Below are 72,089 nucleotides of genomic sequence, written 5' to 3'. Positions count from 1 at the left end.
AGAGCCAGGACAGCTTCTGAGACCTCAACCCCATCTTGTAAGCAAACAGTGCATATGGAAAGAAAGAAGTCACTAGTATAACTTTACTTGTTATTGCCTGTCATTTGCCTTCATGTTGACATGGTGTGACAAGGAGATTGCTTTATCTCCTGTGATTGGCTCGTAGGCACCTGCTGTGACTGCCGGCTCCCTGTGTTAAGAGTGTGCACCACGTCTGAGCTGCAGAGATTTTGATGTATGAAATTATGTCCAGTTAGTCAAGCAGAAATGAAAACTAGGGGGGAATCCACTATTATATTTGAAGGTATTCTTACCCATTTATCAGAAATGGACATATCTAGTTGTCAGAATGTCAGTGAAGACAGGGAAAATTGTCCAGCCTACCAATCAACTTATTATAAAAATATCTATAAAATAGATAAAAGAATATATCATTTTCTCATGATAGCATGGAACAGTTACCAAGATAGTTCTTACTGGGGCCATTGAATACATCATAACAAACTTAGAATAGGAATTAATATCTACCCTCAGACAACAATGGAATTACTTAGAAAGTAGAAAAAATTCTAGAGAAATCCTTAAAAATTTAAAAGTTAGACAACAAACTTAAAGGACATATGTGACAAGGAAGACATCTCAAAAATTAAAATGTATTTGAATTAAATAAAAATGAACATATGATGCCTCAAAATTTGTGGTGCAGTGAAAGCAATGTTCAAAGAAATATCTATAGTGTTGAGTGCAGAAGTCAGGATAGGGCACATTCCTAAAATCCATCATGTGAGCTTCCACTTAGCAATCTAGGAGAAGAAGACAATTTGAAATCCGAAGAGAATGCCAAAATAAATAATGACAATTATAACAGAATAAATTAAACTGAGAAAGGTAAAATCAATGAAAACAAATACTGGTTGCTTGAAATAAAACCAATAAAACTGACACAGCTTTAGTCTGGCTAGCCAACCACACAAATGTGAGGACACAAAGAATTAATATCAGATGAAAGCAGAATGCCACAAGAGATGCTATGGATATTAAGTGGTTAAAAATGAACACTATGCAAAACCCTGAGCCCACAGATTTGCTAATACATATGAGATGGGATAATTGTTTCTGTATAAATGCATGTATGTGTATGTGTGTGTGTGTTCATGCGAGAGGGTTGCAATGAATGTGTACAGGTTTTTGTTCATGCATGTGAAGAACAGAGGACAACATTGGATTCTGTTACTTCAGAAGCTGGTCACCATTTTGGGGACAGGGTGTCTCACTGGCCTCTGACCCGCCAAGTAGGCTAGTCTGTCAGGCCAGCAATTACCAGGAACCCTACTGTCTCTGTTTCCCCAACGCTGGGGTTACAAGTAGGCTGCACCACACCTATTTTTTTTTTATTTTTAAATTCTATTTATGTAATTATTGTGCATATGTTTGGTGTGCATTCATGTTAAGTGTGTGTGTGTGTGTGTGTGTTTATACTTGTGTAAAGGCCAGATGAGACACGGTCTTTCATTGGTCTGGAGCTCACTGATTTGATTAGTTGGTCTGCTGGCTGCAAAGATCTTCCTTTCCCCACCTCCTCAGTACTGGATTACAGAATGTGTTACCATACCAGATGTTCATATGGATACTGAGGACTGAATTCAAGTCCTTGTGCCAGTGAGTCAAGTGCCTTAACGTCTGTGCCATCTCCCCAGCTGAGCCATTTCTCCAGGTCTGGAAAAACTCTCTGAATGATATAACCTATAAAAACTAATGTAGGGCTAAGGAGCTGTTTCAGTTGATAAAGTGCTTGCTATACAAGCAAGAACCTGGTTTTGGATCCCCAGATCCAACATGTTGAGTGGACATGGTATCCAGTCAATAATCCTGACACTCAGGAAGCAGAGGCAGGGGTTCCTTAGAGCAAGCCGCCTAGCTATACTTGCCAAATTGGTAGTTTCAAGCGAGAGACCCTGCATGAAAAGTAAGGTGGAGAGCGACTGAGGAAGACACCCAGTAACAACCTCTGACTTCCACATTCTCATGCACACATGCATGAATGCACATACATACACATGACCCAAAAGAGAAAAATAAAGCCTCATGTGAGAATGTAAACAGACAATCAAATAGGCCTTAACTGTCGAGCAAATTTCCTCAATAATTAAGAACTTCCCAAACAGAAAACACTAGACTCAAATAGGTATCCTTGTGAACTCTACCAAAGATGTAAGGAAGGAATTATCATTATTCTCTACAATCTGTTTGATGAAATAGCAATGCAAATAGTCTCTCTTTAGATGAGGCCATAATTACCCTATCCCAATATCAAAATCAAAGGTATTTCAAGAAAAAGAAGCCAGTTTCTTTCTTGATATAGGCGCAAAAATTTGCAAGAAAATATCATCAATATCATCAAATTCATTCTAAGCATGTATGAAAAGAATTATAAATCAAAACCAAGTACAATTGTTCCAGGTACGCAAGTCTGATTTGACACTGAAAAATGAGCTAATATAATTCATGTGAACATGCTAAAGGGTAATAATGTGAGCATTTAAAAAATATTTTTAGAATTCAGAGGCAGAGGTAGAAGGATCCCTGGGAGTTTGGGGGCAGCTTGGAAATATAGACTGAGTTCTAGGCCAGCCTGAGCTAGTGAGAACCTTGAACCACACCCACAAAAGGAATTATTTATTTATTTGAGAGAGACACAGAGAGAGAGAGAGACAGAGAATGAGTACATTAGATCTTCTTGCCATTGTAAACAAACTCCAGACACATGTGCCATTTTGTTTGTTTGGCTTTATATGGGTACTAGGGGTATTGAATCTGGCCCATCAGGCTTTGCAAGCAAGCACCTTTAACCGCTGAGCAATCTCCCTAGCCTTATGATCATATTAATAGATCCAGTTAAAACATTAAAAAAAAAAAGAACACCAACACAACTCACTCATGATAACACCCTCTCAATAAACTAGGAATGGAGGAAACTTTCACAGCATCATAGAGAATATCAACAACAGTTCACAGATGACATCATAAATAGTGGTGAGAATTTGAAACTTTTCCATAGCAAACATAAATAAGAAAATATCCTTTCACAGTACTAAATGTCAAAATTGTCCTGGAAGTCCTACATATTTCAGTGAAAAAATAATCAGGAAAATAACAAATTGTGAAAGAGGCATGCAACTGTTAATTTTTATGGTTAAGCAAATTTTGTATGTAGAAAATCTGAAAAAAAATCAATAAAAATCCCACTGGAAGTAAGAAGTGATTACAGTAGGATATGAGGTTAATATGCAGAATCCAATTATTTTCCATAACTTAGAAATGAACAAATTAATTTGAAATTAAAACCAAAATATAATTTACATTAGTTATCACAAATATGAGATACTTAGATATAAATCTAGCAAAATATGTTTAAATAAAACAATATAAGGAAAGCTATAACATTTTGATAAAGAAATTTTAAAATGATCTAATGAGGAGATAATTTATGTTTATGGATAGAAAGCTTTAATATTCTTATAATATCAGCTTTCTCCAACTTCATCTACCAATTCAACACAATCCTAATTAAAACATTAGCAAGCTCCTTTGCAAAGTCTAATTCCATACTTTATATATTGATGCAAACACCCAAAATAACAGACATATATTGAATAAGAACTGCCTTGGAGAAATGTACTGCTCAGTGTGAGTATGTACTCCAGCCTTTGCAGAGTGTGGAATTAGTCAAGAACCGACAAATAATGGCCCAGGAAAATGAGTCCAGAAGCGAATGCATATAAACAAAGCTAACTGGTCCTTGACAAGGAGCAAACTGATACAATAGGGAAAAAGGTGTTTTCACCATATATGCTGGAGTAACTTGGCATTGGTGTGCAAAATCTAGGCACTTTTTCCTTCTTGGGAGATCCTTCCTTAAAATGAATTACTGATGTAAAAAGGAATCAAAAAAGGAACAAAGCTTGTAGTCGGTCACTTGGAAGTACATCCAACATGGCCTTGCACTTGGGGAAAGCTTAAAGATAACCTGTGAAAGAAGAAATTAATAAGTAAACTTTAGCATAATTTTAAAAATTCTGTTTTGTTAAAGACACTGTCAGGAGAAAGAAAAGGCATGCCATAGAATGAGAGAAAGTGTTTACAGATACATATCTGATAAAAGACATAATGAAAATGTTCAAAGGATCCTGAAAGCTCAAGAAGACAACAAATTTAAAAATTTAACGTCTAGCTGCCAGGTTCATGTATTTTTTTGCACTTTCATTGGTTTTTGCTTCATATATTTGTCCCTCTGTTGCTGACCACATACACTAAAGAACTTTATGGTTTCTAGACTTGAATCCATGCATTATGCTGATCTTCACCCAGAATAACTCTCTTTGATTTGAGGTTGTGTTTGCCTTCTAAGGTAGACCCTGGAGCCAGGCTTTCAGACATCACTCAAGCAGAACTCCTGCTAGACTCTCTCATTCAGGTGAACCATCCAAACTGAACACAGCCAGTCGTTTCTAGTTTGTTTATTTTTTCCCATCATTGTGCATGATTTCCACCTGCAGAAATGGAGAGACAATTTGCTTGTTCTCATGTCAGATGTCAAGCCTGCTGACCTTCAAGGAAAACTGAACTTGGCAATGACAAACACTGCCCAGATTACACAAGTCTGTGGTCTTATCCAAAATATGTGCTCCTCAGACAGAAATCTAGATGGAAGTAAAATGAGAACATTTTTTTTTTCACTTTAAATATACAGTGTTTTGACATTTTATTTTTTTAACTTTTTTAAAGTTAAGCAACATTTTTTATTAGATATGAACATATTTTGTATGTAAACAGCATATGTTGTTACCATCCTTTCCCTCCTCCATACTCCTTTCCATAAGAGGCCTTCCTCATTAGGGATGCAGGTCAACCCCATGGGGATTGCAGGTCATGCATTATGAGGAGGGGAAGGCAATGTCTCTGGGCAAAATGTCCCAACTTGTGACTCTAACAATCTTTCCGCCCCCTCTTCCATATAATTCCCTGAGCTATGCTGGAGCATTTTAAGTCTACTTTAGTGATGGGCACTTAGGATCCTCTGGATCTCTGGTTTGGTCAGTGTTGAGTGTCCTCAGTATCTTTCTCCATCACCCTTGTGCTGATAACAGATTCACTAAGAAAGCAATGCTCTTGCTCATTTCTCCAATTCCTCTGTGGTTTTAGCTGGGGTGGGGTGCACTGGGTCATTTATCTCCTCAGGTCCAGCTCCATTCCAGGCTGCTGCACCTGCCCACACACTGTCTGTGCAAGGAACTCAGACTGAGGAGGTGAGAGACCACTTTATTTTTATTAATACTAACATGATATGTGTTCATATACTCATTAATATTTGTCAATATTTTCTGGACAATTATAATGGGTTTCTTCAGGACAATGTATTATTGCACCATTATTGCCATTAAAGTAACTGTTCATATAACACACACACACACACACACACACACACACACACATATATATATATATATATATATCATATTTTTACTATTTATTTCTATTTTTAATTTTCATTATTTATCTGGCTTCTTTGATTTTCTTTTTCCATATTTATGTATTTGGTGTGTGTGCATGTGTGTTTGTTTACATTTGGGCACAGGAACAAATGCACATATGTGTGTGTGTATGTGCATGCATGTATGTTTACACATGTGGATGCCAGAAGGCGATGTTGGGTATCCTCCTTTTTGTCCTAAGCTTTATTTAATGAGGTAGAGTCTCTCACTTGAACCCAGAGCTTTCTAGCAGAACTAGCTAGTCGGCTTGCTACGGGGATAACCCGCCTCTTTCTTTTTATGGCTTGTGTTGGGATGACAAGTCAGCTGCACACCTAGCAAGCATTTACATAGGGACTGAGAATCCAACTCTTGTCTTTGATCTGTGACTTTGTGATGGATAATGGGTGAATTTTTAAGTGAGTATTGTTTGAAACACTTCGTTATGATGTGTAGGTTATGCGTACATATTGTATTTGTGCTATGCAATGTTAACATTATGAAACTTGAACTCACATGAGAGATTAGTTTTTGCTCTGTAGACATGAGATCAGCCACTTGAATGGACACTTGTATTCATCCAAATGCCTTCCATTTCAGTAGTGAAATATTTACTTTTTGTGCTCTGAAGAGTGAAAGCAAATATGGACAACTGAATCAGTTATCACAGACATGTGACTCCAATCACAGATTACCCTGACTTAGTTATCTAAGATCACATCTTCTCCTTTGGAGCATCTTAAGTAAAATTACTGACTAGCTAATGGGCCTATCCAGTGTTTTTGACAATACGTTTTGGAATATAATGAATGATGTAGTAGAAATGCTTTTCTTCCTTTTACTACCTGAGAGATGATGTGCACTAGCTACCCTAGTCCTCATGTTCCACTTAGACTACTGAAGTCTTTACATAATCTGTCCTGTGATGCAGCTTCTCATTGGGACCAAACTTGCTGTCTGTTCCTCTTCCATGGGTTCTAATCTTTTGATCTTGCAACTTTGGCCTTGAAAACTTATCTTTATATCGAAGTACAATTTCCACATAATTTAACATGATGAAAATCGAGCTATAAAATTACAAATTTATGGGTGGAAAACAAAAACAGTAGAAAACTGTAGGAAATAGTATGTTACAGGAACATACAACCTGCAGCCCATGGATGGCTCTGGCCACATTTGCCTGAGGATGGGTATGATGTATGCAACCAGATATACAAATGTAAACTTAAAACATTCTGAGAAACTTTGCAGTATTTTTTAACCCCATTGCTCTGTTCTTGAGAGTAGATCTTGAAGATGATGTCATATCTCAGTGTCCAAAGGTTGGACATGCCTGAAAGAAAGAAGGCAGACTTAACAAGAATAAGAAAGAGGAGGAAATATGAAATGTTGGCTCTGGAAATATAGATAAAAGGATAGTTTCAGGCATTGGGCCACAAGTATATTTGCCTATATATTAGTTTACATAAAGTGGCATATGGGTCCAGAGTTCATTTGCTAAAGGCCTCACCTAATCTCTCTCTCTCTCTCAAATAAACAAACAAAACTTTAAAAAAAAATCCTAGAAATTTGATTTTTAGAAAAATTAAACACATCCCTAACACAACCCAGTCAACAAAAACATACCCAGATGTGATTCAGGTATATAAAATATTTGACAGTAAATCTATCACTGACTTAGCTACCATCTTAAAGTCTATAATTGAAATTGTATAGTACATGTGAGCAGATAAATAATCATAGCAAAGCAAGAAATACAGAAAACATTAGAGACAATAGCACAGTCAGAAGAAGTACAAATTCCAGTGGGGAATTCCTACAAGAAGATAATAACAGATTAGAAGTAAGTCAGAAAAAAATAGAGATAGCTCCATTGAAGCTTAAAGTATAAAAGAAAAAGATGAGAAATTATAAACCAAGAAAAAAACACTGAAGATGGGCTGGAGAGATGGCTTAGTGGTTAAGCGCTTGCCTGTGAAGCCTAAGGACCCCGGTTCGAGGCTCAATTCCCCAGGACCCACATTAGCCAGATGCAGAAGGGGGCGCAAGCATCTGGAGTTCGTTTGCAGTGGCTGGAAGCCCTGGCGCGCCCATTCTCTCTCTCTCCCTCTATCTGTCTTTCTCTCTATGTCTGTCGCTCTCAAATAAATAAAATAAAATAAATGACACACACACACACACACACACAAAAAAAAAAAAACACTGAAGAGCTGTTGGGCAAATGTCATTTAAATCTGAGGGAAGAGTAGACAGAATGAGGCACACAGCAGCAAAAGTTCAAACTAGAGCTGGTGCAAGAATTCTCCAATAATGCTAGTTAACAAACTAACATTCTTAATATATTCAGAAACACTGTGCAGGTGATTACACACACACATAACTAAGTGTATCATATTTTCACTACCTTTGAAGGCAAAAACCTAAGTGAGTCTAGAATAAAGACGCATCCCAAGCACAGGTAGAGAACTGAGTGCGCAACTGACTTTGATTACGAACATCAGGAGACAATGGGGTAAAATCTCCAAGTGACTGAAAGAGAAACACCTTTCTACCCATGCCCAAGAACAACAGCTTTTAAATGCAGGAGAAATAAACATTCTTAAGCAAAAAGAAATAATTCTTCAATGAAAGTATGCTTTTCAAGAAATGTTAAAAATTTCTTTAGGCAAAATGCAGACACCAGATAGAAGACTAATCCACACAAAACAGGTGCAGAGTTACAATAAATGAAAGAAAGTTACTATCTTATTTTTAACTATTATTTAAAGCTATTTAAACCAGAAATGGTAGTAACACATGTTTATAACCGTTGTTAAAAAGTGTATCAATAGAGATTAGGAACCAGGTAGCTTTCTTTTTGCAGTTAGGGATGCAGGCCCAAAGGAACACAGATGCTGGCCTGTCCTACTAGCTTAATACAGTAGATGCAGCCTTAAAACCCCTCTGTGCCCAGCTTTAGCCTGAAGAGGCTAGACTAAGTCACTGTCCACCTCCTCAGTAATTCCAGGGTCTTAACTCTTCAGTGGGGAAAGAGTGTTGTAAGTAGGCTTAAAAGTCATTGAAGGAAGGATACCACATCCTGTTTCCCTGGTAACATTAGGAAGGGAAGAGACAGGTCTTCCAGACAAGAGGAACAAAGTGCTCTGGTCCTGGGAGCCTGTCAATATTTCAATCATCTATCAACTTCAGCCACAAAGTAATAATATTTATACTGGATTATAATCAATAAAGCAAATATCCATGAGAACACAGTGATATAAATAAATCTTCAAATAGATAATTAAATTGGAGAAAGATATAGCTCTTCCTTATAGAATTCCAGGGTTTATATCTTGAATGAATAAAGGAAATAAGAAACTATGATAGAAATTTATAGGCAAGACCCAACTAGGAATGCTAAACCTGAGCCAAATTTAAGGAGAAAAAAACAGATGTTTGGAGTCTCAAGTACCTCTTTTATGAGTTATTAATTACTGAAGGATATCTAGTAATTTTATAGTTGAGAATCCCAGATGATAACATTTTATGCAAGTGACAAATGTTCTTATTACCACTTAAACATGAAGGCCACAGTGGTAGCACAGGCCTTTAATCCCAGAATTTGGGCTTCCCAAGGGGAGAACTGTTAAGAATAATACCTGTTCTTTATATATCATTCCGTCTGTTGTATTTTGTTATAATAGCACAAGCAGACTGATGATCTCTATTCTTGAAATTTACCTAATGTAAGTTGTGAGGATAAACAGAATACACTTCCCATATTTAAGTTAGTTTTCATAAATAAAATGTTTCGACATGTTTGTAAATACTCATGAGTTCAAAGTGGGTAGTAAAATTTGTTTGTAAAGAAACATTAAGCGCTGGGTATGGTGGTGCACGGCTTTAATCCCAGCACTTGAGAGGCAGAGGCAGGTGAATCACCGTGAGTTTGAGGCCACCCTGAGACTACATAGTGAGTTTCAGGTCAGCCTGGACTATAGTGAGACCCTACCTCAAAAAACCAAAAAAAAAAAAAAAAAAAAAAAAAAGGGAAACATTAAGCTACATGATAATATCATTCTGCTTGAGAAATTAAAATTTTCAAATGGAGTTAAATATAAACCAGGAAAATGAGTGAACAATAATTATTGAAGACAAATATCTTTGTGACTAAATTTAAAAGGGGTTCTGAGGTCATAAAAGTGTGTAATAATTAATTGAGCAATTTTATTTTTTAATTACTAACATGCTACAATATACTCAAGATATAAGCAGAGACATACTGAAAATTGTAAATTCAAAGATTAGAAAACCTTTCAATTTGCCAGCTTTGAGTGACTGAGAATAAACCTGCTTTTAAGTAAATTGTTTTTCAATGCATAGAAAACCCAGTCCTTAGCAATAGTATCAAATCTTTGCAGGCTCATTTACAAATATACTGACAAGAAAATCTGTTCCATTGCAAAATAGTTGTTACATTAACAAACAATAATTCTATTTTTTTTAGTTAAAAAGAAAATAAACACCTTTGATAGACTAAGCAAAAAGACAACAAGATCTGTTCATTATCACTAATTTTGTTTAAAGAAAATGTAATTCTTCCTAGGAGAAGGTCAATAATCCAAGTGTTTAAGCAAGAGACAAAGAATTGATTGCTTTAATTTTTTTGTTTGATTCATTAATCAAATTGAGACTCATTTATGTGTTAACTACTCAAGCATCCCAGAAATCAATAAATATCTTAGTATACCTTAGAAATCGCATCTCTCTGTGGTATTATACATAAGCATTTCATTAGAATGAGTTTGTGAAAACAGCTGACAGTTTGGCAATAACTTGAGTCAACAATGCTACCAGTGAGTTAAAATGTATTAAAAGAGAGCAGTCTCTTATTCTTGCAGACGAATACTCTCACATTTGACACTCTGCTCGCATCTTCTTGTTTGATCCCGTCCTTACAACCCAGCAATCATCAAGATTCTTTAATGTGAAAATTGAAATGGGCTGAAGAGATTATTCTAAAAGCAGCTAACACAGGATTGTGCCCTGCAGTGCTATGTGATACAATTTGGAGAGAGCTGTATTGCCACTTAAATTATGGACATATGGAATGGAATCAAAGCAGGCAAGAGGGTGCTGTAGAAGAGCTGCCAAGAGGTCTCACGGGAAAGTGTTTCATCGTCACCTGTGCTTCGTGGAGATAAAATCTAACCCAGGAGCAAATGATTCATTCTGTTGATGAGTACAGGAAGGAGGACGAGCTTCTGGAAAGAAGCTACAAAAAGCACAGGTTGGAAGTTTAAAGTGATGAGTTGCTAATTTGGAGACTTTCATCCCTCCTAAATTTTATTAATGATGACACCACTGTGAGAAATGTGTTTGTACAAGTTGTTGGTGACTGAATACAGAATGCTAGACACTCAATTACCCTTTCTGTTATAAGGGGCTAATTATCACATGGCCTTCCACAAGGAGGCGTCTGCCCTAGCCATTTTTAACAACACTCCCACATCTGTACATGGCCAAAAAGGCAGGAAAGGACACAAGCTGCCAGAAACAGCCAAGTGTCTTCAGCAGCAGTTTCATTTAAAGCAACTGTTAGCAAAAACATCAACACCTAAATCAGGCGTGAGGGGTGGCGCACGTCTTTAATCCCAGCACTCGGGAGGCAGAGGTAGGAGGATCACAGTGAGTTCGAGGCCACCCTGAGATTCCATAGTGAATTCCAGGTCAGCCTGGGCTAGAGTGAGACCCTACTTTGAAAAACAAAATAAATAAATAAATAAATAAATAAATAAATAAATAAATAAATAAATAAATAAAAAATCAACACCTAAGCTCAGTAGTCTCTCACTTGATCATATGATTTGGTCCTTTGAACACTCTATTAAATATCAATCTAATAATTATTTTCTGTTGGAGGGGAGGTTGTGAATATTAAGTCTGAATATAAAAGACAATTAAAAGCATGTATATGACATGTGTGGTTAGGAAAGAACTAAAATGTGCATTTTTAGAAAACATGATGAAGACACATCATAGAACCACCCTTTCCTAAAATTAGAACAGGTAAAAGCAAAGATTTTAGTAATGAACAAACAATTTCTCACCAACAAACTGGAAATGGTGAAGATTATACACAAACTTCTGATGCATGTTCCAGGAGTTTATAAAGTTAGGATACCTGAAAGAATATTGTATAACAGCCTTACACATCAAAGACCCAAAACATGGAAAGAAAGGGTAATCTGGAAATATAAGAACATCAACATATTAGTGAAAATATACTCTATTAACTAGACAAAAGGACAATAAAAGAAACATAAAGATAGTAAAATAAGAGCAGTAACATAATAAATGAAATCAGAAATTAATGAAGCAGAAAGAATAACTTACCAGTGGTAAAAGAATTAAGAGTCATTGTAAACAATACATATCAATAACTTAGTGAGAAAGCTGACAAGGAGAAAATAGAACACAAATAAGCAGGGTTAAGACTCAAAGAGTATACCTGTCTATCAAGTGCTTCATTTTACTGTTATTCAAACTTATGATGGGCAGTTTCATGCTGGTAACTTTCGAGACCAAAATGAAAAAGATCATTTTCTGAAAACATTCATAATATGAGCTGAAGAAAAAAGTAGAATTCCTGGACAGTACATAGAAGTGCAAATGTGTTGTGGCATTTCCCTCAAATAGGATAGGAGCTCCTGCAGAGGCCCTCAGCAGTGAGTCCTCAACCCTGCACATACATGAAAGCTGCTTCTCAATGAGACCAAGGTGGGATTGTCACGCTCTGGCTTAACATCTTCAGAACTGTGTCTCCAAAGGTAACACAAAAGCAGAAGCTGGAAGCTAGTCTTGCTTTGATTCTCAGAGTAGACTCAGAACATCCTAAATGAAATATTATAAAATATTTTTATATACTTGAGGCCTCTATACTGTGTATACTGAAGGAAGGGCTGCACCAGGACCTGCATATTTTATTCTAGAAATGCAGTCATTGTAGACCATCAAAACGTCATTCATCTAATTAAGACAACTTACCAATTATAAGAGACAATGTCTCAGAAATATTGGTTAAAATTAAACTAATGATTTTAAAAATAAAAATATTCACTGAGGACTAGCTAAGGAAGATGCTTTAACCTGGCAAATGGTGAAAGGCAGAAACTGCACCAAACACTGAAATCCATGGTAAGGGTGGAGAATCTACCATTGTACTCAAGACATTCTTACATTTGAATTTTATGGTGAAGTTAGATTACTTGTGTAATCTGCTTTTAAAATGATTTGAAATAAGACTAGAAATAACAGAGATATTCTACATTAACATCAGTTCATTATATTTCCATGATGTGGTGGTTTGGATGTGAATGTCCCCCATAGACTCAAGCTTTAGTGTTTAGGCTTCCTGCTTAGTCCCTAGCAGGTGGAGCCCTGCTGGAGAAGGTGTGTCACCAAGGGTGGACCTTGAGTCCAGCCCCACTGTGTGTTCAGTGCCACTTACTCTTTCTGCTGCAGATGCGTGATTGAGTATGCCAGCTTCCTCAGCCATGATGAAGCTTCCCCTGGTAACTATAACTCTGCAATAAATCCATCTTCTCGCATCAGTGTTTTTTTGGTCAGGTGTTTTATCCAAGCAGTGAAAAAAAGATAAAAGAAAAACATGGTACCAAGAAGTGGCATCATTACTGCTATGAAGCAGGTTATTTAGTGTTTGATTTGGTATGTGAAACTTGAGAAACATTGCAGTGCTGAAGCAGAGCTCAATGAGCGTTTGAAAAGCCTAACAGACAGCAGTGTGGACTGTGAAAGCTTGGCTTATGATATTTTTGAGGTAAAAGAAAGAACTTTGTTGGAACTGGGCTATTGTTTATTATGCTGGCTGTGTTCTGCCCATATCCTGAGAATGCGAGCAAAGCTGAACTTAGATGAGCTAAAGGTGAGCTTAGTGGAATGAAGTATGGAACAGAAGCATATGAAGGTTGTAAAGTTTGGCACAGAAATGGATATAAGCAACTGATTTTAGGCCACTTAAACTACAATTGTTAAGGAGACTACCACCACTAATGATGGGCCGACTGTTCTGCTCTGGGGAAATGGGAAAGATACCCTGAGGGTAAAACAATCTGCTGAAAGTTTAAGATAGTAAGAATTCAAATTCTTTTGACCTGAAGGAAGAATGCCTAAGAATAATCCTGTTCCTTAAGATCAAGCTTTATTCCTCACTGGATAGATAAATTTGGCTGTGTTACCCACTTGGTACTGGTTTTGGATGTATGAGAAATGCAGGAAACAGGGTCATGAAATCCATCTGGATGGAAGATGTGGCAATGTGAAGCAGGATTAAAAGCTCTACATGGAGGCCCCATGAGGGACCATTGTGAGAGCTGTGAAGATGAATCAAGAATTGCAGTAGAATGGAGACCCCAAGCTTCTGGAAATGCACGACTATGGGCTGGGTACCAAGGAAGGCTGCTCACTCTGCCTGGGTAGAGCTGATTGTAAAGCAAGCAATGCAGTGGGAAGTAGAAAGTTGCTAAAGCCTTTTGGATCCCAAAGTCCTAGATGTCAGACATGGAGCCACAGAGCTTGACGTTTGCCCTTCTGGGTCTTGATCTTGCATTGGTCCACTTTTTCCTTGATAGACCTTCTTTTTTAAAGTAAATTTTTTTTGTTATTTTTGTTTATTTATTTGAGAGACACAGAGAGGGACAGAAAGAGGCAGATAGAGAGAGGGAGAGAGAATGGGCACGCCAGGGCCTCCAGCCACTGCAAACAAACTCCAGAAGCATGTGCCCCCTTGTACATCTGGCTAACATGGGTCCTGGGGAGTCGAGCCTCGAACCAGGGTCCTTAAGCTTCACAGGCAAGCGCTTAACCGCTAAGCCATCTCTCCAGCCCTAGACCTTCTTTTTGTAAGGGACATTTTTGCTCTGACTCTGTGTTGCAAGTTTATAATCTGTGTTTTTATCTTACAGGGATCATAATTAAGAGACAGTCTTGAATTTTGAGTGGTGTTGGGCTTGATAAATACTATGGGGACTTCTTAAGGTTAGACTAATGCATTTTGCATTAAGATCATCATTAATCTAGAGGAATATGGAGGAATGTGGCAGTTTGAATGTAAATGTCCCCCATAGCCTCAAGTGTTAGAGTTTAAGCCTCCTACTTAGTCCTCAGCAGGAGAGCCTTGCTGAAAGAGATGTTTCATTATTGCTGAACATAAGTCCAGCCTTATTGTGTACTCAGAGCAAGATTGTTCTTGCTGCTCTCTCTGCTGCAGATATGTGGTGAAGAAAGCAAGCTTTACCTACCATAATGAAGCTTTCCCTTGAAATTATTAGCCTGAAATAAACCCTTTCCTCTTAAAAGCTTCTCTGGTCTAGTATTTTGTTCCAGAAACAAGAAGGTAACTACTATGCATGGTTATTGGACTAGGGTATTATTCTATTGCTTGTAAATATGTGCTAATAATTTTGAGACATACCTTATATTGTTTAAAACAACTAGCAACAAATAATTTAATTTTAAAGTAGCTATATTAAATATGCATACATTTGAAAAATCATAATATTGGAAAGAGTTGAACCTGAATATATTAATTAATATTTTCTGCAACCTTATGTGTTAATCCCTAGAGGAGAGAAGAAATTAAAGGAATATAAAATACAAAAAATACAGAGACATAAGAAAATTGCCAACCTTGAATGCATAGCACTGATGAAGGCTGGCACCCATGCAGTCCCCAAAGCTTGTGCAGTCACAGAGTTAGGACTTAAGTACTTCTTATCACCTATCATGTCATTAGGGAAGCCATTTAATCATTTGGTAGTAAATTGCTTATAATATGAAAGTCATTTAGATTTATACAAGCTAATTTTCTGGATTTTTGCAAGATAAGACTTCTAGTTTTGTTCTGAATACAGAGGTCTACATGGATCTTTTAGAAGAAATGGAAAAATAGGCCCATATGTATGCATGTGTGCATATATGCATGTGTGCATACTCAGACCAGAATATGTTGGCATTGCAATAACTGTATGCTTTTTCCCAAAGTATACTTAAGTTAAAATAGATACACTACATATTTTTTTTTATTTTCAACACAAAGACAGTGATACTTATTTATTTTGTAATATTCATTATTTCTTGCCTTACTAAGGATATCCTTCAAACAAAAAAAAAATGCCAATATTCTTAAATTTTCTGTAATGTTCTTTCTTTCCTGGCTCATTCCATCTTTGCTCCTTATTTTTAGTAGTGAAAGCATCATAACTAATGTATAAGTTCCTCTTTCTTGGTCTGAAGTAATTTTGGTTCTAATAAAGTATTTATCCTGCAGATTGAAGGTTTCCATTTTCTAGTCTAGAGAATCTAACTTTTTAATAGGAACATAGAAACATAATGAACCCTAGTCTCCAGGGTTCCTTTTCTATTCTGAAAACACAATGTTATAATTTAATCTCCCTGCAATCCTTTCAATGCATAAATCATTGGATTTCCCTTTTCCATATATAAGAGCTAAGTTACCAGGTGAATGTCTCAGGTCCTATGAATCCTACATGAGGGAGGAAGTAATGATGAATGTCAAGTCTTGCAGGTTAAAAAAAAAAAAAAAAAAAAAAAAAAAACCTTCTTGGCTTTTCTATCAAAGTTCCCCTGATCCAGTCACAGCAGTGACCGGTCAGTGCTCAGCAGCAGGAAGTAGGTAGAAACAGACTCATCCAAGCTCCATAGCCACTGATTTGTGGATATAAAACAGGCTGTTTAGGAGAAATCAGACCAAGATGAAGGATGGTTTTTACCCATTTCTCTGTTGCTTCTTCATTACCAGTTACCTGCTGCTGTCTTACTACATATGAAAGACTATGATTCAAACTCCTCCCCATCTGACATCCAGACTAGACACTGAAGGCTCAAGATGGAAATTCACTAATTTCTTTCCCTATTTCCATTTCCATTTCTTAAAATATATTGGCTCGCTCGCTCTCTGTCCATATATATGCATGTGTGTGTGTACATATATTGTACTCTGATCCTTCCTCTCCATTACAGTCAGCTTCACATTGCTTGGAGAGAGCACCTGACCAAAAGCAGATGGTGGGATAAAAGAGTTTATTTTGGATTACAGGTTCAAGGGGAAATTCCATGATGGGAGGGGAAAACATGACAGGAACAGAGGATGGGCAGCACCACCTGCCCAACATCAGGTGAACAATAGCAGCAGGAGAGTCTGTCAAACACTGGTAAGGGAAAGGTGGCTATAACACCCATAAGCCTGCCCCCAACAATGCACCTACTACAGAAGGATCAAATTCTCAAACTTCTATAAACCAGGGAACAAGCATTTAGAAGACATGAATTTATGGAGGACACCTCAATCAAACCATCTCACCCTCTCACTATCCTTCTTGTTCCCTTCCCTAATCACTCCTCCAATGATTCCTCTTTTATTTCCAACTAGTCCCTCCTTTATTTTGGTGTCCTTTTTTGCTCTCTTCCATTGTCCATGAAAACATCACCAGATGGGCCTAATATCACATAGATCTTGTTCAAGGAATAACAGCTACTGTGAAGTCAAGGATTGAAGTGTCATTTTGTGCCTGAAAGACAATATTCTCCATCTTTGGAGAATCTTTGGAAGTTCTTTCTGACACTTGTACCACAATGGTATCCAAGCCTTGGAAGGAATAGTAGAGATGTTTCTCTTACTGCTGAATATTCAATTCTTAATTTTTGCCAACACTCTGATGAGTTTTGAATCTACCCAGTAGTCACTGCAATATGAAAGGACAGGCTTCTCTAACCAAAAGTGAGAGAAGCATTAATATATGGGCATCAACATCAATATTGAATGGGTAATTTGTTGAGCACAATGTATCTATTTAGCCAAACAACAGTAGCTTCTTTCCTGGGACGTATGACCTTCCCAGCCATGGAACTTTGACTACTTCATAATAACTAACAAAGTAAAAAACTCATGGACCACAATTGATTCAGTCTTTCATTTTATTGTTTTCAATGGTTTAAAATGATAGAAATATAATTCCCTAACCCATTCGTCACTGTTTATGTCAATTAATATTTATTCTCCACTAAATAAGCAATTGAAAACAGAAATATTATGGCTAAGATGATGGGTCAGCAGGTAGGATTGCTTGCTGTGTAAGCATGAGGGCCCGAGAGGGGCCTGACACTGAGTTTGATTTCCCAGCACGGACATAAGGAACTGGCCAAACTAACCCCAATGCTTTAGAAAAATCACTGGGGTTTGCTGACTAGGGAAAAGAAAAAGAAAAGTAGCAAAAACGTTAGCTCTAGATTAAGTCTCAAGGAAACATGCAAAGGAGATGCAGAAGGTACCAGTGTTCCCCTCTGGCCTCCACACATATGCACACAAGCAACAGCATCTGCGTACACACACGAATACACCACATGCACATCCCATCACACACCAAACCACACATAGTTCACATAGATGCACAAAAACACACTGAAAAAGAACCACAAATGTCCATATATACAGACTTGCTCTAGATTTTCTTTTCTGTTTTATCCACAAAAACAAACAGCTTCTGATTTTTCTGATGGGAATAGAGAGATCATGCTTGTTTGCTAATTACTCAGGATGAATACATAATCCTCCTTCCTGTATAGCTATCTACATCAAGAGGACAATACTCTGAGGAAGTAAATACTAGCGAATTCTCTAATACTGGGTTCACTTTACCTTGAAGTTCATTGTTATCTTCCACAGTACTTTCTTATTCCTCAGAAAATTTCAGGGCTTTCCTCCATGATCCAAAATGAAAAATAATTTAGTCTTAATTATCTAAAATGCAATATAACTGAGAATGTCAACCTAATATAAAATACTACATAAATAATTCAAAAGATGTCAAATATGCAGGCTTATCATTATTTATATAATTCTACATTTCTGTCAAGATTTAGTTCCATGACAAAGATACTTCCCTGCTCATCTTAAGTTGATGTAATGTAAGAATTAGGGGCCATCAAAATGTTATGCAGGGCAGGGCCTGGTGAAATGATCCCTACAAAGAATAGAAAAGTGACTTATTATAAGAAACTGCCTGTTAAGGGAAACTTTTCACTAGGGGAGGTGCAAACATCTTTTCCCCAAATAGGCCACAGATGATAGACCACAGAATGATTATACCAAACCCAGTTTGGGTGAAAAAATGAATTTATAGGAGTCATTTACAGTGCAGGGTAAGGGGTTACTTATAGGAGTAAGAGCTGACTTAATGGCTCATCACTGAGAATCCCACTGGAGCACTGGTGATGACTCTCAGAAGCTGTTGTCCCTGGAGATCACTGTACCTCCTCAGACAGTACAGCTGGTCTGAGAGTCTCAAGCACCCTGCATCACTTGTAGACAGCTTAACTGGAGAGTCTTAAGCACACTGCATTACTTGCAGGCAGCTCAATCAGCAAGACCCTTTTGAAGCTGTCCTTTACCTTTACCCTTTATGTAGGCTTAGAGCAAGGTCTTGAGATCTTTACCCTTTCTGCCCCACCCCCCAAATAATGTTTTGCTTTCTAATTAGCACAACTTTGGGAGTTATTGTGTGTTTTGGGTAGGTCCCCCAGACTCAACTTTTTTTTTTTTTGACACAAGGTCTCACTCTAGCCCAGGCTAACCTGGAATACACTATGTAGTCTTAGGCTGTCCTCGAACTCACAGCAATCCTCCTACCTCAGCCCCCCAAGTACTGGGATTAAAGGGGTGAACCACCACAGTTGGGTGAAACTTGACTTCTTGAATCAGAGCCTCCTTACTCTCTTCAGGAAAGACTATTTCAATTTATCAGAATCAGTTACACAACACTGCCCAAATAAAATGGCAGGAAATTGGAAGACACCCTGGTAACATACCCGACTAGCAATGACAAGTCTCTCACTCTTGTTTTCTATACCATCTGATTAAGACAAAGACCAGAAATATTGGGCTTGAGAGATTGCTTAGAGGTTAAGGCACATTCCTGAAAAGCCAAAGGACCCAGGTTTGATTCCCCAGGACACATGTGAACCAGATGCATAAGGTGACATATGCATTTGGGGTTTGTTTACAGTGGCTGGATGCCCTGGCACACCAATTTCTAGTCCCCTTATATCTACATCTCTCCATACCTCTCAAATAAATGAATAAAAATTATTTTTTAAATGACTAGAAAGATAGACATTAATGCATACTTTTAACAAACCAAATTTCAACCAAATGGATCAAGTTAGTGGAGCATAATTTTCAAACAGAATCCAAGGTATGTGGTGGAACACAAAACATAGTATTTAATGTGCAGCATCAGTACTACAAGTACATTATAGAAAGAAGTTATTTTACATACTGAGAGTCAATTCATCTTCTGCATGTCATCTTGGAAACACCCCCACGTCTGGTCTACAAGGCATGCTGTGATTTTGTCCCAATCCCATTTGTTCAATTTTATTGTCTGCTCTCTATGCCTATTTATGACTTAAAGGCAGGCAACCCGCATTCCTTTATAAGATATACTCACTAAACTTCAAAATACATGCTATTTTTAAACCTTTGATTATCACTTTTCTCTTTTCCTTTCCATACCCTGCTAGTTCGTTGCAGCTAAGGGAAAAAAAAAAAATAAAACTTTCCTTATTTCCATGCTAGTCTTCTCTTCCTTAGATTACTCATTTGAAGAGTGACTTTTAGATAATCTTAGTCTTCCTCATTGTAATTTGAGCACACTGTCATGAATACAAGAATGCAGAAAATAATTGAAAAACTGTAATAAAAGTAATTCAGGAGATGTCACCACTGATTTCCTTCGCATGTGCCTCATGGGATATGTACTTTTTCATTGTAGGAAAATGAGGCTATTTAATTTCCAAATTTTCTCTAAGATATACAGCAACTTATTCAAACCAAAAATTTAACAGGCTTAAAGGGATTTATAACTTAAATCACATAGAGCCTAAACAGTCCCAATATGCATCTGCGTCTCCCATTCTAAATGCTCTCTGTCTCTCTTTCTCTTTCTCTCCTAGACCTACTTAGAGTTTGAAAATTCCTTCCTTAAGTTCACTCCTTTTGTGAGACTATTCCTGTGGGATCTATATCCTTACAGGTACCCAGCGGCATTGTGGAATTATTACCTAATTGTATTCTTAGACATTATACTAAAAATTAAGTCTTAGACATTATTATTATTGAGAACTTATGAACATAATATAAGTTGGTCATTTTCCCATCAGGCTACACATTCATGTTCCATCTTCCCCATTCCCATTCCACTAAGGGCCCTCTTTGGTTGGGGTTATCAGACTTCACTGTGGAGTCATGAAGGCAGCAGTCAGATTACACCTTCCCACTGTGTGGATCTTATATTCTTTCTTTTGCCTATTCCACAACATTTCCTGAGCCTCTTCAGTGTCTACCACCATATCCCTGGTGGAAGTTCTCAGGCTTTTCTTTTTAAAGCTTTTTTTTAAAATTTATTTATTTGAGAGCGATAGAGAGACAGAGAGAAAGACAGATAGAGGGAGAGAGAGGGAATGGGTGCGCCAGGGCTTCCAGCCTCTGCAAACGAACTCCAGATGCGTGCGCCCCCTTGTGCATCTGGCTAACATGGGACCTGGGGAACCGAGCCTCGAACCAGGGTCCTTAGGCTTCACAGGCAAGCGCTTAACCGCTAAGCCATCTCTCCAGCCCTCAGGCTTTTCTGAGAATAAAACTCATATTTAATCCACCACTTCCTCTATAATGTCTCCTGAGCCTTGGCAGATATAATAGATAAGTTTTATCATGGTTGGGAGTTGAATTTGTTTCCTTATCATGCTGGAATTCTAGGTGTCCCTAGTATTCACTACTATCTGTAAAAAGAAAAGTCAAGCGTCAGAGCAACGTTGACTAAAGGAGATAAATATAGACATTTAGAAGAATTTTGATGGGCATGATCTCTCATTTTATCCAAAGACCAGTGGAAGCTTCCCTCTAGGGTCCCTGACATTCCAGGATATCGGGTTCTTCCAACTTGGTACCAGTTGTAAATTGTCTCCCACTGAGCAGGCCTCAAACCCAGTCAGTGAGCAGCTGATTATCCCTATAGCCTTTGTGCCCATATTTCTCCATGTTACCTGGCTGGTTGATGCTCTTGGTGAACTTTATCCACCAGCAGCTTGTGTAGCATTTCCAGCACTATAAGAACCAGTCATCAGGGAGCTGGCTTCCATCTCAGTTCCAGCATTTCAATATCCTGCCACTACAACCTATGGCGTCTTCAGCAATAGGGAATACTTAAACCTGTTCATTCCATGCATTCTTACCTAAACTATTTCAAATTTCTGGTATGTGGAAGTAGAAAAATAAGGGCCATTTCCTATGTTATTGTGAAAGTTCTTCTTTGTTGTTGTTGTTTTAGTGTTCTTAGTAGTTCCAAATTTAAATTAAGATCTTTGATCTTCTTTGCATTTATTTTTGGGCAGATTGAGAAATACATATCTAGTTCCATCCTTTTGCTGGTGTATATCTACCTTAATTAGCATCGTTTGTTGAGTTGACTTTCTTTCTTCCAGTACATTTTTAATGACTTTGTAGAAAATTAGTTGGCCATAACTATCTGGTATGTGTTTCTGAGTGCTCTATTCTATTTCATTGATCTATATGTCTGTGTTTATGTGTTTATGTTAGTACCATGCTGTCTTTGTCAGGATGGCTTGGTAATTTAACTTTAGGTCAGGAATTGTGGTATCTCCAACAGAATTCTATCTGCTTCAGATTACTTAGTTATACATGGTCATGTGTGATTCCATATGAATTGTTGGGTTTTTTTTTTTTCTAGTTCTAAGTAGAATTGCATTGAAACATTGATGGTAATTGCTTTGAATCCATGTACTAGTTTTGATAATATAACCATTTTTAAAATATTAATTCTGCCAGCCCAAGGGCATGGAAGGGCAGCCTGTCATCTGCTATTTTCTTTATTTTTTAAAAATTTTAGTATCTTAAAATTTTCTTTGTAGCAGCTTTTCACACCTTTGTTGAGGTTTATTCCCATGTTCTCTATTTGGGCGGGGGGGAGCTATAGTGAACTTCCTTGTTGGAATAAATGGAAGCTACTAAAAATCACTATGCTAATGTTGTATCCTTTAATGTTGCTGAGGGTGCTTATTAAAGCTATATGGAGACTCCTGAAAAAGCTGACTATAGAAATACCAACAGACCCAATTATACCATTACTGGGTATCTACCCTAAAACCTTCAAACCAAAAGCCAGAGAGATTTGCTCAACCATGTTTGTAGCGGCTCAATTCGTAATAGCTAAAAGCTAGAATCAACCCAGATGTCCATCATTAGAAGAATGGATAACAAAGATGTGGTATATCTACACAATGGAATTCTATACAGCAGTAAGAAAAAATGACATAAAGAAATTTGAGGAGGGCTGGAGAGATGGCTTAGCGGTTAAGCGCTTGCCTGTGAAGCCTAAGGACCCCAGTTCGAGGCTCGGTTCCCCAGGTCCCACGTTAGCCAGATGCACAAGGGGGCGCATGCATCTGGAGTTCGTTTGCAGAGGCTGGAAGCCCTGGCGCGCCCATTCTCTCTCTCTCCCTCTATCTGTCTTTCTCTCTGTGTCTGTCACTCTCAAATAAATAAATAATTAAAAAAAAAAAGCTAAAAAAAAAAAAAAAGAAATTTGAGGAAAAATGGTTGAACCTGGAACAGATCATTCTCAGTGAACTTACCCAATCACAGAAAAAAAAAATCGACACATAGTCTCACTCATCTACAACACCTAACCTGAATCTACCCAAGATACCTTACATACCCAGCAAGCACCTCATGGACTAGACAATAAGATGGATGGGAGGGCTGGGAGGGCATCGAAGGGTGGAAAACAGTAATCTGGACCCAAACGGCAATGGTACCATAAAATTCTACTTCCTAAAAGACAGACCAAATGGCTGAACCTTCACTAGTCCCTTACAGGAAACACCTGAACCACAAGACACTGGAGAGGGTAGGATCAAGACTGACCTAAATCTCCTACATCTTCCCTCCCTCCCTCTCCCCCTCTCCCCTGTATCTCTCTCCTCTCTAACTTTTGTATATTAGTTATGTTCTTCCTCAATTTCTTAGTGGACACTGACCTGTAACCCCCACTTCCAGCTTGGGCCTACCATCCACAATGAGCTTTTGATCAGAGAAACCTACAAGGTTTCCCAAAACAATGACAGACTTCTGTCAGAGTACTTGATGACCCACCAAAGGTCGGTGGTAAGACCCTATTGCTGAAGACTCCATACGCAGCTGACACATAAAATGGAATGACATGGCTGGAAGCCAGGAGAGAGTCAGTCCCCAGACAGTCAGCGTGTCTAGTGCCAGAAGGTGCTACATAGGCGACTGGGGGAAATGACCAAGATCTGTCCAAGCAATGCATTGTTTAACCTAATTAGCAACAAATAACCAGATGTGATGCCCACACAAGTGCAATAGTGGTACACAGCCATGGTGAGGAACCAATTGCTCTTGATTTGGCTAACTGATCCACTCAGTGGTACTAGACCCATAGCTGGAGCTGGGAAACAAGTCAGAACCATACCCAAACACAAGCCCACTCTACAATATCAAGCTATCATCAATCATGGGGTACAAAAGGGCCTACACTTATTAAACTCTCTATCAAAAGTAAGTGTTATCTCAATTTTCTGGGTGCTAACTTACTCTTCATTGGAGAATCTGCTTCTCTTTTCCAGATAGATGCAGATCCTAAGAAGAGAGCTGCCCCAACATACCTCAAAAGGGGCCCAATTGAAACTAAGGACAACTGGCGAAACAAGCAAGGGTGATGTTTTCCTGTGAATCGGATACCAGCACAAAGGGGAAGGAGACCAACACAGAGAAAAATCAACTCCTACCAAATCAGAGAGCCAGAACCTCAGAGGCCCCCAACACTTCAGCACTGAAGCAGACCAAAATGAACCCAACATGGCTCAGGGAAATTTTGCAGAAGAGGGGGCAAAAAGAATGTCAGAGTCACATGTTGGGTCATGATATGCAGAGACATTTATCATACCAATAACTGGGGGCTAACTCCACAATGCACGACCCATTTTCATAAACAAGGAGGGTCCAAAGGGAGGGGGTAGATCACAGATGAGCCTAAACAATGGTACCAAACTGCCTGTATTTACTGAAAAGAAAACTAATAAAATAAATTTACAAAAAAGCTAGGAGTTTGTTTTTAATTTTTTTTTGTTTATTTTCATTTATTTATTTGAGGGCGACAGATATAGAGAGAAAGAGGCAGATAGAGAAAGAGAATGGGCACACCAGGGCCTCTAGCCACTGCAAACGAACTCCAGACTCATGTGCTCCCTTGTGCATCTGGCTAACGTGGGTCCTGGGGAATTGAGCATCGAACTGTGGTCCTCAGGCTTCACAGGCAAGTGCTAACTGCTAAGCCATCTCTCAAGCCCAAAGCAGAGTTTTTTTGTTTTTTTTTTTTTTGGTACAGTATGGAGTATCTCTTAGGCAAAGAATTGATTTCATGAATTCCTTTCTAATTTTGTTCAATTTATATTTTTCTGCATTGCCTTACTGCTCTACATATGATTTTGAACAATACTGGAGATACTGGGCACTCTTGTCATGTTCTAGATTTTAGTGGAAATGCCTCCAGCTTTTCCTTATTTAGTATAATACTGGCTGTTGGTTTATCATATGCAGCCTTTATTATTTTGAAGTATGTTCCATCTATTCCTAGTTTCTCTAGGATTCTCATCATGAAGGCATGTTCAACTTATTCAAATATTGAGATGATCATGTGATTTCTGTTATCAAGTTTATTTACATGGTAAATAACATTTACTGGCTTACATATGCTAAACCAATCTGGCATCCCTGTGATGAACAAAAAAACTTGGTCATGATGTATAACCCTCTTAATGTGTTTTTGAATTTAGATTGTAAGTATCTCATTGAGAATTTTTACATGTATGTTCATCAAGGAAATTGGCCTGTAGTTTTCTTTTACTGTTGCTGTTATGCCTTTGTCCAGTTTGTGTATCAGGATAAATACTGGCTTCAAAAAATTAGCTTTATAATGTGCCTTCCTTTACCGGAGCAGTTTGATAAGAGTTGGTCTTAGATTGTCCTGAAAAGATTTGTTTAGCATGTGTTTGTTATATACACATATATGCAGATGCACACACCTTATATTGCAGTCAGGTTCACATTGCTGGCAAAATACACCTGACCAAGAACAGCTTGTGAGGGAAAAAAAAAAGGCTTATTTTGGTTTACAGACTAGAGAGAAATCTCCATGATGGCAGGGAAAATGATAGAATGAGCAGAAGGTAGATATCACCTCTTGGGCAAAAGGAGATGGACAACAGCAACAGGAGAGTGTGACAAACACTGGCAAGAGGAAAGTGGCTATACTACCCATAAGCCTTCCCCCAACAATACACTGCTTCTAAGAGGCATTAATTCCCAAATCTCTATCAGCTGAGAAACTAGCATTCAGAACACCTAAGTTTATGGGGAACACCTGAATAAAAACACCACATTCCACTCCTGGCCCCCGTGAACTGATAATAATACATGATATAAAATACAATGCATTCAGTCCAACTTTGAAATTCCCAATAATAAATTATATATATGGTTTATTTGAGAGAGAAAGGAGAGAGAGAGGGAGACAGATAGAGAATAGAGAATGGGTGCTCAGGGCCTCCAGCCAATGCAAAAAAAACTCCAGACACATGTACCCTATTGAGCATCTGGCTTGCATGGGTCCTAGGGAGTTGAACCTGGGTACTTTGAATTTACAGGAAAATGACTTAATGGCTAAGCCATCTCTCCATCTCAAGTTCCCATATATTTTTTATCAGTGCAATAATTTTCAGACAGTCCCATAGTCTGAGCTCTATTAACTGAGCCATAATACCAAAAAATCTTCCATGAAAACCATGATATCACAGAATAAACATTCACACTGCAAAAAAAAATGGCATTGAGTATAGCAAAAAATATTCAAAGAAATATTCCAAATCCAACAACTCTAGCCAGTGACAATTCTCTGAAGTTCAAATTCACCCTCTAGCTAGGCTACTCACAGCCCTGGAAAATTTCATCTGGGGCTAGCAGCTCTCTTTAGCAGCTGTTACATGGTCCCAGCATCTCTATTGGGTCTTCATTACAACCCACAGTCTATCCTCACAGCTCCATCAGATCTCCATGCAGGCATCCAGCAAACCTGCTGCCCATGACCATTTCCAAAACACAAGACCATGTCTCAAATTCAATGACCCTCTCTTTTCTGCATTTCTTACACTCCATAATACCAGGTAGGCTGCCACTTTGTTAATCCAGGGGGGAATAAAGAGGATTTTGGAGAACAGGACACTCCTTGAGCATTCAGGCCCCTTCAAAAGACTCTATATTCTTTCTGCTGTCCCAGTGCAGATAAGATGGCCCAATCTCAATGGCTGTTAATATTTCAAACAAGTACAGGTGAACAGGCAGCAGTTTGGGCCCAAAGATATCATTTTTTTGTGCCATATTCCTCTGCTCACTCCAGTCCATTTCTACTCAATGCAACCCTGCACAAGTTCTCAGGGCATAACAGCAAGCTTCTCACACAAACTGCTTCTGGCCCCATCTAGGCAAAGGTCTTTCTCATCCTCATAAGCCAAACCTATATAGTCCTTATTTATAGTCTATAGTACTTACTGCATTCAGGTCTTTTAACTCTGACCAGAATAGTCCAACAAGCTGTACTTACAGCAGTACAAGACATCTCTTAGGCCAAGTTTTCAAATCCTTCCATATCCTTCTTGCAAAGCAGTTCCAAAAGGCCAAATGCCACACAGTCAGGTTTCTAGCATCAACGACACCACTTCTGGCTACCAACATTACTGTTCCAGTCAGGTTCACATTCCTAAAAGAAATCACCCAACCAACATCAGCTTGTGGGATGAAAAGGTTTATTTTGCCTTACAAACTCAAGGGTAAGCTCCATGATAGCAGGGGAAAACAATAGCATGTGCACAAGGTGGACATTGCCCCCTGGCCAACATAAGGTGGACAACAACAGGAGAGTGTGGCAAACACTGGAAAGGGGAAAGTGTATATAATACCAATAAGCCTGCCCCCAACAATATACTACCTCCAGGAGGCAACACCTAAGTTTATGGGGGACAGCTAAATTAGACCACCATACCCTGTGTGTACTTTTACAGAGATGTTTATTTCCTTAAAGTAAGATCTCTTTCCTTGAACACAGAATTGTTGTTTTCAGTGTGACTGGTTGAACAGCATGTTCCAGTGATTCTCCACCCACCATAGGGAAAGGTTTATAGATGTGCAAGGCCGCCATCAGCTGTTGCATGGGTGCTGGAGAATCATTTTCAAGATAAATCAGAACTACACAAGCTCTAATGCTTGCATAGCAAGCACGCTTATCTGGACCATCTCCTCTTCCCAATGCATAAAAGTTTTATAGAATTTAGCACTGAATCCATCTGGCCCCATGCCTCGGTCTGTGGAGAAAATTTTAATCACTGTTTCAATAACATTACTTGTTATGGATGTGTTAAAGTTATTTATATCTTCTGTCATTAATGTAGTAGATAGGTCTTATTCATTTAAAAATTTATCAGTTTTATCTGGGTTTTTCAGCTTATCCTTCTGTAATTTTATTTATTTGTGTCTTTTTGTTTTATTAGTTTGGCTAGAGAGCTGTTAATTATGTTAACATCTTCAAAGAACCAAGTTTGTTGGTTTGGTTCTGTGTACTCTTCTTGCTCTATTTTATTAATTTCTGTATTGCTTATTTCTTGCAATCTACTGACCTTGGGAATGGCTTTTTATTATTTTTATAGGTTTTAAGTTGCACCCTTATGTTTGAGATCTCTGAATTTTTGAAGTGAGCACTTATAGGTATAAGCTTTCCTCTTAGAACTTAGAACTGGTAGGTTGTGTTTTTATTTTCATTAATATAAATGGTTCATTCAATAAAGTACTATATAATTGTTGTGTAGCAACTTTTTCCTAATGGAAACATTCCCAACTGGGGACCCGTAGGAAGGAAGTTTCAGCATGTCAGGAAATCAGCAAGTCTGGGAAAAAGTTACAAGACCCATCTGAAGGGAAAACAACTGCTTGGAGATGGGACTTTCTGACTGAGCTGCCTGAGAGTCACGTCATGTGCTTGAGTGTGTCTGATCAGCTGAGCTACCTGACGGTTGTGCAGTGAGCTCCAGAGATACAGCTTCTGTGAGTGCTCACCCATACTGGGCAGGCTTTCTAGTGATGCAGCTGCCTTTGAGTCATTCACGCTGCTGTAAGCAACCCCTCACCTGGCTCTGGAAGTAACCCTAATAAACCATGCATTTAAAAAATATTTTTATGTATTTTTATTTGAGAGAGACAGACAGACACAGAGTATATAGTGTTTTGACAATAATATGATGTGGGGCTTTTTGTTTTTGGTTTAATCTATTTGGTGGTCTACATACTTCATATACTGGGACTGGCATCTCTTAATTTGGAATGGTTTGCTATAATTTTATTTAAATTATTTTGTATGGGCTGGGTAGATGGCTAAAGGTTAAGACACTTGCTTTCCAAGCATGACCACCTAGGTTCAATTCCCCAGTAGCCCTGTAAATCCAGACGCACAAAGTGGCACATGTATATGGAGTTCATTTGTAGTTGTGAAGCCCTATTATGGCCATTTTCTCTTTCTCTCTCTCGCTCTCTCTTCTCTCTCTCTTTCTTTAACACACATAAATAAAGTATTTTTTTCCCTATGGCAATGGTCTGAAGTTGTCTTTTCTTGCATGCCCAAAACTCAGACATGTGATCTTTTCAAGGTCTCACACATTTCTCTCATGTTCTGTTCCATTTGACCTATTGTATAGATCAGGGTCTTCATGAACCTTTTTGTTTGGCTTGCTATATTTTGATTTTCTGTATGACTCATATCTCTTTATTGGGTTGCATTTTCATATTCTGTTTAGAATTTCATTTTCCATCTGGATGTTTATTTGTGCCATATTTGACCTTATTCAGGATTTCATTCACGAGTCAGTATCTTCTTTGAGTTCCCTTTTTAAGTAATCATTATGTTTATAATCATTATTTTGAGCTCTTTGTCAAGATTTTCTTCCAGACTCCAGTCATGAGTGTCCTCTGCCATTGCCTTGGTATTTCTTGGGGAAGACATATTGGCTTGGATTTTCAGGATACATTGAGATTTGCCTATCTGGATATAGTATATTGGCCAGGTCTTACTGACACACTTGTGCAGAGTGAGAGTACTTGGAACTATCTGTGATATCTCTTTGTGTCACTTTTCTTTGCTCTGCTTTGTGGTGCTAGAGGTTCTGTTTTGCAGGTACTTGGTACTGCTTGAAGGTGAAGTGGGTGAAGTGGTCTCAGTTCAGCCTCTGCTGAGATTAAACCTGCACGTAGGACTCAACCTAAATGAAAGGTCTTGGGTGGCCCCTGCTTTATGAAGAAAGGGGGGTTGTTAGAGGAACTTTGGGGCTAAGTTTTATTGGACTTACTGAAGTTTTCATTTCCAACTTCATTTCAGTTTGGGTGTTCTTCAGTATTTCGATCTCTTTATTAGATTGTATTTTCAGACCCTGAATTATGATCCATATTGTGATGGTTTCAATTAGGTGTTACCCATAAACTCAAGTGTTCTGAATGATTGATCCCCAGCTGATGGCAAGTTGAAACTGGAGCCTTACTGGAGGAGGTGTGCTGTTGGAGATGGGCTTAAAGGTGTTATAGCCCACTCCTCTTTGCTGGAGTTTGGCTCACTTTCCTGCTGCTATTATCCACCTGTTGTTGGAAAGTTTTATGGTAGAGTCTTTCTGGTCAATTATGCATAGGATCATGCCATCTGCAAATAGGGCTAATTTGACTTCTTCTTTTCTAACATGTATCCTTTTTATACCTTTCTCCTGCCTTATTGCTTGGGATAGGATTTCTAGTACTATCCTGAAGAGCAGTGGTGAGAGAGTGGACACCCTTGTCTTGTTACCAATTTTAATGGTAACTCCTTGAGTTTTACCCATAATTTGGGCTTTATGTGCTTTGTTATTATATTGAGATATAGGCTGAATGTCTAATCTCTGAGGCATTTTAATCATGAAGTGATGCCATATTTTGTCAAAGACCTCTACATCTATTGGTGATGCAATGATCATGTGGTTCTTATGTTTAAGTTTATTTATGTGTTGTCTTATGTTAATCAATTTAAATATGTTGAACCATCTCTGGGTCCCTGGCATGGACCCTGCTTCATCAAGGTGGATAATGCTATCGATATATTGTTGAATTTGGTTGGCAAGAATTTTGTTCAGGATTTTTGCATCATTTTTGCATCATTGTTTAATAGTCATTCAGTCTCCAGGAGCTGGTGCTATTTTGGTTGCTTCTCTTGTTAATTTCTAGCTTAGAAGCATTATGGTCCCATATGATGCAAGAAGTTATGTCAATGTTCCTGAATTCATGGAAGAATTCATTATGGCACTCAAGCACAAGGTCCTTGCAGCCACACACCAGCATCAGGGGAGGTGGGAGCTGGGGAATCAGGAGAAAAGCATATATTTTATTCAGCTCTTTGTTTTGTATCCTTTTGTACTCTCTGGAAGAGTTTGCTCCTGTCTTCTGTGAATTCGTTGTCTGGAGGTTCATCTAAGTTGACCTACTAAGGGAAGGTTACTATGGGAGTGATGATTTTTAGACAAAACATAGTTCCCTGTTGCTCAGTCAATTTTGAAAGATCATTTTTCTGTATGTAGCACATGTGATTGGAAGTTATTTACTTACTGGACATGAAGTATATTTTCCATGATTCTCTAGCTTTTGGAATTGCTAATAAATGATCTGAAGTTATTCTTATAGTCTTTTTTTTTTTGCATGTATATTGGTGTTTTCCCCTTATACTTCATTATGTTGTTTCCTTACTTTGTATTTTTAACTTATTGACTATGATGGATTATGGAGAGGTTCTCTGGTCATGTGTGTTTGGGTTCAAAATGCCTCTTGTGTTTGCATGTTGATTTCTTTCTCCAGGTTTAGAACATTTTCTGCTATAAATGAATTAAATAATCTGCCTATTCCTTTTGGCTTAGTAATAGTTCCTTCTTTGACCCTGAGGATTCTAAAGTTTTGTCTTGACATATTCCTAGATTGTGCTTTCTTTATATATGAATATTCGTATTGTGTCAGTTTCATCCATCAATCCTGAATGTCATGCTTCTGCATGAACTTATTTGTTGTTAATGTTCTCTGCTGTAATTTTTATTGGAGATATTCCAAAGTTCCTATTTTGTTCTCTTTCATTGTTTAAATTTCTCTATTGAATTTATCCTCCATGTTTCAGACTTTCTGCTTCAATTTGTTAACAGATCCTTCCACTTTGGAGACTGTCTTGTCAAAATCGTGAATAGATTTCCTTAATTCATTCATCTGCTTATTCAACTCTAAATGGTCATCCATCCTTTATAAAAGCAGGATTACGGGGCTGGAGGAATGGCTTAGCAATTAAGGTACTTGCTTGCAAAGCCAAAAGTCCCAGGTTTGATTCCCCAGGACCCATGTGAGCCAGCTGCACAATGTGGAACATGTGTCTGGGAGCTCATTTGCAGCTGCCTGAGGCCCTAGAACACCCATTCTCTCCCTCTCCTCTCTCTCTCTCTCTCATAAATAAATAAAAATATTTTCTTAAAAAAGCAGGATTTCTTAATTCTTTCTGGCATTTCCCCTATCTCAGTAAATTTTTCTTCCATTATAGGGGATTCAAGAAGTTGGAATGGGTCCGTGTGGATTTTCTCATAGTCTTTGTGTTTCTTTGTGGTGCTTTGGTCACTTGTTGGAATGGATGTGTCTTTCAGGTTTACCATCTCCTTTGGTCTTCAGTTCCTGTGGTTTGTTGCATTATCTGTGCTGCCTTATAAAGACCACCTTATTCAAACTGTTTCCTTTAACTCTTTAAGGTGTAGTCACAGTTCAATCTTCTTTTTGCCTATATATAGAAACCCTTGATAGTATTCTTTGTGCTCCTGTTACTTTTCAGTGCCATGCTAGGCTACTGGTTGGATAAGGGGTGGTTCATAGAGTAAAGGAAAGATCTAGTGAAATAAGGAATGATAAGAGGTAGTCAGAATATTTTGTAATATTTTCAATGAGAGAATATAGAGAAAAGTTTTGCTAGGCCTATAAGATTGATGGACAGTTGTGGAATTATACTTTGGTGAAGTGCAAATTAAAACACAGTGGGTTAACAGTTATTTTACAGAGCTGCAAATAGTTAGGTAAAACAACCAATCAGGAAGACAAATTAAACCCCTAAAATTTTAGAGCATAAAGGTACCACACACATCCAAAAATAAACAGTCAAGAAGAAAATATCACAAAAGCACACAAACCTACCACAGACAAACATACCACAAACCAACTATCAAAAACACACCACTAAAAGCCAAGGAAAGAAAACCACACTCATTTTCTCCCTCAGAAGTGCCCAAAGAATATTATTTTTCTAGTCCACTCTCCTCTTCAAATTTTGTCAACACTGACTTGAGCTTTCAAGAAGCTAGATGTCACTGTGAGGCAGGATAGTAATGTACTTAATGCATTTAAATTTATTTAAGTAGGACATGTTCAGGAATGCTTCTGTCCTTTATCCAAATTCCTTAAAAAAATATGATATAAATGAAGAATCAAAATGAAGAACCCAAAATGATTTAAGAGGGCAGAGTTAAATGTAAACATGTCTTATTCCTAATTACAACATTCTGGCTGAATATTAGCATATCTTTAAATTCCTGCTCTTTTTTTCTTTATGTTAATTATCATTACATACAAGATATTTCATATGGATACATCATGTGTTGGTACCCTCTTTTACCATGTTCCTGCCCCCATTCCATTAGAGATGTTTCTCATTGGGGTTGCAGGTATTCCCCATGGGGTTGTTGTTTATGCTTTGTGGGAGCAGTAGTCAGTTATTCTGGGGGGGGAGGGGAGGGAATGCCTCTGGGCATGATGTCTCAACATGTGGCTCTCACAGTCTTTCCACCCCTTCTGCAAAATTCCTTGAGCAGTGTTGGGTGAGTTTCAAGTCTGCTTCAGTGATGAGCTCCTAGGAGCCTCTGGATCTCTACTTTGGTAGGTGTTGAGTATTCTTTTATCTTACTAAATTTTGTGATTTTTTTTCTTCAGATCCATTTCTGAACATTTACCTTCCCTATTTACCTTCCCTATAAAATTCCCTCTCCTAATAGAGTACATTTTCTTATAAGCAATCATTCACTGTGACCCACAACTATTGACATAGTATTTATTGCAAGCCATGTAGATGTTACAAAGCACTAACAATTCTTATTTTAAAATCCAAAGACACAGTTTTATTTGTCTTCTTAACATAATAAAGATAATCTCAGAAGAGTGAAACTAAACAACTTTTCTTCTTGTTGTTCCTACTATACATTTTATACTAAGAACAGATTATCACAGGATTATTGAAAGCATCTCCAAAGTGCAGTGCTGCTTACAAGTGAAAAAGCTATGGTGTAAGGGTGAGTGTGTGTATGTATGTGGATATATGAGTGCAGACGAATGGGTAAAAAGATGAAAGATAGCTAGATGATAGATAGCTAGATAATAGAGATAATGAATGAATGTCACTTCAATGTGCACTACTTTATAAACACAATGTGATGACACTAATTTAACAAGAATTTGTAGCTGCCAGTGCATTCCCTTACTATTTATTATCTTGATGTTTATGTACTTTGCTCTGACCCCTTTCCCAACACATCACTGTGTTTTGTAGAACCAGGATGGGGTTTTCAAACACTTTATAAACACATTCTCTTTGTCTTATAGACCTAGGGTGGATTTTTCAGATACAAAGTTTGTATTAACAAATTAGTCTTTGGCCTCTGATTTATCCAGACTGAAGATGATAACACAGTTTGTAATTTTAACTAGCTTTGTAATTTACACAGGTAGTAGAATATTGGCTACAAAGGAATTTATTGTAGTAAGAATGTTTAGTTGCTTTTATTTTCTAAAGGCATTGTTTTTGCTACTTAAAGGATTCTTTATCCACATTTATTTTCTTTAATTTTTTTATTACATAGAACTTTTGTATGTACATATCATATGTGGATACCATCATTTCCCTCCTCTCTGCTCACATTCCACTGAGGACCCTCCTCTCTGGGAAGGCTGGTGTTCCCCCAGAGGTTGTGAGTTACGAGATGTGAGAGCAGCAGTCAGTCATTTTAGTGTGTATGCCAGGGGTTGGGGCCAGTGGCAGTGCCTCTTCCACTTTATGGCCCTTACAATCTTTCCATCCCCTCTTCTGCATAACAGTCTTTCTGCCCTCTCTTCTGTAAAATTCTCTGAGCACTGGTGGGTGTGTTTTAAGTCCACTTTAGTGCTGTGCTTTCAGAATGTTCTGGATTTCTGCTTTGGTGTGTTCTGAGTATCCTCAGTGTCTGCCTCTATCACCCCGGATCTAGTCTCTTGCTCACCAATTCCTCTGTGGTTTCACCTGGGTCCTGGCTGATGTGTGAAGGGTGGATTATCTCCTTGGTTCTCACTGCCTGCTGAAACAGATTTTCCAGTGGAGACTGAGGTCAAACAGGTTTGCATGTTAGATTTCCAAATAGAGGCTGCATGGAGCAGCATGCTGTGCATGCAGTTCTGTCTCTGAGAGAAGATGATCAGAGGTTGGTGATGGACATTCACAATCCCAGGTGACTTGTGTTTATCATTTTCTCTTAACCCTGGTTTGAATATTCTCTCTTGTTTTGCCTCCTACATACTTCCTGCAGTATATCAAATATATTGTGCTTACACTGTTTTAACAACCATCCTTTTCACCACTTTTTACAATTATTCAGTTCACTTGACTTCTGCTTACCTCATCATTTTCCTACCTATTGTCCAACAGAGAATACTTAATTTGTGCTGTAAAATTGCCACTGTATTGTATTTGGCTGCCAAATACATCTAAACAGTCCCTACATGATCAGGAGTTTAGTAGGTAAAGTAACACAATGCTGAGTACTGAGGACAAATCCAATTTAACTTCTACATTTCCACCCAGAAGTCTTTTTTTCTTTTTTCCCTAGCAATGGTCAGCTTCTGATCCCATGGCTTTCACTGACGACATGGGCTCCCAGTTGGAAATATACACTGGGACTCCATGGATCCTAGCAGGGAAAGCATGGCAAAATCAGGCACAGGGTTGTCACATCTCTACAACTTGATGGAGGAAGTAGAGACAGTGAATGAATGAGCTGACACTGGCAAGTGGGGATAGACTAAGACATCCCAAGGCCCACAGGCCTCCAGTGACACACCTCCTCTGGCAAGGCTCCACCTCCAGGAGGCTCCACCAGATGGGGATTAAGTATGAGGTTTAATCACAAACATATGCAGCCATGCAGAACATTTCACATTGAAATCACCCAGGGCTTCTTTTCTTCCTGTAACATTGGCTGTTCATTTTCAAAGTACTTTTGACTGTTCTTTCTTCTATCTCAACATTGGAGTGCTTCAGGACAGAGTTCTTGTTTGTCTCTCATTACCTTCATTCCCTTAATGATCTTCCTGGCTTCTCTGTACATCTTCACCAGATGTACTAAAAGAAAACAAAATGCTGACATGTTTCCACAGTTTTCTTTCATTTTCTTTTTGTTCTCTTCCTATTTATTTTTTATAGACCAAGGTAGCAAAAAAAAAAAACAAAAAAACAAGAAAATGAAATAACATTGCTGCTGTGATTGCAGAATTACTCACAGCAATCTTGGAAGAAACATGCCCATTGGGAGAAACAACAGAATTCAACAAATATCTTGTGTAGTGCCCATTATGTGAATGACACAGTGCTAAGAAGCCAAATGGGAACCAGTTCTGTTCTCAAAATGCTTACAGCGGTACACACAGAATGTCAGGGCACAAATAACCATCACTATAAAGGAAGAAAAATAACCTCGAGCTCCTTTTCATTAACCATAAACTTCTTCCCTCTCTCTTTTGTCCTGAGAAAAAGCAAAATAAAATAAAAATAGACCACAGAGTGTCTTTCCCTTAGCATCACACCTTTCATGCTTTTAAGTTTAAAACCTTGAAGGAATTTCTTACACTTACCCTACTTACCTTTTAATCTTAGTATCTGTGTTAGATCACCTTATTTTCACTGAATTTATCATCATTAGGTTGATTAAGGACTGACATCCTTGGGCCCTGTATCTTTCTCTGCAGCTTCCATCTTCTTCAATGTCCCCATTTAATGTACCAACCCCCCCCCTTCTGTCCTAGTCATTTTAGTTCTCCTTTGTTCAGTTTCATCCCAACTACTGCATAAAAGAATCTTGACCTAATATTAAACTGAGGTGAAGATTTTATAACACAAAGCACTGTAAGAATCAGTAATATAAAGTCATTCTTTGAAACCAGCAATGGTTTCCACTTCTGGTACAGAGCCAGGCGGTGGCAAATTCAAGCCCTGTCAACCCGGTGGTGTTCTTTGATGTCAGCACTGGTGACCAGGAAGTTGGCCGCATGAAGATCTAGCTGTTTGCAGATATTGTGACCAAGAGGGCCAAGAACTTTAAGCAGTTTTGTGCTAGAGAATTCAGAAAATATGGTGTTCCAATAGGATACAAAGGGAGTGCCTTCCACGGGGTCATAAAATACTTCATGATTCAAGGTGGAGATTTTGTTAACGGAGATGGTACTGGAGTCACCAGTATTTACCAGGGACCATTTCCAGATGAAAAATTTAAACTTAGACACTCAGCTCCAGGCACTTTCCATGGCAAATAATGGGCCCAGTACAAATGCCTGTCAGTTCTTTTTCGCCTGCTCCAAGTGTGACTAGCTAGATGGGAAGCATGTACTGTTTGGAAAAATCATGGATGGACTTCTAGTGATGAGAAAGGTTGAGAATGTCGCCACAGGCCCCAACAACAAGCCCAAGCTACCTGTGGTGATCTCACAGTGTGGAGACATAATTCAGACCAAAACTGTATTGGGTCTCCTTTGCTTTGGATGGCATTCTTGACCAGTTGGACTGTGTTTGCATCTGCCTGCTTTCTCCACAGCTGATAAAGGGATCCTGGGAGTATCACAGTCTCAGCAAGATCATGTTTAAATTTTGAACTGTAAGTAAAGGCCTTCATGTTAAAAAAAAAAAAAAATTAGCAATGTTGGGTGTCATGGTACACAACTCTAATCCCAGCACTTGGGAAGTGGAGGGAGGTAGGAGGATCACTGTGGTTTGAGGCTAGCCTGGGACTACAGAGTGACTTCCAGGTCAGTCTGGGCTACAACAAGACCTTACTTTGAAAAAAAAAAAGAAAGAAAGAAATCATGAAAGCTAGTGGGCATTTATGTTGTACAAAATCAAGTGTAAATAAAATGGGCATTTTTTTTTTGTAATCTAAAACTATTTTCTACTAAATCCAAAGCAGTTGGTTAAATTATAAGTTCTACATTACAAAAATAATGTTAACCAATTGAAATATGATCCTATGAAAGTAAATCATTGGTGGCTCTATAAAGCAAGTCATACAATGATGAGGCATACTTGGTATATGTCACAGGGGTAGAAGAAAACACAGTTATTGATTTTAAGCATTTTAGACTTGTGTCAGGTACTGTGGTAGTTTGAATGTATGTATGAGCAGAGAACAAAAAAGATCTTGCTTCAAATGAGGAGGGGGGAGGGGGCAAATGCCAGACCAAGCCAGAGATATTCCTCTGACCTCCACACATGTGCCATGGCATGTGCACACACATACACAAACACATACACACACACACACACAAATAAATTCATTTTCAAGAACTAAAGTAGCTACATAAAAGACATTAGTTCAAGTAGAAGTTAAATGGTAATAAATCTCAAATATTATGAAAAGAATTCTTGCTTTGGATACGGGCTTAAATTATATTAAAAGCCTCTTGCAATGTATAAATATTTTGATTAATGAAATCATTAGATGTATTTCATTAGTTTAAGCTTTCAACTTTGGACATTTTTAAATTGATGTTGCCTTACCAATACCTTAGATTTTGGAAAGTGGTGATGAGAGCTACTTGTGCTGTAAAAGATTAATAAGTTTTAAATCTTGGTAGTTGGCATGATAAATAAGAATACCGAATGAAGAAAATATAAGCTTTAGGCAATCAATGCATTTTAGAAAAAAAATTTAAAAACACAGAAAACACTATAAAGCACTTTTCTTTATATTTTTGCATAAAATATTTCCATGAAATTTAAAGTTAAAATGTGTCATTTATATTTTTAGAGATGATAGATAAAATATAAATTTGTTTGCCAAAAGAGGGGCTACATCCATCAATACTTATTAGCAATGTTTATCCCATTTAACCTATGCTGACCCCATTCTCCGTTGGAGAATCTGTTTTTCTTTTTCAGAAGGTATTGAGACCCAAGGAGATAAGACACACCTTGCACTTCAACCAAGGCCCAGCTGAAACCACAGAGGAACTGGAAAGATGAGCAAGAAAGCTGCTTTCATGGTGAGCCTGACAATCAGCACCAGAACGAAGGAGACAGATGCAGACACATACCAAAGTAGAAATCCAGAAGCTAGTGAAAGCTCATCACTAAAGTAGTCTGAGTTTTGCAGAAGAGGGGTGAAAAGATTATAAAAGCCATAGGTTAAGACAGCATACCCAGAGGCTACACTGCCCTCCCCAATGACTGGCTGTTGCTCTTACAATCATAACCCAAAACCCCATGGGGAATACCAGTTTATCAGACAGCTTTAGGCCACTGAGATGAACTTCCACACCAGGCATAGTTATGTAAGGAAGGGATTTATTGACGCTTATAGATCCAGGGGAAATTCTATAATGGAAGAAGTTGGCCTGTTTTACACAGGTCCAAGAAGAGAGAAAAAGCCACAAGCCAAATCCCAAAAGCCACACCACAAACAAGCACACTCCAGGAACTCCAGGCACTCTGCATACCGTTAGACTGGAATTGTAAATCCACCACCACATCTCAGGGCTGGAACCTAAGATCTACCCAGTGACACCTCCTCCATCCAGGTGGCTGCAGATCCAAACTACAAACTAATAAAATGCCAAATATATTGGGGGCCATATATTCAAACTACCACAACCAGAAACACCACTAAAGAGGGCCCTCAGCAGATGAGGGCAAGTAGGAAGGAAATGATGGTTCTAACACATGATGTGTCAGTACAAAATATACACATAATAAAATATGTTGAAAAATAAAAAAGAAGCAAGTTTGAAGATGATTAGAACTAAAAAATTTCATTGTTGTATCCATGCATTAAGTTTCCTTTTAAAGATGGGACACAACAATGGCACAAAATTGTCTCACAATTTTGGAATAGAGCTCCTTTATGAACTGTTATACATATATATATGTGTGTGTGTATATGTGTGTGTGTGTGTGTGTGTGTGTGTGTGTGTGTGTGTGTATGTGTATAGTATGTAGGTAACTCTGTGTGTCAGTATCTATATATAAATGACACACATGTCCACATAACTTAATGATATTTCAAATTCTTTTGAGCACTTTCTAAATGCAGACTCTTGTTTTATATAGTTCTACTTGTAAAGTCAATCTTAAATAATAGCATTTGATTTCAATACACTTTATTTGAAGGTTATTATACTATGAAAAATAATATTTTGCTTTTTTGGTTATTCTAAATGTCTCTGTGCATGCAGTGAGAGTTAGGATATTGAAGACAGACTAAACTCAAACTTGGAATATAGAAGTCTTAATGGATTATACACAGCAGGTAACCATGTAGGGACATTCAATAAATAAGTCACCTACTAATTTAAAAGGGAGAAACCACAATTTAGAGTAATCTAATTTCATGGTAAAAATTATTCCTGCCCGGTAGTATTCTCATCTGTAAGGGAACAAATGTTTGTCACTAAATTGTTGCAGGAGTCTATTAAACACTGTTACTATCAAATAATGTGTTTTTCAGAATGGTAGGTTATCTTCCATTTACAGATCTTCTTGCTTATGTTACAAGTGACAAAAGCAATGTAGTTAGTTCAAGCCATTTGAGGTCATGATTACTTTTGGTGATGCATACATATTAGTATTCATTGTTTAGCTGTAGGTTAAGGAGAACTATAAATAATTGGAGTTAGACATATACCATTAAAGTCGAAATTGCACATAAGCATTTTAAGCAAAATTAGGTACAGCCAGTAAAACCAATGGTAAGATTCTAAAACACATACAGGAAGCTTGTGATGGTACAACCTAGGTGAGATTCTCTTCCTGTCCTGCATCAAAGACTGGTAGTGGGTCACAAATTCTCTGAAGGCACGAGTGGTGTGATTTTATCTTTAAATTTGACTCAGCCTAATCCACGAGGTAGTGAAGGTCAGAGCATGAATCAGCACTCTGATCTCCAAAGGTTTAATGGAGTTTATTTTATGTCTATGCGAATATGAAATCATATTTCCAGGAATTTTTCATCCTATTTTCACAAAGTGTGTAAAAACAGATAGACATTCACAGAATATTAGTGAAATAGTCCAAGAATGGTCGGTTGACCTGGAAAAATCCTAAAATGAAGTAATGGAGCCCTCTCTCCCATGAGAAGGTATTTGACAGATACTTTATTCTAGCCTCTCCTTTTCCAAACAACCAGAGAACAAAGCATATATTTTCAGGTCTACAGTCAAACATATGGGTGTCTTTCCTTGATGACATTTCTCCTGATAATTAAATATTTAGAATTAATAATGCCTCTGTCAAAATCAATTTTAAGTCAGAGAGGCATCTATAGAGTTTTCTATAACTTTTACTATCAGTGCCATTGTCTTTTGAAAATCACAAATTTAATTTACTGTATCACTGGCCTACGATTTTTTTTAATTTTTAAATTTTTATTTTTTTGTCTGACAGTGATAAAGAGGGAGAGAGAGCGACAGATAAAAAGACAATGGACATGCCCAGGCTTCCACCCACCGCAATTGAGCTCCAGACGTGTGCACCACTTGGGTCCTGGGGAATCAAACCAGGACCTTTGGTTTTGGCAGGCAAGTGCCTTACCCACTAACCATCCCTCCAGCCCTAGACCCATTATTTTTGTATCACAATATAAAAATGTTTTTAACAGAATCAGATATTCCATTATACTTGGTTAGTCATTACTAGTTATAGAGTTGCTGTGAGAATTAAATGAGTTAATGTACATACAGTGGACAAGCATAGGATCTGAAACAAAATAAATATTCTCATAATGATAAACACAGTGATAAATAATCATTTCTTCTTGTTCTAGATGTGCTTTGGTTGGCAAATTTTGCTTTAAAGTTAGCATTGTAAATTATCATAAAGTTATATTTTAAGGTGTCTTTTTTTTTCTTTTTTGCTACAGAAACTACCCTGGATTATGGGAGAAAATATTTGCGGGTTATCCAACTGATAGAGGCCTAATCTCTAGAATCTACAAAGAACTCAAAATTCTAAACAATAAGAAGACAAATACCCGACTCACAAAATGGGGCGCAGAGTTGAACAGGCAGTTCACAGAGGAAGATATACAAATGGCAAACACACACTTAAGAAAATGTTCATCATCCCTAATCATCAGAGAAATGCAAATTAAACAACTATGAGATTCCACCTTACCCCAGTAAGGATAGCCAACATCAAAAAATCAAATGAAAATAAATGCTGGCAAGGATGTAGAGAAGCAGGAACACTCATTCACTGTAGAATCTTCACTGGTGGGAATGTAGGATGGTGCAACCACTTTGGAAAGCAATATGGAGACTCCTGAAAAAGCTGACTATAGAGATACCAACAGACCCAATTATACCCTTACTGGGCATCTACCCTAAAACCTTCAAACCACAGGCCAGAGAGGTTTGCTCAACCATGTTTGTAGTGGCTCAATAGCTAAAAGCTGGAATCAACCCAGATGTCCATCACTAGAAGAATGGATAACAAAGATGTGGTATATCTGCACAATGGAATTCTATACAGCAGTAAGAAAAAACGACACAAAGAAATTTGAGGAAAAATGGTTGAACCTGGAACAGATCATTCTCAGTGAACTTACCCAATCACAGAAAAAAAAATCGACACATAGTCTCACTCATCTACAACACCTAACCTGAATCTACCCAAGATACATTACATACCCAGCAAGCACCTCATGGACTAGATAATAGGATGGATGGGGAGGGAGAGGAGGGCATCGAAGGGGTGGGAAACACTAATCCGGACCCAAACAGCAATGGTACCCATAAAATTCTACTTCTTAAAAGGCAGAACAAATGGCTGAACCTTCACTAGACCCTTACAGGAAACACCTGAACCACAAGACACTGGAGAGGGTAGGATCAAGACTAACCTAAATCTTCTACATCTTTCCTCCCTTCCTCTCCCCCTCTACACCCTCTCTCTCTCCTCTCTAACTCCTGTATATTAGTTATGATTTTCCTCAATTTCTTAGTGGGCACTGACCTGTAACCACCACTGCCAGCTTGGGGCAATCATCCACAATGAGCTTTAGATCAGAAAACCCTACAAGGTTTCCCAAAACAATGACAGACTTCTGTCAGAGTACATGATGACCCACCAAAGGTCAGTGGTAAGACCCTATTGATGAAGACTCCATAGCTGCTGACATGTAAAATGGAATGGCATGGCTGGAAGCCAGGAGAGAGTCAGTTCCCAGACAGCCTGCCTAGTGCCAGAAGGTGCTACATGGGCAACTGGGGGAAATTACCAATATCTGTCTAAGCAACTCATGGTCTGACCTAATTAGCAACAAATAATCCGATGTGATGCCCACACAAGTGCAATAGTGGCACACAGCCATGGTGGGGAACCAACTGCTCTTGATTTGGCTAACCGATCCCTTCAGTGGTAGGAGACCCATAGCTGGAGCTGGGAAACAAGTCAGAACCATACCCAAACTTAAGTCCACTCTCCAATATCAAGCTATCATCAATCATGGGGTACAAAAGGGCCTACACTTATTAAACTCTCTATCAAAAGTAAGTGTTATCTCAATTTTCCGGGTGCTAACTTACTCTCCACTGGAGAATCTGCTTCTCTTTTTCAGATAGATGCAGATCCTAAGGAGAGAGCTGCCCCAACATGCCTCAAAAGGGACCCAACTGAAGCTAAGGATAATTGGCGAAACAAGCAAGGGTGATGTTTTCCTGTGAACCGGATACCATCACAAAGGGGAAGGAGACCAACACAGAGAAAAATCAACTCCTACCAAATCAGAGAGCCAGAACCTCAGAGGCCCCCAACACGGCAGCACTGAAGCAGACCAAAATGAACCCAATATGGCTCAGGGAAATTTTGTGGAAGAGGGGCAAAAAGAATGTCAGAGTCACATGTTGGTTCATAATATGCAGAGACATTTATCATACCAATAACTGTGAGCTAACTCCACAATGCACGACCCATTTACATCAACAAGGAGGGTCCATTGGGAGGGGGTAGATCATGGATGAGCCTATACAATGGTACCAAACTGCCTGTGTTTGCTGAAAAGAAAACTAATAAATTAAATTAAAAAAAAATCAAAATAATTTTTTAGTAGAATGCAAATGAGAAAATCTATTTGAGAAAAGAGAATTCTTCCAAATCCTGCTTCTTAAACTGTCTAACACTTTTCTTGCCTCCATTCCTACTTCCCTGGAAGACCTCGATCACTGTTATGAATTTGAATACTTCCTACCAACAAATAAATAAATTTACAAGATCCAAACTGTCATTTCATTCCAATTATGTCTTCTGTTTCAAAATTTTCCAAAATATTAAAATTGTAACTCTCAAATACATATAAAATGAACCCTCATTAGATGTTATTAGATATTTCACTGAGGGAAATGTGACTAGAAGATATATATGTCTAAAAACATGCCAAAAATTTTTTTGTAGTGATAAGATTTACCAAGATAAATATGCAAATAGAAGTATAGAGAAAATTGGTTTTCGTATATATGTAAGAAAGCTGGGAGCAGGAAGGGATTTAAACTTTTGACAGAGAGAACTTCTCTAGCAGATAATTACAAAGCATTAAAGAGGTGGAAAGTAGCTGGAAGACAGAGTGCAGGAGAACTATCATCTAGCTTAATGGCTGTGCTGCATCCTTATACTGGAAAGAAATTAGGATTTTTCTGGGCCTCACAAAGACAATATAGTCTTGGTGCTTTCTTTTTTTCTTTCTTCTCTTTTTGGGATGATTCTATTTTGAAAGATGCAAGATTAATCCCAATACCTACAGTTATAGTAGTTTTGCAATGATAAAGATGCAATTTTCTCCCAGCACTCGGGAGGCAGAGGTAGGAGGATCGCCGTGAGTTCTAGGCCACCCTGAGACTACATAGTGAATTCCAGGTCAGCCTGAGCCAGAGTGAGACCCTGCCTCGAAAAACCAAAAAAAAAAAAAAAAAAAGATGCAATTTTCAAAGCAGAATCTGTATGTAGAACTATAATGTCCATCTTCAAAGTTCTTTCTGGACCTGTGATGGGAACAGGGTTGTAATGTCCATCTTTAAGGCTGTCCCTGTATCTGTGATGTGCAGAAATACTAACTTGTTTTGAGCTCCTGTCATAGAATAATATTTTGCTGGACATAAAAAATCCTTGTCTTCACAATGCTGAAAGTATATAGAATATTGAAATAATTGAGATATAAAAGTATACAGAATATTCAAACAATTGTATTTTTCTGGTGATTAATTAACATTGAGATACTGATATATTTGCTACTATGCCCTGTTGAATAAAAAACAAAACTAGTAATCATTCTTTAGAGTCTAGATCTATCCAAAGTATTCAAAACATACTGAAAATATAAACTTTCTCTTTAAATATCTTTTTCAAAGCTGAATAAGTGGCATGAAACACAACTGAAGATACTAAAAGTAAAATATTTGAGCTTCCTGGTTAAAGATTTGAATGACTCTGAAGCACTGGCACTCAGATATCCCTTTAAAACAACATAATTTCTTCAAATTTTTATTTATATTTATTTATATTTATTCTGCCAGCCAATATTGTCAATGACTTCAAAATTATATGAGTAAATACTAGAAATTATTTACCAAAATTTGGAACATTACCTGATTAAAAAAAGAATGAAAATTCAGGATTATTAATGTCAAATAACAATTTTGTCTAAAATAATGAAAAATGAAGTAAGAAATGAAACTGGTGACATTATTACTGATACCACAGAAATGTAGAGGATCACAAGATGATTGTGACAAATTATATGACAACAAAATTGACAACCTAGAAGAAATAGATACAATGCATGCATCCTACCAGGATTAAATCATAGATAAATACAAAATATGAACCGACCAAACAGCAATACAAACATCTCCTGCCAAAGAAGCTGTTGGCTTCCCTGATGACTTCTACAAGACATTTATAGAACTATTACCAATCCTTATCAAACACAAAATATTCCAAATCAAGGAATACTTCTAAGCTTATTTTACATGGCCAGTAGTAACCTTGTGCCAAAACCAGAAGACAAAGTGGCTCATGTATCTGGAATTTTTTTGCAGTGGCTGAAGGCCCAGGCATGCCCATTCCCCCCCCCCACCACCACCACCACCACTCTCTCTCTCCCTCTCTCTCTCCCTCTCTCTCTCTCTCTCTCTCATAACTAAAATAAATAGACTATGTGGAAGCTGGTAGGGGGTAGGTGACATCTTCAGTCTCAGCACTCAGGAAGCTATGGTAGGAGGTTTGCAATGAGTTCAAAGTCAGCCTGGACTATAGAGTGAGTTACAAGTCAGCCTGTATTAAAGAGAGACACTGTTTCAAAAAAATAAAAATAAATCAAAAAGAATATATGTGTCCCTCAAAGCCCTATTATAGCCAGGTTTATTGAGAAATTTGGGTAGGAAAGTGGTTGATAATCCACTGTGATATCAGTAGTGTGGATAAACAAAGAAAAACTGTGCAGAGTTCCGGTCCCACCTCTGCTCACAGTCAAGGTCATCACTACACAGCTTGCTCAGTCCTCTAGAAATGGCAGCTGGCCTGGAAATGTAAGCAAGCTGTGTTAGGTAGGCATCCCGTACAATTGTCCAAGTAGCGTTTACCATGTGGAATGAACAAGCTTATCTTTAAATGCATCACTAAAATCAGAAAGAAAAAAACAATAGAATACAAAACTCCTTTGCAGCAAACAAGAAAATAGAAAGCACTGTGAAGGTTCTCAGAACATTGCAATACATAGCACTATGGAGTCAGAGGCAAAAGATACCCATGAGTTTGATGCCAGCCTGGTGTACACAGCAAGTTCTAGTCCAGCTAGAGCTATATAGTGAGGAAGTAGGCCAGTGTATGCTTTTAAATTTTCCATTCAGCATAGTGCATAAATTCTTAGCTAGAGAAACAAATCAAAAGAAAGAAACAACAGGAATACAAATAGGGAAGAAGTTAAATTATCATTTTCAGATAATATGATCCTATCCATCAGAGATTTCTAGTCTCTACCTGAAAATTCTTAGAACTAATAAACAGTTCAGTAAAGTAGCAGGATACAACTCCAACATATATAAATTGGTAGTATTTTCATATTCTGATCAAAAAATGCTGAAAAATGAATTATGAAAATAATCTCACTCACAATAGTGTCACAAAAGCATAATACCTAGAATAAAACGAGGTGAGGAAATCAAATACCTCAATAATGAAAATTTACAAACACCAAGGATGTGCTGCCGAAATGACACAGTGTTTAAAGGCATATGTTCTGCAAGCCCAAGGAACAGAGGTTCGACTTGCAGCGCCCAGGTAAAACTAGATGCAAAGTGGCTGTTACAGTCAACTTCACACTGCTAGCAGAAAACAACTGACCAAGAGCAGCTTGTGGGAGGAAAAAATTTATTTTGCCTTACAAATTCTACGGGAAAAGTCCATGATGGTAGGGAAAAATGATGGCATGAGCAGATGATGGACATTACCTCCTGGCCAACATCAGGCTGACTTTTGATAAAGACACCAAAAACATGTATTCAATAAAAGACAGTCTCTTCCACAAATGGTGCTGGGAAAACAGGTAGATGAGTGAAGTTAAATACATATCACTTACCCTGTAGAAAAATCAATTCAAGGCTGAAGAGATGGCTTAGCTGTTAAGGCGCTCACCTGCAAAGCCAAAGGACCCAGGTTTGACTCCTTAGCACCCACATAATCTAGGGCACATACATCTGGAGTTCGTTTGCAGTGTCCTGGCACACCCATTCTCCCTCTCTACTTGCTTATTTCTGTATCTCTCTCTCTCAAATAAATAAATATAAATAAAACATTTAAAAAAAGAAAAGAAAAATCAATTCAAAATGGATCAAAGACCTTAATGGGAGACCTTATACTAAAACTATTAGAAGGAAAACAATTCAAGATGTAGGCATAGGGAAGGGCTTTCTGGAAGGGCTCCAATATCTCACGAAATACTGTCATGAATTGATAAATGGCATTGCATGAAATTAAAAAAATGATTCACAATAAAGAATGGAGTAAAAGAGGATACCATGCAGTGCAATGAATACAGATTTCCATGCTAACAAAATGCTTTACCATTTATAACAATTTTTGTACATGTGGGACTTTCACTCTTCAACTAAGTCAATATCCCCCAGTAGGCCAAAGAGGCTTCCTTTGTAGAAGGGATTCCTAGCTAGCTGAAATTGTTACAACAAATAAATATTAATGTCATAAAATTTCATCTTTGGTAGTTACTTGTTACATGTGGTTAGACTTTCACTTTTTATTCTTTAATCATATATAATTCTTTATTTCTATAATTAGTTTGCCATCCATTAACCTACTGTACATAATCAGTGTTTATAAGTGAGATTAGCCTATGATCTTTTCCTTTTTTTTCAACTTAGCATTATTTATATGTTTAAAGACAAGCATGGCACCACATGCATTAGTAATAGTCTATCACACAGGAATATAAACTTTCCACATATACTCAGCACTGGTTCTAAACTTTACAAAATCACATATCATTTTGGAATTCTACAACTTTAGGAAAGAAGAGAACATCATATTCACAAGAAAGCTTTCAGGATAGTAAATGAAGACAGTGAAAACCAATTATAGCAGTTTGTCAGAGATTGTCTAAATACTTCCTGGAACTTCTTCTATTCACACCTTTGAGTCTATTAATGAGTTGATTTGTTTCATTTTTTCTGGAAATTTTTGCCCCTGCTGAATTAGATGGAAACAAATACCCTAGCATTTAATTTATGCTTTTCTCATATTTTCAGAGAGATACATTGTTAAAACAATATTTTTTTCCTGGAAAACTTCTACTCCGGGGCTAAATGAGATTAATGTATTTATCTGTCAATATGAGTTAGTGAAAAAGTAACATAGATGGAAGGATGGGCAGACTGACTTTTCACAGTGGCTACAGCTATAGAGAAAGGCTGAATTCCTGTCAGACCCACACATATTCCTGTTGAAATGCTGCTATATCTACTTCATCTGTATGTACCCCCCATGACAGCCAAGGGAGTTCTCTGGTTGTGAACACCTTCCGCTGTTTTGCTATTTGCCCCATAATTCATGAACCATGGGCATATGTCTGGGCCTTTATTTATTACCACTGACAAATGATCTTATAACACTGAGCAGAGGGATTACACAACTTAGGGAAACTTTCCATACAAGAACCATGTTGTCAAAATACAGCATAGGTCATCAATAGCATCAGTGAAATTTGGTTAGGTTCTAATAGTTAATAATTATTGTATCAGAATGCAATTTATACCAAATATTAGTAAAAGTTTACAAACATTAAAAAGTGCATAATAACATTTGGATCTGATAGGGCTGAAAAATGTCACCCCCCCCACACACACCTAAAACACAACACAAGAGCTTCACTTTTGTGATTGGTGTCCATCTTATGGGAGATGACTTTCTCCATCCTGTTCAGCCTGGTGGGCACAAGCTGTCTTCCAGATTCTACCAGTACCACACAGCATTATTAGGAAATTTATTCCACACAGTAACATATTTCCAGATCTTAGTATTTTCTGGGTTAACTTTTCTACCATCTCAATTTTAAAAATTTAAATGTTAGTTGAGAGAATGCCACCATTTGGGAATAGTAACAAAACTGACAGACTGAATTCTAGTCTGTGCAGATGCCATGCAGACTGAATTCAAATAATATTCACATTAGTAGATATTTTCAAATGCCTGTATAATAAAGCAAAGGAATCTTTATGAATCTGTTGATATTAATCAATTCATCAGCATACAATTATCAAGAGAAAAATGTCTTGAAAAAGATGTGTTGTTTCCTCTATATACCATGACACTATGGAAAGTTAAAAATAAAAGGCAGCCCTTTTAAAAATTAGTGGTATAAAAATCCACAGTAATGTATATCATTTTGTTTTACATAAATGATCAAAGAAGGGGCAGTGCTGAGCAGCTATACAGTACAATACAGAACAGGGTAATAACACACAGGACTAACACATGGGTACAGAAAGCTACAAACAGTGCTTTCTGGACGGTTCATTTACTGGGTGAATATTCCAGCCAGAGCTGCTTCAACTCTGGGGTTCAGCCAACCCTTTTTAATTAGACACAGTTAAGTCCTCTGACATGGTGAGGGGCCAGATGCGACAGGAATCATCCTCTAGATCAGTGCTACTCTCCACAAACATTTCCCCATCCGCTCAAGTGAAAGGATCCATACAGACATGGCATCCAAACCCAGGCCACGGGATTTCAGCCACCGCTAACGACAGAGGTAGAGGAAGTCTGCAGCCACAGGCTCCGACCCGGTTTCTAACATCACAGTGAATAACTGCTGGCGATGCGGAGCAGCCATTGCCTTTGCCCCCTTTTCACTCATGAAAACGAACGCATCCTGGCGATGCCTGCAGCTTTGCCCACGTTGTCAGCGGCGGGTGGAGGTCGGAGTGGAGTGTTAGCTCTCGGGCTCTGCTGCTTCTCCCTGGGCTTCCCACTTTGCTCTGTGGGTTTCTGCTGCCAGTTCTCTTCGCCTTCTGTCTTGTTGATTTCAAGGCCAGCTAATTTCAAGGCTAATTCATTGCTGTTGCCACTTGCAGAGGAACCCAGGATATCATGTATTGCATTCCTTCGACCTGTTCTTCCAGAAGCAATGAAATTTGCATATGTAGTTTCCACATCGGTCATTGCTGACAAATATCCACATAGCAGGAGCGTCCCCTGGTTCCCCCATAATCTTCTTACACATTCTCTTTCATCCACCTACCACTTCATGAAGCCTGATTCTCTATTGTTTTGTGCTGCATTCTTTGGTAATACCAAGTATCCTAGTAGATTTAATTGTCACCTGATTAAAAACCTTATTAATTCATCGATATTTTTTTCTTTGTTGTTAGAGCTGATCTTCAGATTTCTGCTAGAAATTGCTCCTTTGGGAACACCAGGCCCTTCCACAAATTCAGGAAACTGGGGATGGCTACCAGGATGGAGTCAGTGTAGGCGCCCGGCTGCGTGTTCAGGGATCTGGGGAGGAGCGTGGTACCCAGCATATAGTCTTTTCTAATCCTATCCTTGTCTGATTTAAGTCAAGTGGTTATATTGGTTACATGAAAATAACTAAGGAAATTTCTCTCCTTTCTCATTCTTTGAAAGAATTTCTATATGATTGCAAATAATCTACACTATAACTATTTAGGAAGGTCCTACTTAAAACCTGGACTCTTGCTATGTGATGCAGTAATTTATATAACCTTTGCTATTTTGACCACAAAACCAGAGTATTGTTTTCACAAATTATACCCATACAGCAATGATGAGTTTAGCATAACCCTAAACACAGCCTTACCAACTTTTAAGTACTACATATTTTTTCACAATTATTAAGATGCTTATAATATACAAATTTAGCCCTAATATTTAAATGTTTTAATTAAATGAAAACTACTATTGAAAAAATAAGAAACTCAGAAAATGAATAGAAATTTAAAAACATAAAATAAAAACTTTTCTTTAAAAAGCACTCACCCACCCACCCCCAAACAAAGAGGTTAACTAATGGTAATAGTGTCAATGATTGGTAGTTAAATGACCACTTTCATATGCAACAGATGGACATATAGATTGGTTCATTCATATACTGTAGTATTGAAGATGGACTGAATGCACCAGATGTCTTATTCGAAAGGTGGTGACGACTAGACTAAATATGGTTTGCTGTTATCAACACGTTGTTTTTGTTGTCCCCACACCTATGCTTGTGTTCTGAATGGAATGGAATCTCTGGCTTCTCTCTCCCTAATAAATAACACTATTTCAATTCACATTAAAATATCCTAGAGTTGAACAATATTAAAATATAAAAATTACATTTACATAACTATTTCTCTAATAAAGCTGCAAATCTTTATCATCTTAGGTAACCTTATTTGGAATATAACATAAACCCCTAACTGGCTTATAACTTCTTTACGAGTACTAAGTTATAACATCAGTTTGAATGAGTGTAGATTTTATGGACAATTACTCGTTTGCATAATAGTCTATGATAACCTTTAGCCTTTCTACTTTTCTGACATAATTAAAGTAAAAATGACTGTAGTTCATGAAATACTTTTCTGGAGATTTAGAATCATGAACATTACCCCCACCTACTAAAAATAGTTATTTGACCCTGCCTAAGGAGGCATGGCGCCTACTCTAAATATATTGCCATAAAGGATGGAGCTTTATGGTCGATTAGCTTAACTCAATGCAAAATATAGATTTATTTGGAGAAGCTTCAATAGGAAAATTTGTAAAAAGAGCTTACTACCCAATGTTTTTCACTTGACCTGATGAGACAAATGAAGCCTGTGATGGTGATTTAATGGTGCAGTCAGCAGTGTGTCCAACCTGATTGATGTGTCTCTTTTGAGGCTGGCAAGTGATCTGGTCACCAACGTCTCAGACAAATTTTCCTTAAAGACTAACTATACCAAGAGAGATCATCTTAGTCAGTTGTCTTCTATTTTGTCCTTGAAACAGTGATTTTTTTTTTTTGGTTCGGCCCTCTGCTTTGAATTGAGAAGCACACAGTGACCTCAAGATGTTATTTATGATAGAGAGCTACACTTACCTTTCAAAATGTCAAATGTGTAGTCAAGTGGCAAAAAGTGATTTCTCTGTGGAGACAAGTTAGAAAGTAATAAATGTAATTTTCACAAAACACCAGCTTTAATAGCTACCAGTGTGTTATAAACACAATGAAATTTACAATTGGTACTGAGTCAGCATTCTACCACCTTCTCTCCTTAGTCTTACCTTCTTGAAGTTGCTGAGGATGGCAGGAAGCACATATCAGCTGAGCATTACTGAAATTCCATCAAGCAACCAAATGATACAATCTAGAAAAAAATGATTATTTACCTTGTTATTTATTTGGAACCATTTTACTTTATATTTGGAACATGTTACAAATTTCAAGAACAGTTGTGTGATCTGACATTGTACTCCTTGTTTTGCCTTGAAGAACCTACAAGCACAGCAGACAGGAAGAGAGCGTGTACAAACTGTGGTGTCTCTGAAGTGACAGGAAATGATGTGATAGTCACACCAGTCTTGCTACTCCATAGATACATAGCACTGTTATTTGGGGAGCTTGTTAAAATAGCAGAATCTCAGCTTCATCCTAAAGTTGCTGTTTTAGGATCTTCCTCTAATTAAGACTTTCAACTTAATTTTATGAGATTTAATGCTGGAGGAGAACCACTAAAATATCATAGGATTTGAATAAAGAAGACCAGTAACTGTTTTACTTGCTACCCACCCCCCCACACACACACAGAGAGACACAGTTAAGGATTCATAGTATTTCAACAACTCATATGCCACCTGTGTGGACACTAAAACAAAAGATCAAATCATGTCAGGTGCTTAACAACAACCCTGCATATAGGTATTGATTATTGTTAGCATTATTACTGTTCTAATGGAACAGAAATATTGGCATTTTCCATTAATTTATGTTGAATCTATTCTTCTGTGATATTATAATAAGGATCTCATCAAATGTTTTCCCCTATATTTGCCTCATATTTGCTGCCAGGTGCATGGAAAGATTTTTCTTCACTAGCCAAATATTTGGCCTTGGGCAGAGCTACATGAAGAGTGTAGCCAGTTATTCTGGGAAAAAGAATCACTTTCAGGGGAGCATTTGCCAGTGGACACTCTGCAGAGGTCTCTTCTCTCTTCAGCTACCTTTCCAGTGTGTGGCTGAGAAGGTGGAAAGTGTAAGTGAGCATGCTCTCCATTGACACGTAATAGAAATATATCACAAATAAGATAGAAATAAGTGTTGTGTACCATTTTCTTCTGAATGGAAACTCTCATCTTCTAGGGTGGCTCTTAAGGTTCAAGGAGCTTCAGGAGATTCAGGACACTCCAAGCTCTTTAAAGCTCAGGAGGTAAACAATTTGAAGACCTTACATGTCACGTGTTCCTGGCGTGTTTCACAATACGCCTCCTCAAAGTTGTATAAACAATCAAAACTATTTGAAAAAAAGAGATTCTGCAGCCAGCTGAGCTGCTTGCAAATTCAGCAATATGCTCCAGAGACTCAGATTTAAGAAGCTGTCACCTAGACTGAGGTGGGCTTTTCAGTAATTTACCTGCCTGTGGGTTGTTCATGCTTCTGCAAGTAACCCAGGAAACTCTCTGGTTCACTAACCTAAATGTGGATGGAATCATTTCCTTGGTCTGTTGGGATGCTCTATCTGGGTATGAGTAGACCTAAGTTCACATCTCCCCAGTAAAAGTTAACAATACATTTATCTATGAATGTTACTCAATACACACCAAAAAATTTACAGAGTGGTATGTTATCACAATAAGTCTACCTTAAGTAACAGACAAATAATTCTTCAGTACAAACTTTGAAGACAAAGGTTGGTTTTGGATAGTTACCTAGATTTAGAAGTCTTCAAGGTAAATAGACACAAATTGTATAATCTTTAAAAAGGCATGCAGAAATATTATCTATTTTAAGATTTGTAGTAACTCTAATTCAGCCTTGACTCTTCAGCCTTCTCTACAGAGCTGGCCATACAACCTCCCTTGAGGCACTGCCACCGAGCTTTCTCTAGTCTCTGATTCTGATTATATCATCTATTTTGCTATCATAAACCTATATGTTCCTCTATATTTCAAGGCAGGAATATAGTATTGGTGACTAAGTTTTCCTGAGAAGAAATGACATACATTTATATTCATTTTCAACTTTGGAAAGCTTCCAAAAATTCATCAGAGAATTCTAGAAAGACTAAAGTTTCTACCATTGATTTAAATTCATATGCGTCCTTAATAAATTCTCCCCCAAATCTGGTCTTACCCTTAGCTTTAATCTGTATTGCCTACAATTCTCTCCACACACATCAAATAATATTTTCTAGAAACAGAATGTCCCTCTTTCATTCTTTTTCAAAATCCAAAATATAACAATGAAATGTTTGATTGATTATGACACTTATGTAGCCAGATGTGAGTTTTCATCTGTGAAAAATATAAGAACATGTAAGAACAGACAAGCCAACAAGTTTCTCATAGATAACTAAAACTGCCAGAAAACCAAGAAGATCAGTGTGTTTCTTAAAGATGTGAAACTGTAATATGAGCTTGATATATTAGACAGCTAACAGAGCTCAATAATATCAACAATATTGACAGTTGTGACAGCTATTATACGTTGAGGAATTATTATGTGAGAAATCCTGTGAGAAAGTCTTTCTCTGTATGTATTTCTCTCAGAATTCCTTCAGGACACTCATAATTTCATTTTAAAGTTGGAGAACCCGAGATTCCTGGAGCTTTAGAAATATTTCCATAGCCACAGAGCTAATAGGTTTTGAAAATGGAATTACTACCTGAGTAATTCCATGACTAACCCCTGTTGTGGGCTGCACTCTAAGCTAAGATAGTAGTGTTCACCCTCCTTGAGATAGTGGAAGTGAAATGAATCTTTAGCTGAAGAAGACCCCCAGCTCTACATCCACTTCCAATTTCAATCATTCATTTGATCTTGAAGAGGATGATTAATTGCTTTGAAAAGTCAAATTCCTATTATTTTCTGTGATCTACCCTCTTTTTCACAACAGATGCTTGACTTAATGGCAACTTACAAGCTGAACTGAATTTCTGTACTTGTAATTACCTTATATTTAAAATAATAGCCATTGTAAGAATTTCTGTATGTTTGCGTCTTTAAATAAGAACAATTTTTGTGGAAGTAGTAACTTGACTTTTTGAAAGCTTAAGTAATAAAATTTTTCAATGTGAATTTAAAGAACATGTTGCTCATTTTCTTAGCTAATCACATTTTTAAATTAAAAAATGATCTTTACATATGTTATTTAAATTTCTAAAAATATTTTCATATGTGATTTAATATTATTTCAATTAGTTAAGGTTTTCCAAGATAAAAATTTAATAAATGTTCATCCATAAACTTGGAAGTCCTAAACACAGTTGTGTTGAAATCATTCCAAAGAAAAGAATGAAAGAATTATAAGCTATTGTTTACTGAAAAGATTAGGGGCATATTTTATGTTGGGAGCAAAAGGAACAAGAACCTTCATTTTTTTTTTATAATGGTAAATTCTATTACAGTATATTGCTCACAGTAAGTATTTTTATGATATGCCAAGACAAATTCAGATGGTAGCTGTAGTATTAGTAACACATTGATTTGATTATCAAATATCCCAACTACAGTTTACATTTATTAGATACATGACTGAGATTTCCCTTTATTTTTGCTTTACTCATTTATAAAAGTAGACAAATGTTCCCTTTCCTAGCAACTGCATGACTTCAGAAATATTAAAAAGTTTTATGCATTGCAACTTGTTATACAGAAGATTTTGTTGTTTTGTAAATGCCAGTTTTCCTTCTATGTATCATTTTTAAATCTCTACTATGAATAATGTGTTTGACACAGATTGGTTTTTTGATCAGAAAAACACAGATAAAAGCATATTTATTACTTGCTTATTTTCTCCTTATGAACAAAATGTTTATTATATAACTTATTATTGTCTGAATGTTCTTCTAGTCTGTAACTAAGACCCAAAGAGAAAAAAGAAATTGTGTGTATATGTGTGTCCAAGTGTGTATAAAAATGAATAAGAATAAGACAGGATGATACGATTAATAAGTTGTGTGTTCCTTGGTATAAAATACTTTAAGATTACATAGTAAGGAGATGAAATGAATAATTTCATTTCATAATTACAATTAAATATATAAACATATATTTATTGACTTAATACTCTATAATAGTTAGAAAACTAACTATTGCAAAGTAGCATGATACAATTTCTTCTACATTCTACATTTCTTCTGAATATTCTTTTGATGCATTTTTGTACATGAAAATATCAAGAACTACAATATTTTGGTAAGATATGACTATTTAGCATGTTTTTTTTTTTCATTATGTTCAGCTTTACAATTCAATTTATCTGATTCTTGAGCAGGCAAACCATGGGATAGGGCTTATACCAAAAGAGTTAATGCCAATTTCCTTCTACTGAACCAATTTAAATAGTTCATATTTTATTTTTCACTAATTAACAATGTGTCACCTCAGAGATATTTCAGAAAATAATTACTTTACTTTAATATGAATTTCATTACTGAGTATATATTACATAACTAGATAATATATAATTAACAACTCAGAGCTTTAATGAACAGTATGTTAAAAGGAAAGCCTGCTAATTTTGAAATGTAACAGTTTTCTAGCATACCCACACCACTTTATTCAAATGTATTCAACAAGATTCCCAAATTTAAATCAATTCTATCAATCTACTTCTCATATAATTCTTACACATTTTAATAACAAAATTAAGTTTCCAGGATTGTAGGCTGAAATTAGATAGCATAACATTTATTCTGACGCTTTTTTTTTTACCAGAGCACTCATCTAAATTACTAATGTCCCCAATTCACAAATACAAATAATTTACTCTAACTATGATAATAGTAAAGTAGAGCCACACAAAAAGTAATTTCTGAAGAATTTTTCCAAAGACTAGTTCATGGCACTTGACCAATTTAAATCATTTCATATCCTTTCAAAGTTATTTTCAAAATTTCACTGACAACTTGGGACAGAAGAGTGCATAAGCCATGAACCAATTTGATGTTTTGCATAAAGATCCTCATGTAGCAGGCACTCTTAGAAGTCCTAACAGGGGACACACAATTCACCTGTGCTTGTCCACAAATTCAATTAATTTGATGTCTGACATCTTTCAGTGGGTATAATAGTATGTTTTTTAACTTTATAAAATGAAATCATGCTTTTTTAATGGTAATCTCTCACTGACCTCATTTTTGGATGTAGTTACATGTGTTAGCTTATTCTATTTGTTGCTATAGAAAGTTCTATAATATGAACATTCTCCCGTGTTACCCCTTTATCTCATACAGGCATCTACTACTCTCTCTTTTGGTGGTCATCAGATGATTTTATTAAAGAAGAAAAACCATGATGTGATTAACACTGTATATCACGTATTGTGTACCAAATAATTCATTGTTGAGTCACTGAACACAAGCATGTTTAAATGATGGCCACATCAAAAAGCCAATTCACATTTCCTAACAATGGGTAGAAAATTGCCCGTTATTATCATCTACCAGATACTTGGCATTAATGATTTGGTCCTTTCCATTATACCTATTCTGAAATTTGTACAAGGATTGCTCAGCAGGATTTTCAATGGCCTTTGTCTAATGATAAAGGAAGCTGAAACAACTGAATTTTCATGGGTCTTTTGATACCTTCTACTGTGAACATGCCTGTTGAACATCCTTGCCCAAATTCCTAATTAATTGCCTGTCTTTTCTGGCTATTTGAAAATTTTAATAGTCTTTGGAGATATGTTAAATTTATAACTGATTTATCTCTTTTTTTTTTTGTCTTGTATGGATTATTGTAAGGGAGTTTTGCCTGATTTCCCTATTGCCAAACTCATTCTGCTATGTCTCGCCTTACCCAGTACTTGTACACTGATTGTTCTAATAGGAGGATTACACCAACAATAAAAATTATATTCAAGTTGTAAAAATATAAGTTTTTGTGGCTATATGAGATTAATGTGGACCCTAAGGCATGAAAGAACACTAGAAAAAGTGGAGAAATATTTCCTTATCATAAAAGTGGCAACATACCAGAGAAATATAACAATTTTAAATTTATGTCCACCTAAGTCAGTGTATTTCCAAATACATAAAACAAAAAAAAGATGTCAGTGAAAGAAGAAAGTCTAAAAATTATAGTGAGAGATTTTAATAACTTCCTTCAACTGATAGAACAAATAAGTTAAAAATGTGTAATGAAAGATTTGACAAGGTGGAACACATTTGAACAAATGGCTGCACTCAGATAGATACTAATTCTTGTTTTCTATGGAAATAATAGTAAAGTACTGCAATGAAACTGGGAAGCCTAAATAGACATTTGCCTCACAGTTCTGGGGTTGAAATCTGAAATTAGATGTTGGTTGAAATCTTTGAATATTCATAGGCAAACATATCCCTATGAAAAATGCTTCATTGTTATAAATTCTGTCTTTCTCTTTCTCCTTTCCTCCTTCCCTTCTTCTCTTCATCTCTGTACATATAAGTATAAAAAAGAACTGTACATAAAAATAAACATTTTAAGTTAAAAACATCATAAGAGGATTGGGGAGATGGCTCACCAGGTGTAGAACTTGCCAGGTAAGCTTAAGGACTTGAGTTCAGATCCCAGCACCCACATGAAATAGCTAAGCATAGTGGTGGCACATGTAATCCCAGTGCTGGGGAGGTGGAAACAGGAACATTTCCCGGGCTTGCTAGCTAGCTGGTCTAGCCAATTCAGTGAGCTCTGGGTTTAATAAGAAACCTGTGCCATGAAAATGAGAGAGAAATAAACAGAGGAAGACACATCAACCTCTGTCCACTGCATGCATGTGCATAGACACGTACCAATCCATGTACTCATGCATCCACATGCATGCAAACACACATGCACACTACGTAAATATGCACACAACCACAACAGAACATTCTAACAGAAATTTCATGATACCTGCTCTTGGTCTATCAGGTCCTTCTGCTTTCATATGTGGAGACTCAGGCATGCATTGTGATATTTTTTGATATTGATTAATCCTTATCCTTTCGAGGATAAATTATGTATTTTATGAAGGATAAAACAATGACCTGTGCTAGTGAATGCAGGAAAGTATTTCAACAATCTGCTTTCTTATTGCACAATTCATGACACTTCACTGAGTAATCAAACCCAACCTACAGAAATTACTTCTACATCTGGTGGGAATGGTGGCATACGTGGTTAAGGCTTACTGTAGTGTCCAAATTACTATGATCCATTTCATTTTGTTTTCGAAATTTCCCTGAAATTTAGAATAGTTAATCCACTTTCACAAATGAAAATAAAATGAGGATTATAAATGACAATTAGAGCTAATTATGTTAAGAGAGGAAACCCCTTAATGTAGTTTGTTACATGGTTTTTTTCTTAACTTGTTTTAGAATACACTTGTTTAGACCTTTAAGCATAAGTTAAATACTAGCAAACTCCCTGAACTTCAAAGATTCTATGTGATATATCTTTCACTTTAGGGAATTATCCAGTAGTAGTGTGATCAGACTCTCAGCTATAGAAAAGTGGCCACCACACCAAAGAACTTCCAAATAAAGCTATTGAACATTTGCCAGTTATGTTAGACTTTGGTAACATCAATATGGGATAATAATACTCTACCTCTTTGTGTAATTATCTCTTCCAGAGTTCACTTCGGAGACTGAATCATAACAAAGATTACACAAAATACTTTTTCAGTAATTCTTCATATCTCATACAAAAAGATGGATGGATTGGCATGTGAGTTGATTGACATAGGGTAATGACAATGAAATGTTCTAGAATCTGCTCTGGGAGATGGGTCCTGCATTACTATCTATTAACTGAATAATTTTGAGAAAAATTAATCACTGAAAAACACATGTATTGATAACTCATCTCAATTGCAGTTTTATGACTCTCAAATTAGCATATACTGAAAGTGAGGCAGTCAGTAAGAAAGTGTGAAAGTTTTCAAAAGCTGAAATATGTTGAACACATTGACAATTACTTATGGGTTTTTTTGTGTGTGGGTTCAATGAAAAAATGTCCCCCTAGCCTAGTTATTGTTAGAAAAGACTCTAAAAATCAAATATTTCTTATAAAACCATTGTAAAAGAATTTAAACAACAGAAAATAAACTGCATACATTAAAAATAATTGCATATATTAACTCAATAACATCCATTTCAAATTTATAGGCTTTATTGAATCAAATTGTATTACCTAAGATTGTTAGATTGTTTTGTTACTGACATTTGTCTGGGTACTGTTCAAAGTAATCTGCTATTCATGGTCATCAACCAGCATGGCATGTGAATTCAGTCCATCTGACTCACACTTCAGCAAAGCTCCTTATAAAATGATATTTATTGTTAAATGTGATGTTCTGTGCATTATTTGAGTTATTATCTAGAGTGTCGAAACTGTTTTTATATAAAATGAACAATCACTTTCCCCTCAGTAAACATCTTTCATTATAAAAGCTCTTTACATAACCCAAATCCATCTCAAAGAATTAATATTTGGTGTGCTTTTATACTTATGTTGCTGAAAAATTCATCATAACATATTGTAAACAAATGAAAAATAATCAATTGGTCTTATAAAAATAAAACATAGACAATGGAACTGTCACCCTCTCTCCTTTTTTTTCTTCATTTTATTTGAAATTGGAGACAGACAGAGAGAAGAAAGACAGAATGAGTAAGCAAGAGCCTCTAGCCACTGCAAACAAATTACAGGCACATGCACCACTTTGTGCATCTGGCTTTACATGGGTACTGGGGAATCAAATTCAGGTCATTTGGGTTTGCAGCAAGCACTTTAACCACTAAGCAATCTCTCCAGCCACCACCCCCTTCTTTTAATCTGGTTGTCAGGAACATTAATGTTTACAAATCTGGCTCGTAAATGAACACAGCCATTGATCTAAAAATCAAAAGATCTATCATTTTTAGTCCCAGTGATATTTTAATTTGAAGCTACATATGTGTCTTATCTTTTCCATCTGAAGAGCTTTTGCCAGTGTTCATATTGCCAACTTGAAGAGAGCTTCACTGTTTTAGGGACTCTGGAAATGAGCAAGAACTTTGGAATTCAATTATTTCAGACAGTTTTCTGTAAAAGTGAGTTTATTTATTATTATTAACAAAATATTTCGTATGGATACATCATGTGTTGGTATCCTCTTTTCGCTCATCCCTATGACCATTCTACTGGGAATACTCCTCAGTGGGCTTGCCGGAATTCCCCATGGGGTTGTGGTTTATGTGTTGAGGGAGCAGCAGTCAGTTATTTTTTTGTGGTGGGGGGGGAATGCCTCTGGGCATTATGTCTCAACCTATGGCTCTTACAATCTTTCTATCCCCCCGCCCTTCCACAAAACTCCCTGAGTGTGGTGGATGAATTTTAAATCTACTTCAGTGATGAGCTCTTAGGAGCTTCTGGATCTCTGCTTTGGTAGGTGTTGAGTGTCCTCTGGGTCTGCCTCCCACACCCTGGCACTGATTATCAGGTTCAGCATGGAAGCAGCACTCATGCTCATCTCCCCATTCCTCTGTGGTTTCAGCTGTGGCTTGACTGAAGTGTGAGGGTAGTTTAATTCCTCCAGTCTTGCTACCTTCTGGACAAGAAAAGATCTTCCAATGGAGAGTAAAGTCAACATAGGATAAATGGGAGAATAATTACTAATTTAGGGAGAATTTGATGAATGTAACCCCTCTTTTAGCCAAAGACTGCTTAGTGCTTGATGCTGGAGAGAATAACCTTTGTCTCCATAGGATTCTGATCTGGTTCTCAATTTGAGATATGGGTTCATTTACACTGAGCAGATCTCTTGGTCAATCAGAAAGCTATTGGTTACCCATGAAGGCTGTGTGTCACTATTGCAATGGTGTGTACATCCTGTCAGGTTGTTTGCTTCTGAGTAGCTTAGACCTCTCATTGCTCAGAGAGTTGTTGGCCAATTTCCCCCAGTAGCTCATGTATCATTTTGCATCACTAGGCATGTTAACTGTCTGGGTACTGGCTTTCTTCTGAATTCCAATAGGTATCTCCATGATCTATGTCAGAGCATGTGGTGTCTTCAGCAATAGGGTCTTATTAGCTTTTGTCTCAGGTGGGTAATCAAGTGCTTGGACAGAAAGATGTCTTGATTTGGGGACCTCATAGGTCTCTCTGATCAACAGTTCCATGTGGGTAGTAACCAATGTCTGGTACTGAGAGTTACAGGCCAGAGACAGGAAAAAAAAAAAATTTCTTTTAAGCTCAGGTTTCATCCCACCTTTACAAGAGTCCTACTTTTCAGGTGCTCCCCCTTACTCCTTTGAGGATTCTATCTTTTAGGCTATCTCCAAGGGTAAATGTTTTTATGGTATCAGCTCATTTTAGATTTAATTTTGTGTTTGTTTCCCCTACACACATACTTATCTTCTCCCCAAACCCTGCAGTTTCTAACTTGGACCTGCTCAAGTTGCTGACATACCTGATAGGCAACTCAAGGCTCAGACAATAAGAATGGAAAAGTTTGGCAAAAGTGGGTTTATTCTTATTAAGCAAAGGCAGCCAGCTCAGCACTGGAGCTTGCCTGTGAGGTAAAGGGCTCTGGGTGTTTGGAACTTTGTTTTTATCATCATTGGCTTTCAGGATATCCTTGGTAGCATTTTATATGTGTGCATTAAGCAGCCTTTTATTTTCCTGGAATTCAATGCTCAAATTAAAATGTTCTTGTACTTACCTTAATATCATAGTGGTGCATTTTAGAGGGTTGTTTTAGAAAGTAAAGTGTTGTGATTATGAAAGTCCCACGCACAGTGACTGGCCTGTAGATGTGCTGTGATGATTCACCACAGTGGAAGCTTTCTCAGTGACTGTATGCAATTCCTTTAAGAATTTCAGAACATCTTTTATGTTTTAATGGGACATACTATCCAAGGACATCACTATCTGGAGCAGAGTATCAAGGTTCATTTGGCTGTTTCTACGCTTGCACTGGTAATTTCCTCTGCTGCAGGCAATGTGTCTGAGGCCACACAATGGGAGGTGATCATGGAATGCACTCAGGAAACTAACCCTTACAGCACGGCATATTGTTTTGCTTAGCCTATGCCATAAGAACAAAGGCCCTTTCATTGTAGCTGATTATAATTTTCACATATTCTCTTCTTCACTAGATGCCTCATTAGCGTTATTTCAAGTGGTCTTTGTCAAGCTGAAAATTTATGTTCATTGTTAAACAGGAATATTTCTCAAAGTGGCAAATACACTGTGTTGCTCTTGTGCTACCTTGAAATCTGTTGTTCAAAGTATTTTCTTTTAAAAATCAAAACACAATTGTCTCCTTATATATAAATGCTCTGGGATTAACATTGTCCAAAACCTTTCTCCATGTGAGATCTCTCAAGTTTGGGTAAGATGCAGACTTCTGTGTGCCACACAGTGATTGATGCATTGCTGCTGGGTGTGCCAGCATGTGCTCACGGCCTAGTGTCGAGTGTTTGCCTGGCCTTATGTGTCTTTTCAGCAACATTCCTCACCTTGGAGTATCAGAGATCTACTTTGCATTCTATGTGTTAACTAGGTATGTAAGCACAAAGAGAGGACATATCAGATTTTCCTAGAGTCTATATGCCTATGGAGATTCCAAAAATTGGAACAATTTGATCAAAAGACAAGAATGTGCTTATGGACACAAAGGAAGATAATATTTTTTAAGTGTAGATACAGGTACATGAGCACATGTGCAATAACATTAGCACACTGTGATAAACTTCTGCTTATTCAGTATAGAGATATCTAGGCAACCTCTGACTCTTCTATTTCAACTAATTTAGTTTTCAGTTTTGAAAATCCATAGAAAATCCAATTAAATATTAGACATACTTAATTAATAATCCAATTAGTCCAAATACTATGATTTTATGTCTAAAATAGAAAATTACTAATTGCAACTCAGCCTAGGCTGGAGAGAGACTCTACATCAAAAAATATGTGTATAGATATACATGTGTATGTGTATGTATGGATGTATCATGCTTTGGTTTTACTTTCATTTGTTAAAAGAAGTGAGCATGAGTGTGTTTGTAACATCACATATCTTCGCTAATAGACTAGAAAGTATATTAATTTACATCTCAGTCAGTCAATTCAAGCTTATATGAAAATTTACCATAGATGTGTGACATAAGCAGCAAACATTTATTTTTCATAGTTCTAGATGGCACAAGTGTAAGGTCAGGATGCCAACATGAGTAGGCTCTATTTTAGTTCTTGATTGCAGGCTAATGAGTTCTTACTCTAACATTGCATGTTGGGATATCCTGCTGTAACACGGCAGAAGCTTGCTAATCTTTGCCCTTTCTAAACACTCACCCAGTTCCTACTCATCCCATGGGACTCACCTCCAAATATTTACATGTTGGAGATTTGACTTCAATATACAAATTTGGGGTAGACACAAATATTTAGTTTATAATACCCTTATTGACAGTGAAAAATAAGAAATAGCAATTTGGGGCTGAAGGGATGGCTGACTTAGTGGTTAAGGTGCTTGCTTCTGAAGCCTTAGGACCAAGGTTTGACTCCCAAGAACCCATGTAAGCCAGACAGATGTACAAGGTGATTCATGCACAAGGACATGCCCCTGCACAAGGTGGAGCACATGTCTGGAGTTCAGCTGCAGTGGCTAGAGGCCCTGGTTGCCAATTCTGTCTCTCTGTCTCTGTCTCTCTCTTTCTCTTTCATAAAAAATAGACTAAATTAAAAAATAGGAATGGGGCTGGGCATGGTGGTGCTCACCTTTAATCCCAGTACTCGGGAGGCAGAGGTAGGAGGATCACTGTGAGTTCAAGGCCACCCTGAGACTACATACAGAATTCCAGGTCAGCCTGAGCTAAAGTGAGACCCTACCTCGAAAAACCAAAAAAAAAAAAAAAAAGGAATGGAAATTTGGATTTAGGGTAAGATAAAACTATCTTAAAAGTATCCTGATGGCTGCAGAGATAGCTTAGCACTTAAGGTGCTTGCCTGCAAAGCCAAAGGATCCAGGTTCCATTCCCAGTACCCACATAAAACCAGGAGTAGAGGATAGTACATGTGTCTGGAGTTCATTTGCATTGGCTGAAGGTGTTGGTGTGCCTATTCTCTTTCTCTTTCTTTCTCTCTCTCCCTTTCTCTCTCTCTCTCTCTTTCTCTCTCTCTTTCTCTTACTCAGAGAAAAACAATAATAATAAATTTAAAAGTATCCTGAATAGTCAATGAGGACGTTTAAGTTTAAGGTCAGGCTGATACTTATATCCCCAAACATAATACAGAAACAGTCAATGAGTACAAGACATATGAAATTTGGCTCACAAGTTTGGGTGTGTGCTAATTCATCTTCTATAACTTAATTTTGAATTGAAGACTATTTTGTTGAACTGGTAGAAACATTGATTGACTATGCCCTTCTCTGACATACCCTTCTCCCTTACCTAAAGGTCCTGTGCCATTTTCTGAGTTCTTGCTCCATGCTATGAAAAGGGTATATTTCCTAGGGTATGCTCACATTACCTAGCACTGATACGCCAATAAAACAGCCAGCTTGAGCCAGGCATGGCAGCACATGCTTTTAATCCCAGACCTCAGGAGGCAGAAGTAGGAGGATTGCCATGAGTTTGAGGCCACCCTGAAAATACAGAGTGAATTCCAGGTCAGCCTGGACTACAGTGAAACATTACCTTGAAAAACCAAAAAAAAAAAAAAAAAAACAGCCAGCTTGGCTCTTTTGGAAGTGCACAATCTTTGTTCTTTATTTCTGTCCACTTACATTGTTGATATCAACAGTTTCCTGTTCTGTGTTACAGTCCTAGTGAGTTTGCCTGAATTCAAGCCAAAAACCTACAGACTGTCCATCTCATCTAATCCCATCCCATCTGTTCTCCTCATTCTTTCCCTCTCTTCTCTTCTCTCCCTTTCTTTTCTGTCCCTCTACCTTTCTATGATAAACATATTTTTTAAAAACTTTTATGAGAGAGAGAAGAGAGATAGAGAACTGTCATGCCAATACAAATGTGTGCTGGTGTCACCTTGTGTATCTGGCTTACTTGGGACCTGGGGAGTTGAACATGGGTCTCTAGGCTTCACAGGCAAGCACCTTAACTGCTAAGCCATCTCCCCAGCCAGAAACATATATTTTTTTAAATCCATGTATATTAAACCATGACTTTGTGAGGGAAATTTTAAAGAAGAAAAAGAATGTGAAAGTACAGAATTTTAGTAAAGCACAAGTCCTCTCATATCATACATAACCTCATATGGGGACTGGATCCGCTTGCCACCTATGGCTTAGAATAGAACAAAGAAAAGAAACCAGGATTCTAACTTACCTTGTAGACTTCTAAACTCAGCAACAACACCTTCATGTGAAAGTAGATATCCTTGGTTCTTGGCATCTACCCATTTATATTTAATATTTGTTTATCCTTCCCACCAAGTATCTGTCCTTATGGCTTAGTCATCATTCTTCCCAAATGTGCAACTGAAACCCATGCTCAGCTTTGAGGAATACTCTAGGCTACATTTTTTGGAATCTATCATTTCTCCATTCTGTGGCTGAAGATTTGGGAACCAGAAGGAGGAGGAATGAGGTGCTGAGCATAAAGGAAATCAGGAGTGGTGAAGTTAGTAGAAAGGTCAAATCTTAAACTGTTACTAAGCCACTCCAAGCACGAAGAAAACACTTCTAAGAGGGAAGAAATCTTATCTCTTAAATCTAATATTTTCAATAAACAAAAGCATAACATATAGACTTCTGAAATAAAAATATGTTATATTTACCTTGCAACCCAAGTACTAGTAAATCTGTCTCATTACTGAATTATTTGGTGATTCAATTCCCATTAAAGATTTGGACTTCTTTAAGATGGTCCTGGAAAGAATAGTGAAATATATTGTTCATTTTTATAGCCCTGTAGTTTCCTCTTCTTTAAGAATAATTGGTCTTATCCTTTTGTGTTTTCCTCCCCAAACCAACTCTGGTCATTCAACATCCACAACATGCTTCACATTTAACTCAGTGTAGTAAGGAAGTTATGTTAAGCAATCATCTCTGGAATCCCAAGGCCCTCCAGCCGGTGTTGCACCTCCACTATGTCCCTCTTCCCAGGAATACAAGTACATCTCCAATTTGACCTGCAAATTTTTCAGTAATACGTTCACTGATAGATTTTATTTTTTCTCCTCCACCACTTAAATATGTGAGCACTAATTCAGTCGCTGACCTACATATTTGACTTACCAGGAAGTAGAAAAATTTTCAAGATTAATTTAGAGCTTTGCTCTGTAGGAGAGGCAGAAGCACTCACAGAAACAGCAACATGTGCACAAACTGGGCCTGCGGAAGTCAACACACACTTACGCTCTCTTCTCTCCCTGCTCACCGGGCCTGCCTATAAATAGACCTGGGATTTAAGTTCACTGCATGCCAGGCCTGCAGATTACGAAAAATATATTTGAATTGAATTATCCATGCATCTTGAGTAACAGAACAAATCCATGAAACTTAGGAATAGGAAGAAAAAGAGCCCTTCTTTTCCTAAAATACATGGAATATGGTAAGAGTAGTTTTAAAAATCACTTTCAACATTTTGCCTAACTAAATAATAATAAACACATAGCTAGAGAGGAACCCAAAGCTGAGAAAAATACAGTGAGTTATATATAAGCCTCACTATGCTCAATGGCAGTAACTCCCTGTTCCTCATACAAAGACTCAGTATGATTAAGATTAACTCACACATGCATGACATGGATGTAGTAGGCATGGGTAATCAGATGTATAAATAAGTTTCAGTAGTTGAGTTCTATCACCCAAAGCAGTTATTATTATTTTTAACATATATCTTCTTTTCAAGATTTCATAAAACTTTCCATATCTAGTATCCATTAGGGAAGCATCTAACATTTAGAAGCAATGGCACTGTAAGGGGCCCCAATCCACGTGGTGGCAGTTAACTTGTATTGGGACAAAAAATTTATTATGGTAACTGTAATTTGGCATATTTTTATGGATTTGCTTTCTAATTTGATACCCACTTGACTTCATTGTGTAGCCTATAGTTGTGGCATGATGGGTGACTGACTGTAGGTTCATTTCATTATTACTGAATTTAATGAGGTTTTTTTTTTTTCTTGTGTACCCAGATGTGAACAGTGTTCAGCTTCCAATCTAATAATATGGACTGGAAAATATGTGATGTAAATTAAAGATATCTTATAATAGAAACAATAAGAAGAACCATTAGTGAAAGTAGCTTGCTTATAAATGTTTTTGACCCTAGTTAATCAAAGGGGCTTTGAAACTGAGGATATCAAACCTTTCTTGCCTTGGCACCAGAGAAGTCTCATGGAATTAGAACCAAGTTTGCAAAAAGAATGGATGAGAGGACTTTACTTCCCCAAAAATGAGTCTTTAGTCCAAACATGAGAAGAGGGGAAAATGTGATTTGGCCAACAATTCTGTCATTTAACTAGGACATTTACATAGGTAGAGATGATAAACAATAAGGCTACTTATTTCTGTTGGTTATTTTTCTATTTACTTTTACAGCAGTTTTAAAAAGTTCTCACTTTGTGTCTCCCAAAGGATATTATCTCAAGTCTCTTGCTCTTTGGTTTTAGGGGTTTGTTATGAAGAGCAGCACCAGGACATTGGCCTCCGGAAAGAGCAACCATGCTCTTTCTTCTGCTTTCTTCCCATGCTGGTGCCTTGACTCTGTGTCTGCCCTTTGGCAGTCCTAAGTATCTGTACATCAACCTCAGCTAAAGATTCTCCGCCTAAACCATTTCTATGGATTCCATCCTCTCTAAGACATAAGTCTCCTTTATGAATCATAACTTAGTTTTCTGCCCTTTTAAAATATATCATTCTATGAACACAGGTACAAATATAAAGATGAAATGTGGCTTATCAAGAATTTTATATGCCTTGAAGTTTTTCTTAAGATAAAATCCTTTCATCTTCAGGTGTATCAGATTGCTTAAAAGGAAATGATGCCCTACTTGATTCTTTCCATCACTAAGATCAGTATCATTGCTTATGTACACCATAACTGTGAAATGCTGTGAATGCATCACTTCATAGGAATGAGTATATGCTCAGAAATCTTGCAACCTAAAATCCTGGGAGGGTTCCTTGAACTTATCTGAAGGTTTGTATTTTGATAAGTTTTCGATTTGCCTGACTTGCAGTGCTTCAAATGTTAAAGTAATATTCCATGTTGATTCAGAAGTAGATTGAAAGTAAATTGCACTATTGGTATTGATGAATTTCACTTGCTAATATTTTCCATACAAGATATGAAGATGTTACATACCATTCAATATATCATGCTTTGTGAAAAAGAAAATCATGGATAAATACCAATATATAACTTTTGGGGGAGGTAGGGGTTTCAACGTAGGGTTTCGCTCTAGCCCGCGCTGACCTGGAATTTACTATGTAGTCTCAGGCTGGCCTCAAACTCAAAGCAATCCTCCTACCTCTGCATCCTGAGTGCTGGGATGAAAGGCAGGTGCCACCATGCCTGGCCCAGGATATCACTTCTGATGTGAATATTTTGTAGATTCTGGAAGTGCATGATGTTTCTAACAAATATAACTATAAACATTCCCTTCAGGTACTGTAGTGGCTGTTTACTTGCTGTTGCTGTGCTCAAACACTTGACAAGAGGCAGCTTAAGGAAAGAGGGGTTTATTTCAGCTTATAGCACTGGGAGATACAGTGCATCAAGGTGGGAAGTCACCTCAGCAGGAGCTGGAGGCCAACTGTTCATATTTCAGCCACACTCAGGAAACAACAAGCTAAAAGGAATAAAACCTCAAGGCCCAGCCACAGTGATTCGCATCCTCCAGCAGCTTCCCACCTAGGTTCGTAACCTTCCCAAATAACACCACCAACTGAGAACCAATTGTTCAGACTCATGAACCTATGGAGAATGTTTCACATTCAAACCACCTCATTCTTCCCCTGACCCTCATAGACCCATGACCATCTCATGACTCAAAATTCATTCAGTCGACCTAGTCATTAACAGTACCAAAAAGATTCAGAAATCCAAAGTATCTTCAGAAACTTGGAACAATCTCTAAACTCTGTGACCCACCCCTGTAAAATAGAATAAAATAAAATTAATTACATACTTCCAGCACAAAGTGACACAGAGTAGATATCCAAAAGGAAGGAGTGAGGGCACAGTGAGGAAAGACTGAACCAAAACACAACCACCTGTTTGGGTACTGCACATCTCTAGCACGGCTTGAACACACATAGCCTCTCTCTTGGGTTGGTTCCCATCTGAGCCTTCAGTCTCACTTGGCAGATATCTCATGGTCCTAATTTTTCCAAGGATACCTAATACCATTTACAAACAGTGCAAGCTCTGGAAGGATATCTGACAGAAATGTGACTACTTCTGATTGGCTGGAAGCCTGTGGGTCTATTGTAACCCTAAGGGTATAGTAGATGCTAATACAATACTTAAATGGATGAACTTCTGACTTCAAATATCTTCAAAGTGTTAATCTAGAAACTATTCAAATTTATAATGGAAAACCTTATCTCTTTAAGGGCATAGTACTTAAATTATTCTGTTTCCATTTAATATATATTGTTTTGCTTTTTTTTTTTTCTTTTAGTGTCCTTTTATTTTCCCAAAAGCTCAACTTTTTTTTTTTTTTATTAGTGGTCCCATTGGGGGATTGTTCATACAGGTTTTGATATGGGTATGGGAAAAAATATTCCTACTTTGAACTTTGGAAATGTGTTTTCCTTAAAGAAGTCTTCTTTGGAGATAAATTTATTCAGTCTAAATGCTGTGATTTCAAAGCAACAATCAAAAATTACAGTGCTATATTTATAACTTCATGGCTTCTTTCTACATTATCTCTTGGATTAATTTGGGTGTGCAGCTGAAAATGGGTGCCTTTCCTCCTCCAGACATTCTTACTTTCCTCCTTCATGCTGCCAGTACCAGTGAACCACTGGATTTCATGGGCTGAACCTCCCAGATTTTTTGACTTCTGGCTTCAGAGGAGATGTGTTAGGACAATGGCATACACATGACAATCACTAAAGGCAGGATAAGAACATTGATGTGTATTCCATTCCATAGGTATATTCTGCCTTTATAGAAAGTTTCATTTCATGTGGGGCATTTTTCCCAGAACCAGAGCCCTTGCTTTTGAATACAGCCTCACTCAAGATATAGGCAGAATGCAGTCAGAAACTGTGACAGAATTTAGTATGAATGCCCTGTAATGTAACTCCAAATCATGTCCTCATTC

General features: G+C 37.4%; 2 pseudogenes; one reads left to right on the top strand and one right to left on the bottom strand.

The window, feature by feature from the left end:
• Positions 1 to 13,422: 13,422 nt before the first annotated feature.
• Positions 13,423 to 37,624, top strand: LOC101600021 (annotated as a pseudogene).
• A 12,928-nt stretch (positions 37,625 to 50,552) lies between these two features.
• Positions 50,553 to 50,782, bottom strand: LOC101595705 (annotated as a pseudogene).
• Between the last annotated feature and the right edge of the window lie 21,307 nt (positions 50,783 to 72,089).

The sequence above is a fragment of the Jaculus jaculus genome, chromosome 8 (genome assembly GCF_020740685.1).
Source record: "Jaculus jaculus isolate mJacJac1 chromosome 8, mJacJac1.mat.Y.cur, whole genome shotgun sequence".
Classification (NCBI taxonomy): domain Eukaryota; kingdom Metazoa; phylum Chordata; class Mammalia; order Rodentia; family Dipodidae; genus Jaculus; species Jaculus jaculus.
This window is presented reverse-complemented; position numbering and strand designations above follow the sequence as displayed.